This window comes from Rutidosis leptorrhynchoides, chromosome 2, assembly GCF_046630445.1.
Source record: "Rutidosis leptorrhynchoides isolate AG116_Rl617_1_P2 chromosome 2, CSIRO_AGI_Rlap_v1, whole genome shotgun sequence".
Taxonomy (NCBI): domain Eukaryota; kingdom Viridiplantae; phylum Streptophyta; class Magnoliopsida; order Asterales; family Asteraceae; genus Rutidosis; species Rutidosis leptorrhynchoides.
In genome coordinates this window covers 396,837,425-396,909,513 of record NC_092334.1, presented here as the reverse complement: position 1 = coordinate 396,909,513, position 72,089 = coordinate 396,837,425, and the positions used below count along the sequence as shown (strand labels likewise).

General features: G+C 35.3%; 3 protein-coding genes and 1 non-coding gene across 4 annotated transcripts; 2 read left to right on the top strand and 2 right to left on the bottom strand.

The window, feature by feature from the left end:
* Positions 1-23,437: 23,437 nt before the first annotated feature.
* LOC139892198 (uncharacterized) lies at positions 23,438-27,031 on the bottom strand. The gene is made up of 7 exons (XM_071875242.1): positions 26,561-27,031; positions 25,153-25,295; positions 24,726-24,997; positions 24,475-24,629; positions 24,121-24,383; positions 23,931-23,993; positions 23,438-23,840 (listed from the first exon to the last, which is right to left on the bottom strand). The coding sequence occupies exons 1-7, from the start codon at positions 26,823-26,825 to the stop codon at positions 23,589-23,591; spliced, it is 1,413 nt and encodes a 470-aa protein (XP_071731343.1). The 5' UTR covers positions 26,826-27,031; the 3' UTR covers positions 23,438-23,588.
* A 6,804-nt stretch (positions 27,032-33,835) lies between these two features.
* On the top strand, positions 33,836-45,229 carry LOC139889081 (peroxidase 72-like). Its single transcript, XM_071872052.1, has 5 exons — positions 33,836-34,063; positions 34,180-34,210; positions 43,712-43,905; positions 44,073-44,238; positions 44,829-45,229. Exons 1-5 carry the CDS (start codon positions 33,836-33,838, stop codon positions 45,227-45,229), a joined length of 1,020 nt encoding a protein of 339 aa, XP_071728153.1.
* Positions 45,230-45,498: 269 nt separating this feature from the next.
* Positions 45,499-45,570, bottom strand: TRNAH-GUG (transfer RNA histidin (anticodon GUG)). Its single transcript has one exon. It is a non-coding gene; the product is annotated as a tRNA-His (tRNA).
* Positions 45,571-47,230: 1,660 nt separating this feature from the next.
* Positions 47,231-47,917, top strand: LOC139889079 (uncharacterized). The gene has a single exon (XM_071872051.1). The coding sequence runs from the start codon at positions 47,231-47,233 to the stop codon at positions 47,915-47,917; it is 687 nt and encodes a 228-aa protein (XP_071728152.1).
* Positions 47,918-72,089: the final 24,172 nt, after the last annotated feature.

Here is a 72,089-nt window from a genome sequence, read left to right as displayed (position 1 = left end):
ACCACCGTTTTTGCTAGAACGAGATATGATCGAAATTTGTCAAAAGCAAAGACAATAGCAAGGAGTTCTTTTTCAGTAGTTGTATAGTTCGTTTGTGCTCCTTGTAACGTCTTACTAGCATAATATATAGGTTGAAATTGTTTTTCAATCCTTTGTCCTAAAACGGCTCCTATTGCAAAATCACTTGCATCGCACATTAGTTCAAATGGTAGATTCCAATTTGGTGTTATCATGATCGGCGCATTAGTGAGTTTCTCTTTAAGAATATTAAAAGATTTGATACACTCATCTGAAAAGATGAATGGAGCATCCTTTTCTAGGAGTTTATTCATAGGAGTGGCAATTTTTGAAAAATCTTTTATGAAACGTCGGTAAAAACCGGCATGCCCTAGAAAACTCCTAACTCCTCTAACATTGGTGGGATGTGGAAGTTTAGCAATTACATCTACTTTAGCTCTATCCACTTCAATTCCTTCTTTTGAAATTTTATGTCCAAGAACGATGCCTTCTTTAACCATGAAATGGCATTTCTCCCAATTAAGTACTAGATTTGATTTTTCGCATCTAATTAGCATTCGTTCCAGATTAACTAGACATGATTTAAATGTATCACCGAAGACTGAAAAGTCATCCATGAATACTTCCATGCATTCTTCTATCATGTCGTGAAAAATCGCCATCATACACCTTTGAAAGGTTGCAGGGGCGTTACAAAGTCCAAATGGCATGCGTTTGTAAGCAAAAGTACCATAAGGGCACGTGAATGTGGTTTTCTCTTGATCCTCGGGTGCTATTGGAATTTGAAAATATCCGGAAAATCCATCTAGAAAACAATAGTAACTATTTCCGGCTAATCTTTCCAACATTTGATCTATGAAAGGTAAGGGAAAGTGATCTTTTCTGGTGGCGTCATTTAATTTTCTATAATCAATACATACACGCCATCCTGTTACAGTCCTAGTAGGAATAAGCTCATTTTTCTCATTTGTAATGACAGTCATGCCACCCTTCTTAGGCACGCATTGAACTGGGCTTACCCATGGACTATCAGAAATTGGATATATCAAACCTGTATCTAGCAGTTTAATAATCTCTTTTTTAACTACATCTTGCATATTAGGATTTAGTCTTCGTTGGCGTTGCACATATGTTTTATGACCTTCTTCCATAAGGATTTTATGTGTGCAATACGAAGGACTTATTCCTTTAATATCATGAATCTTCCATGCAATGGCTGGTTTATGAGTTTTCAACACAGAAATGAGTTGTGATTTCTCATTTTCAGTAAGAGAAGACGATATTATTACAGGTAATTCAGATTCACCATGTAAATAAGCGTATTCCAAATGGTTTGGAAGTGGCTTTAACTCTAATTTCGGAGGTTCTTCTATCGATGATTTATATCGATATCTGTCTTCTTCTTTTAGCATTTGAATTTCTTCTGTTGTTGGTTCATATCCATTAGCTATAAGTGTAGCTAACATTTCAGCTTCATCAATTGGTTCATTACCTTCTCCTAAAGAACATTCTCCTGTTCCTTGTAATTCTGGAAATTCTTCTAATAATTCTGCATGTGCATCTATAGTTTGAATATAATAACATGTATCATCTGCAGATTGTGGTTGTTGCATTGCTCTATCAACTGAAAAGGTAACACTCTCATCCTCTATACTTAGGGTCAGTTTCTTACCGAACACGTCTATCATTGCTTTAGCCGTGTTTAAGAATGGTCTTCCTAATATGAGAGGAACTTGAGAATCTCCTTCCATGTCCAAAACAACAAAATCTACTGGAAATACTAAAGTACCAACTTTAACTAGCATGTTCTCCATTATCCCTCTAGGATATTTTATTGATCTATCGGCTAGTTGTATGCTTATTCTTGTTGGTTTCAATTCTCCAAGGTCTAGTTTAGCGTATAGTGAATACGGCATTAGATTTATACTAGAACCTAAGTCTGCCAATGCTTCTATTGAACTAAGACTACCCAGAAAACATGGAATTGTGAAACTTCCTGGATCAGATAGTTTTTCTGGTATCTTATTCAACAGCACTGCTGAACAATTAGCATTCATAGTAACAGTCGAGAGTTCTTCCATTTTCTTTCTATTTGAGATTAGATCTTTCAAGAATTTAGCGTATCTTGGCATTCCTGAAATCACATCAATGAAAGGAAGATTTACATTTATCTGTTTAAACATATCCAAGAATTTGGATTGCTCGGCTTCAAGTTTCTCTTTCTTCATTTTACTCGGGTAAGGAAGTGGTGGTTGGTATGATTTAACATAAGGTTTATCCTTAACTTTGTTATCTTCATTAACCTTCTCAACTACCGGTTCTTTTTCCTTATCTTGATCAGGTTGTGGTTCTTGTGGAGTAGGAATAGTTTCATCAGAAGTTACAGGTATTTCAGGTGGTTTAAGTGTTGTACCACTTCTTGTGGTAATGGCTTTAGCTGTTTCATTCCGGGGGTTAGCATTTGTATCACTAGGTAGACTTCCCGGTTTTCTTTCACCTATTAACCTTGCTAGGTTACTCACTTCTTGTTCCAGATTTTGAATAGAAGCTTGTTGATTTCTAAATGCTTGAGCATTTTGTTCATTAGTTTGTTTTTGAGATGTGAAAAACTGCGTTTGAGTTTCAACTAGCTTCGTCATCATATCTTCTAAATTCGGCTTTTTATCATCGGTTTGTTGTGGTGGTTTGTTTTGAAAATTAGGTCTTTGCTGATTATAAGTATTATTGGATACTTGTTGATTGCTAGGACCTTGTTGGTTGTTGTATGGAATATTTCGGTTATAATTCTGGTTTTGATTGTAAATCGGTCTTGGCGGTTGATAATTATTCTGATAATTATTTCCAGGCCTTTGGTTTATGTATGAAATATTCTCTCTTTGTTCCATTGTTAATTCAATACTGAGACAATTTTTTGTCAAATGTGGTCCTCCACACTGCTCACAACTAATTCGTATTGAGTGAATATCTTTAGTCATCTTTTCCATTCGTCTCTCCACAGCATCTATCTTTGCGGAAATGGAATCTAAGTCATGGCTAGAATCGGCTCTAGCTGCTTTAGATGATCTAATGATGTCTTTTTCTTGGTGCCACTCATGTGAGTGGGAAGCAGTGTTATCAATAATTTTGTAAGCATCAGTTTCGGTTTTCTTCATAATAGAACCACCAGCTGCTATATCTATGTCTTTTCTTGTAGTGATGTCGCATCCTTGGTAGAATATTTGTACTATTTGACAGGTGTCTAAACCATGTTGCGGACATCCTCTTAATAACTTTCCATATCTTGTCCATGCCTCATATAGAGTTTCATTTGGCTTCTGTGTGAACGTAACAATTTCTGCTTGAAGTCTTACGGCTTTAGATGCAGGAAAGAATTGTTTAAGAAATTTGTCAACTAAAACGTCCCATGTATCGATCGCCCCTTCCGGTAACGATTCCAACCAATCTTTGGCTTCTCCCTTTAAAGTCCAGGGAAATAACATGAGATATATCTGTTCATCCTCCACTTCTCGGATTTTAAATAGTGTGCAGATCCTATTAAAGGTACGTAGATGTTCATTTGGATCTTCCTTCGGCGCACCACTAAATTGGCATTGATTAGTCACCATGTGTAGAATTTGTCCTTTGATTTCATAATCTGGCGCATTAATGTCTGGATGAGTAATTGCGTGACCTTGGCCAGTGCGTTTAGCTCTCATTCGGTCTTCCATACTTAAAGGTTCCAGATTCTCCATAATTGAATTTGTTGAATCGGTATCACTAGATGATTCTGATTTAATGGTTCGTTCCTCAACAATCTCTGTTTGAATGATTGGTGGCTCCGGAGGAAAGTTTAGTGGTTCAGGATCTACGAACCGTTCCTGAATATTTTCCGGATTCTCAATTGTGAGGTCGGGTTCAAAAAATGGATTATCGGAAATTTGAACTGAAGTACTTGGTCGACTGGATGACGATTCTAAAGAAAAATCAACGGCGGTTATATTTGCTAAATGTCTTGATCTAGTTACAGGTGGTGAACGTACAAAAGGTGGTGAACGTCTTGCTCGGTGCATTCACTGAATATCCTATTAGTTTTTAAAAAAAAAAGAAAAATTATAATAAGTTATCCAATCAATAGAATTTTCTGATTTTGCCCACGTTTCGAATAGCCAAAAGATGCAGCAGAGGGGCAGGATTCGTTTGGTCTCAATATAATTGAGGACTGTTTGGCTCCAATAACCCGGTCCACGTACAAATCCAACTATTACTACGAACCAGAAAATTTTGATGTCTATTAATTTAACCACTTAAAATAAATTTTCGTAATTTTAAGAAATTTAGATAAGAAGTAGAATAAAAAAAATCTAAGTCCTAAAACTAGAATAGCGAGAAATAAGAAAGAAAAAGAGTTCGTCGAAAAAGGTCGAAAAAGAAAAAATGGTTGAAAAATAAAAGGTGACGGAAAAATAAAAAAAACTTATAAAACTTAAAAATACTTGACTAACCTAACCTTATTACTACAACTAACTTAAAATTATAATCGCAAATTGAGATTACTAATTGGAATGATAATTGGTACATAGTAAAAGTCGTCTAAAAATATTAAAGCTTACAGGAAAAACTAAATCCAAATGGAAATAACTTAAAAAGAAACTAAAACTTAAAAAGGCGTCGCAAAATTCTAAAGCACCTAAATCTTAGTCTAAAGAAAAAGCACTTAAGGAATTCTACTGCAAAGCCTAAAAATCTAGGAGTAAAAATAACTATAGCAAAAACTAAGTTTAAAATTAAATATGAGCTAAAAATACAAAAGTTATGCTACAACGATTAAAAAGGGACAAAATATAAAAATATATAAAAAGTTGTAAAAAGTATAATTTTTATAAAAATATTATTTTTATATTTTTTTATTTAATTAAACTATTAATTTTATAATTTAATTAAAACTAATTAATACTAAATAAAACAAATTAAATAAAAAGTAAATCTTAAAATAAAACTAATAATAATAATAATAACGATTAGGGTTAAATAATAATAATAATTAATTAATACCCGTAATTAATGCTGAATTAGGGCTTCTGTTCGTGTGTCAGGTACTCTCCGCGAGTCGCGATAATTTATAAAGAAAACCCCGCGAGTCGCGGGGTTCAGAATTTCAGATCTGGAGCAGTTTGAAATTTTACGCGTTTTTCTTTATTTAATTTTTTTATTTTATTTTCTGTTTTTAATTTTTTTTTTTTGTTTATAAAAAAAATAATATGTGTATAAATAAAACTTATATTTAAAACTTAAATAAAAATAGAATCACTTTATAATTTTATAAATAAAAATCTTAAAACTAGATTTATATATATTTTTTTATATATTTTTTTTTTATTAGCGTTGCGCTTCCGGCGTTTAAGAATTGTCCCCGGCAGCGGCGCCAAAAATACTTGATGTTATGCGAGGTGTATACGAAATAGTTTATATTTTACTAGGAAAAACTATTAAATACGATACAATTTTACACAAGATATTTATTTATTTATAGAATGGATATACTTAAACCTTGCTACAACACTTATAGGCAGTGTACCTAATCGTACAGTAGTCTAGTTTTTAGTAAGTCCGGTTCGTTCCACAGGGAAATCTTTAAACAAAGCTCAACGCTATATTAATTTACTTTTATAAAAATACAAACATATATATAAGTAATATTATTATTATAAAGGGGGGTTTTTACCGTTTAATGACCGGTTTGTCGATTTTAAAACTTTAGTCGCAGTTAAAACCTAATGTAAAATATTAAATAAATAAAAGACTTAAATTAAAGCGTAAAGTAAATAACGATAATGAAATTGCGAATAATAAAAATGCGATTAAATAACAATAAATAAAAGTGCGATAATTAAAGAGTACGATAATTAAAAGTGCGATAAAATAAATTAACAATAAAAATGCGATAATTAGAAGTGCAATTAAATATAAAATAAAGGAAATTAAATATGAAATAAAAGAATTATGCTTATTTAAACTTCCGTAATCATGATGTTCGACGTGTTGATTTTAGTTTTATGCCCATGGGTTAATTGTCCTTTGTCCTGGATTATTTAATATGTCCGTCTGGTTTTTGTCCATAACAGTCCATCAGTCATAAATATAAAGTGCGAGTGTCCTCATCAAATTATTCTTATACCCGAAGTTAAATATTCCAACTAATTGGGGATTCGAATTGTAACAAGGTTTTAATACTTTATTTAATGAATACACCAGGTTATCGACTGCATGTAAACCAAGGTTTTACTACTTTGTTAACAATTACACCAATTACCCTTGAATGTAATTTCACCCCTGTTTTAATTATTCTAGTGGCTATTAATCCATTCCCGTGTCCGGTTAAATGAACGATTATTCGTACATATAAATACCCCGCCCATCGTGTCCGATCGAGTGTATATGGTAATTTATAGGGATGCCCAATTGTAAATCTTTATATTAACATTAACAAACTATCATTTAGTTAAACAAATATAAAGCCCATTAATAGCCCATAGTCTAATTTCCACAAGTGTCGTTCTTTTGTCCAAACCCCAATTATGGTACAAAGCCCAATTACCCAATTTTAGTAATTAGCCCAACATCATGATTACTTCGTTTTAAATAAGCATAATAATAACTTAGCTACGAGACATTAATGTAAAAAGGTTGAACATAACTTACAATGATTAAAAATAGCGTAGCGTTACACGGACAGAATTTTGACTTACACCCTTACAACATTCGCTAACATACCCTTATTATTAGAATTAGAATTAAAATTAAAATTAAAATTATATATATATATATATATATATATATATATATATATATATATATATCGTTTACGTATGATAAGAAGGAAAAAAGATTATGAATTGTGATCAGAATTCGGTTGGCTTTATAGGGATTTTCGATTTTTGGGGCTCCGCGACTCGCGGTGAAATCCTCTTCAAACTCTGCGAGTCGCGGAGAATGAATTTACAGCTCACACCCTTGGAGTCTTTCTCTGCCGACGGTTTTTAATATATATATATAATATATATATAATTAATATAATTAATTATATATTATATTATATTTATATACATAGTTAACTTGTAATTTTTAGTCCGTTGCGTCGAGCGTTAAGAGTTGACTCTGGTCCCGGTTCCGAATTTTCGAACGTCCTTGCGTACAATTTTATATTTTGTACTTTGCGTTTTGAATCTTGTACTCTTGTGATTTCGAGACGTTTCTTATCAATAATTGGAACCTCTTTGATTGTCTTTTGTACTTTTGAGCTTTTTGGTCGTTTGCGTCTTCAATTCGTCGAATCTGTCTTTTGTCTTCACCTTTTATTATTTAAACGAATATCACTTGTAAATAGAACAATTGCAACTAAAAGCTTGTCTTTCTTGAGGAATAATGCTATGAAATATATGTTCGTTTTTAGCATTATCAACGAACATGTATTTAATCATTTTCACTCTTTTACGAAAGCTTCTCTCATACGCTTCGAGTAATCGAATTGTTTTATCCATATTACTCAATGGTGATAAAACTCTAAATTTCAACTTATATTCTTCATAAAAATATTCTTACAATCAACCATGATGACCTCTGTCAAAATTTCGGGACGAAATTTTCTTTAACGGGGAGGTACTGTGATGACCCGAAAAATTTCGACTTATTTAAACCAATTCTCTATATGATTTAATATTTTCATCATGATAAGTAATGTATTTTGTCAAGTTTTAAAACTTTTTTAAATGAGTTTTATATAACGGTTGACCACCTTGTTTGTCCGACGATTCACGAACGCCATAACTTGTGATAGTTATATAATTGTGTGTGTGTGTGTGTATATATATATATATATATATATATATAAGGAAAAATGCTAATAATATTTATATATGAAATGATAAAAATTTACTATTAAATGATGCAATTTTCAAATTAAAATTTTTACATATTTAATCGTTTTATTTTTATGATGTAATTTTTCTTAATTTATAAGAAAAACGCAATTAAATCAAAGATGTACAAGCTGTAAAGCACAACGTACAACAATGTAACTTAAATAGTTGAATTGAAATTAATTCATTTACTATTCATATGAATAGTAAATGAAACAAAATTAATTAATTTACTATTCACATGAAAGCGGCATGATAGAAATTATTAATTATAAGTTACATAATATACCCCTGAAGTATTTAAGAAATACGACTTTTTAAAATTTTAAAATTCATTCGATTAAATGAATCTTGTGATTTATTGTGGCATAGAATGATCAGCAGACTAGTACGTACACTCTACATCGAACGTATATAGTAATCTTATAAATAAATGGACATTTTTACAAGTAGTTTTATAAAAGCTTAAGACCAAAATAAATATATGCATTCAATTATAAAAAGTGAAATTATTTTTATTTATACTTTTATCCGTCAATTATTAGCAACAGAGTACGAAATATCGGTCCGTGAAAACTGTCGGTAGAAATGACAAAACATGGGCGGCTTTTAAATCCCACGTTTGATTCTATATTATTATTTTATTATTACTTTATTATAATTATATTATATATATATATATATATATATATATATATATATATATATATATATATATATATATATATATATATATATATATATGAATGTCGTCACATTGTGTTTGCAGAGAATTAAAAACATACACAACACACACGATCACCATTTTACTCAGTATTATTATTTATTAAATTATTATTATTATTATTATTATTATTATTATTATTATTATTATTATTATTATTATTATTATTATTATTATTATTATTATTATTAAGATTAATATTATTATTATTAATCTTATTATTATCATTAGTAGTATTATTAATATTAGTTACGTATACATAAAATACTACGACGGGGTTATGCTCGAGTGATTTTAAAACGGGTTTTCAAACGGGTTAAAGCTAAGAAAATTATGGGTTATAGCTAAGGAGGTTATGGGTATTGCTTGGGGGTTTTGATCGTGAATCAAAGGCTAACCTTTCATTTTTCATCTCTGTTGCATCTGCAAACTTTTCCTGCAATATTGAATCACAATACTGATACGTGAGTTTATAGATCCCTTTTTAATTGCTTTTGAAATCTATATTTTTGGGCTTAGAATACATGCACTTTATTTTAAACGCAATGGACGCAAGTACATACTAAATTCTACACTGAGTTTGAACCAAAAATCCCTTAGCTTTGGTAACTAGTAACTGCCAGTTATAAGAACTGGTGGGCGCGAGTAGTTATATATGGATCCATAGGGCTTGACATCCCCGTCTGTTCCAGGTATAGAAACCCTAGCCTGAACTATAAAATAGACGTATGCTATTTGAATTTAGTACACGTTGAATTGCGTGTATTGTACATGTTGGTTGCATGTATGTTAAAACAGGGGTACTTATTATAACGTTAAAGTTTAGTTACCAGGGTGCTCAATCTTGTAGAATATTTTGATAAACGTTTCTGGATGAAACAACTAAAATCTTGTGATCCACCTTTATATACAGAGTATGCGCAATATTAAAACTATGAACTCACCAACCTTTGTGTTGACACTTTTAAGCATGTTTATTCTCAGGTTCCTAGAAGTCTTCCGCTGTTTGCTTATACGTTATACAAGCTATGTGCATGGAGTCATACATGCTTTATTCGAGAAAACTTTGCATTCACAAAATCATCATCATGTATCTTATTTTAACTGCATTGTCAACGGATGTATTATTGTAAACTATTATTTACGGTGATTGTCTATATGTAGAAATCATCAGATGTCAAAAACCTTGGAATTAGATATTGATTTATGGTGTGACTTTTCAAAAGAATGCAATGTTTACAAAACGTATTATGTAGAGGTCGAAACCTCACTATGAAATCAATGAATAACGTACCGAGTCAATAGCGATTTTGACGGGTCGTTACATCCAACAAGCAACCCAACCTACTAGATATATTAGGTACCAAACAACGTATATCCAAATTCGATCGCGCGTGGAATACAACCGCAGCAACGCGCGGTCGAATTTTTTTTCTAGTGTATATATATATATATATATATATATATATATATATATATATATATATATATATATATATATATATATATATATATATATATATATATATATATATATATATATATATATATATATATATATATATATATATATATATATATATATATATATGGCTAATCTTAAAAAGAGTATAAACTGGATAAGTAAATGTGAACCACAAATGATCATTCTGTAACATCCCGCGTTTTTCCGTTAAATTATTTTAACACCGTCTTTTTTTTTTAAATAACATCCTTTGTCACCTATACTCGTGCACTTCGTTAACTAGTGTTCATGATAATCCCGTTACTCGATTATAACATCTCTCGTTAACTTGCGTTTTAAAAATATTCGTTTGGTTATTTCCCGCACCCGACAACAAACTTGAGGGACTAATCTCGCCACTCGGGTAAACTTGGCTAACTAGTGACTCCTCACCACCACACACTTCATTTCACCATCTTCTTTCTCTTTTTCTTTCTTCCTTTTCTCTCAAGAACACAAACACAAAATTCATCATCTAATTTTGATCTTGGAAGCTCACAACAAATCCGACTACATATTCTTAATCCTCTCGTCATCCTCTACGATTTGATACTAACTACACCGATTTTGGGTAACATTTCTAAAACTCTAGATTTCTCAAATTCATGTTTTTGACTTGATATGTTGTTAGTTAGTGTCTATGGCTCGTGTATAACATGAATATATGATTTGTATGCTCGATCTTGATGTTTTGGTGTAACTAGCTTGAAAATGAAAAGTGTATGCTTAATCTTTGATTTTGGATGATGAAATGTGTTTAGATGTTAATGTTTGTGTGTTCAAAGTGTTAGTTACTTCAATAGCTTCGTTTTGGTGTGTGGATTGACACGAAAACCTTACATTAACATGATTAGTGATTTTGAGGTTTTGGTTAGGGTTTGACAACTCTTAAAACGAACTTTTGATGCGTTGAATGCTTGTTAATGTTATTGATAAGTGTTTAGTTGTATTACATGTTTCATTACCTTCAAAACGGCATATCATATGTATAAATTGGATTCCCGAAACTTGAATTGCAATTGATGAACTTGAAACCTTGTTTTGGAACGTTTAACGAACTTTCGACGAGATTTTTGTTGTATAAAATGATAAATTTGATTTAGGAAATGTATCTAGTTGTGTTCCTTGACGAAAGAGCTTTCCGGTGATATAAAATACATGTCTTGATTGTTTGCGGATCATAAACTAGGATTGATTGAAGTTTGGCTCGTGCCTTGTGTTTTCTGCAAACAGGACCTGTAAGCCTTTTGGGACGCCGTCCCAACCTCCTAGACGCCGTCCCACCCTTCATATTGGGACGCCGTCCTGACAATTGGGACGCCGTCCCACTCTTCATATCAGGACACCGTCCTGATTTTTGGGACACCGTCCTGATACACTAAAATGGGCTGTTTGCTTTGATCTTTTGACGTAAAATGTTTGCTATGCTACGGACCTCCGATTAACATGAAACTTGGCCAACATGCTCATATATGATTATATAACTTAGAAAAATTTTCGGATACCCAACCCGACCCCGTTGACTTTTCCGTTGACTTTGACCCGACCAAGTTTGACTTTTTGTCAAACTTAACCAAATACTTATGCAACCTTTCTAACATGATTATTTACTTGTAACTTGCATGAAACTTGACTAGTTGATTCACATGTTAATATAATCGAGTCGTAACGAGCCATAGGACTAATTGAACATCTTTGACCGTTTGTGCTTACCGATATTGATATAACCTATATGTTTAGGTCAAGACTAGCTTTGTCTTTGCACGCGTTTACTTGTTGAAGTACTTTATTAACTCTCGCGCTCAAGGTGAGATCATAGTCCCACCTTTTCAACAACTTTTATACTTTTAAATCGTGGGCTGAGAAAACATATACTTTGTTACATCTTGTACTACTTACTTTTATGTTTTGAACACAAGTGTGAAAACAAACATTCCACGTGCGAGTTAGAACAAAAATGCCTCAATTCGATTATCATTAGTTACACTTGCAGGGTGTAAGCGAGAACTTATATTGTGTGGCCATACGGGTTTAACAAACCCTCATTCGGACGGTTCGCTACCGTTATGCGGATGAAATATATTTTTGTGTTTTAGTGTGGGTTCTAGCACTGTGTGATGGGGTAACGTTGGTTAAGTTTTGATAATTGAGTGCTCGCGTATAACAACACTTTTGGAATGCAAATGATTTGGATAATCTACGTTATGGAAATACAAAATCTTGTGGTTCAAAAACAACGTTTAATACTCACTAAACCTATGATTTCACCAACGTTTTCGTTGACAGATTCTTCTATGTTTTCTCAGGTTTTGAATGCTTAGTGATACATGCTTCCGCACTCTTTTGATACTTGCTTGGATGTCGAGTATACATGCATTTTGGAGCATCTTTTGAACTTATTTAAACTGTGTCGCATAGTTTTCATTTGTACTTATAACGTTGTAACTTAACTTGTGGTCAATTATCTTTGTAAACTTTGAAATAATCTTTACACTTGAATGGATGCGACATATTTTGGGTCAAACGTCTGTTTTAAAGACTTATGACCAGGTAATGGGACCTACGTAGTCGACGCCGTCACTTGACGATTTGTCGGGGTCGCTACAAGTGGTATCAGAGCCTTGGTTGTAGGGATTTAGAGTTCATTTGTGTCCACCCCGAGTCATAGGGTACATAGGTGAATCTAGACTACAACTGGCATATAGACTGAAGTAGGAATTACTTGACTATTTGTGCATCTATACTCGAACTCTTCTATCATATCTAACTCGTATTCGATCTTGATCTTACGTTGATAAATTTTGTTGATGCGCCACCTTGACTTTATGAGGTAATGTTAAATGCACATGAGAATCAGGGTAATATAATTTCCGGGATTATATTACGGTGATTCATATGGACATTCCGACATTATGACATAAAGAATTTAAGGCGAGTCAAGGAAAATTTTCTCTACATCATCATTCCCTATCATGATTAGTATTATTGAGAATACTAATCAACGATATTCTTGTGTCTTGAAGGAACAATGCCTCCCCGTCGCGGGCCACGTAATGAAACTTCCGAACAAGCTTTTCAACGCATGATAGCCACCGCCATAGGTGCGGCTATGGCTAGTATCTCCTCCGACATCAATAACAACCACAACCACAACAACCATGGAGTCGGTAATTCAAACGAGGGTTGCTCCTACAAAACTTTCATGGGGTGCAAACCTCACACCTTCGATGGGACCGGAGGACCGGTTGTGCTCACCCGATGGTTTGAGTAAACAGAAGCCGTTTTTAGCATAAGCGGTTGTCGGGACCAAGACAAAGTCAAATATTCCACCCACACTTTCGCCGGTATCGCCCTCACATGGTGGAATACGTATGTGCTGTCGGTGGGTATCGATGAAGCTCACACTCTCTCATGGGCCGACTTAAAGAAAAAGATGATCACCTAATACTTCCTGCGCGAAGAGACCCGTAAGCTCGAACACGAACTAAGAACTTTAAAAGCGGTCGGGAATGACCTAAAGGCATATAATCAACGATTTTCTGAGCTATCCTTGATGTGCCCAAACCTCGTGACCCCCGAACCTCTAAGGGTTGAACTTTACATGGATGGTCTTCCCAAGAGCATCAAACAAGGAGTAATGTCATCCAAACCCAGTAATCACCAAGAGGCCCTGAATATGGCCCGTCAATTGATCGAAACGGTAGATGAGATTGAAGTGCCGGCACCTAAAGCCGAGGATGAGTCGGGTGACAACAAAAGAAAATGGGAAGCCCCCCAATCGAGCAACTACAACAACAACTTTGCCAAGGAACCTCTCACCCCCGTCGGCAAGAAAAGTTATGCCGGGACACGACCTTTTTGCAACAAATGCCACAAGCATCATTTTGGTGAATGTGGCAAGCTAATTTGCCATCGGTGCCAAGGTAGTGGTCATATTGCCAAGTATTGTGGAAGTACCGCCCCCGTCACTCAAAAGGGGCCCGACGCACCAAAGCCGAGTATTTGCTACAAATGTGGCCAATCGGGTCATTTTAGGAATGAATGCCCAAAGAATAAAGCAAAAACCAACGCGCGCCATTGAACTTACAACATCGACACCTAGGATGCCCGAGACGATGATGGACTAGTCACGGGTACGTTTCTTCACAACAAACCGTATATTTCATACTTATTCGATTCGAGTACCGTTAGACGTTTTATAACCAAGGATTTGACTCGTGCTCTTTATATTCCACCTCTTTCCCCCAGATACTACTTAGACGATTTAAGTGACCGACGGAAAATATTGTGTGCCTATAAATTTTATCGGAGGATATGCGTTAAGAAATTGGACTCGACACCTATAGAACTAAGGAACTCAAAACCTATTCATTAAGGAGAAATTGTTGCCCTACATTTATGTATAGATTATTGTGAACTAAGTAACTTTCGGTTGGAAACCAATACTCTCTTCCTCGTATCCATTACCTCATGATTATTTGCGTGGATCCCGTGTATTCCAAATCGACCTCCGTTCTGGTTATCATCAATTGGGGGTTAAGGGAGACGATGTCTCCTAAGCCATTTGCCGAGCTCGCAACGTTAGTTGTAAATCCCTCTTAGTACCGTTTGATTTATTTAGGACTCCGTCCGTATTCATGAACCTCCTAAACCACGTATGCAACTTATCTAGACAAATCTGTTATCATATTTATAGATGACATCTTAACTTATTCAAGTAAAGAAGGCAAACGAACAACATCATTATCTTACGCTCGAACTTTGAGAAAAGAGCAACTCTATACCAAATTCTCCGAGTGAGAATTTCTGTTAAACGAAGTCAAATTTTCTAGACCATGATGTTAATGGTCAAGGCATTACAATCAATCTCGAAATCAAGCCACACGTAATCATGAAACTCTCTCAACTCAGACTTGTATTCGTAAAATCTTAGATCTCGCCTGTTATCACCGAAGATTCATTTCTGACTTTTCTCGTGTTACCCGACTTTTAAACTCGTTAACTCACTAAGGGAAAACTTTAAACCTCTCCGTGTTCGAACCTTGAGCGTGATTCTTCACACCAACATTTCTAGTTAAAATCGTATAGCAACAGATGGAACTCAAACATGGAAATATTTCTACATGAACGCCGAAAGGCATACTCTCTCGACTCAAAATTAACGTAACTAAAATTCGTTATTTTGCACGAAGAATTCGAATACTAAACTGTAGATCCGATCAATCTTCTCGTCATCGCGTACCACGATACATAGCTATGCTATTTCACTATTACCGTCTGATATTACTGGGACCAAAGATAACACACAATCCAAGGATACCCCTTTCTTCTTTGACTTAACGTCCTTGTGCTTCTGTTATATGGCCAACTACTACTCAACCCCGAGCTATACAACTACGTGTACTATCTCGTTTCCCACCAAGTCTCAACATTTGGCCACTAGATGCGCGATATGGCTACCTCAAAATGTGAACTCATCCTATTCTAAGTTCTCATTTCACTCCTATCTTTTCGCTCGTACTTCTGTATACGGAAACCTTTTTATATAATTTCTCAATGGAGAGAGAGACCCTTCACGTGTTACTAGTATTCTCCACGAGGGTGACTAGCCCTTACGAACATTTTTCAGTAGCCGACAAGAAACCTGTTCCAACAAACGCTTTCGAACCCTAACTAACTTGTCCAAGCATATCTTAAGAAATTATATTCCAACACGGTGTATCATTGTCAATTATCCCGGATCGAAAATACTCGTTACACATCTTGTTTACAAGAAGCCTTCGGAACACGTTTAGATGTGAGTACTGCGTATCTTCCACAAACAGACGAGCTAAGCAAATGAACAATTTACATCTTGGAAAGACATGTTACAAACTTGTGTTGTCGCCTTTAGTTGATCCCTCTTACAACAGTAGTTACCACTCGCGTGTTAACGCGCACTTTTCGAAACTTTATATAACCACAAATGTTGTTCTCCTATTCGTTGGACCGAAGTAGGTGACAAGCAAATCATCAGATCCGAAATCATTCAAGAAATAACCTTTGAGATAGTTCAAGTCCGAGAAGGGCTCAAGACGGCCCGTGGTCGCCAAAGGAGTTATACCAATGTTAGATGAAAATCTCTCAAATTTAAAGTCAGTAACCGTGTAATATTGAAAACCACACCTTGGAAAGGTGTAATCCGTTTCGGGAAATCGAGGAAATTTATATCCGCAATATTGATCCTTTTGAAATCTTGGGGCGTATTGGAACCGCTTCCTACCGTTTAGAACCTCCGACTCAATTAAGTTTCCGTTTACCTTACGTTCCATGTAACAAACTTAGATACGTGTCCTGCGGAACAGGAACGTGCTATCCTTCTAGATAAACTTACTATTGATAACAACTCCTCTTCGTAGAAAGACCGGTTGAAACTGTGGATCGTAAAACCAAGCCTTAATACAACATAAAACCCCGACTGTCCAAATTCGTGGGAATGCCCAAGGACGTATCTTCGCTTATTCATAGCATTGACAATGCAAGGTCTCAAGGAAGAGACATCGACTATTACTTCCAACTAAATTTCGGGACGAAATTTCTTTTAAGGTGTGGATAATGTAACATCCCGCGTTTTTCCGTTAAATTATTTTAACACCGTCTTTTTTTTTTAAATAACATCCTTTGTCACCTATACTCGTGCACTTCGTTAACTAGTGTTCATGATAATCCCGTTACTCGATTATAACATCTCTCGTTAACTTGCGTTTTAAAAATATTCGTTTGGTTATTTCCCGCACCCGACAACAAACTTGAGGGACTAATCTCGCCACTCGGGTAAACTTGGCTAACTAGTGACTCCTCACCACCACACACTTCATTTCACCATCTTCTTTCTCTTTTTCTTTCTTCCTTTTCTCTCAAGAACACAAACACAAAATTCATCATCTAATTTTGATCTTGGAAGCTCACAACAAATCCGACTACATATTCTTAATCCTCTCGTCATCCTCTACGATTTGATACTAACTACACCGATTTTGGGTAACATTTCTAAAACTCTAGATTTCTCAAATTCATGTTTTTGACTTGATATGTTGTTAGTTAGTGTCTATGGCTCGTGTATAACATGAATATATGATTTGTATGCTCGATCTTGATGTTTTGGTGTAACTAGCTTGAAAATGAAAAGTGTATGCTTAATCTTTGATTTTGGATGATGAAATGTGTTTAGATGTTAATGTTTGTGTGTTCAAAGTGTTAGTTACTTCAATAGCTTCGTTTTGGTGTGTGGATTGACACGAAAACCTTACATTAACATGATTAGTGATTTTGAGGTTTTGGTTAGGGTTTGACAACTCTTAAAACGAACTTTTGATGCGTTGAATGCTTGTTAATGTTATTGATAAGTGTTTAGTTGTATTACATGTTTCATTACCTTCAAAACGGCATATCATATGTATAAATTGGATTCCCGAAACTTGAATTGCAATTGATGAACTTGAAACCTTGTTTTGGAACGTTTAACGAACTTTCGACGAGATTTTTGTTGTCTAAAATGATAAATTTGATTTAGGAAATGTATCTAGTTGTGTTCCTTGTCGAAAGAGCTTTCCAGTGATATAAAATACATGTCTTGATTGTTTGCAGATCATAAACTAGGATTGATTGAAGTTTGGCTCGTGCCTTGTGTTTTCTGCAAACAGGACCTGTAAGCCTTTTGGGACGCCGTCCCAACCTCCTAGACGCCGTCCCACCCTTCATATTGGGACGCCGTCCTGACAATTGGGACGCCGTCCCACTCTTCATATCAGGACACCGTCCTGATTTTTGGGACACCGTCCTGATACACTAAAATGGGCTGTTTGCTTTGATCTTTTGACGTAAAATGTTTGCTATGCTACGGACCTCCGATTAACATGAAACTTGGCCAACATGCTCATATATGATTATATAACTTAGAAAAATTGTCGGATACCCAACCCGACCCCGTTGACTTTTCCGTTGACTTTGACCCGACCAAGTTTGACTTTTTGTCAAACTTAACCAAATACTTATGCAACCTTTCTAACATGATTATTTACTTGTAACTTGCATGAAACTTGACTAGTTGATTCACATGTTAATATAATCGAGTCGTAACGAGCCATAGGACTAATTGAACATCTTTGACCGTTTGTGCTTACCGATATTGATATAACCTATATGTTTAGGTCAAGACTAGCTTTGTCTTTGCACGCGTTTACTTGTTGAAGTACTTTATTAACTCTCGCGCTCAAGGTGAGATCATAGTCCCACCTTTTCAACAACTTTTATACTTTTAAATCGTGGGCTGAGAAAACATATACTTTGTTACATCTTGTACTACTTACTTTTATGTTTTGAACACAAGTGTGAAAACAAACATTCCACGTGCGAGTTAGAACAAAAATGCCTCAATTCGATTATCATTAGTTACACTTGCAGGGTGTAAGCGAGAACTTATATTGTGTGGCCATACGGGTTTAACAAACCCTCATTCGGACGGTTCGCTACCGTTATGCGGATGAAATATATTTTTGTGTTTTAGTGTGGGTTCTAGCACTGTGTGATGGGGTAACGTTGGTTAAGTTTTGATAATTGAGTGCTCGCGTATAACAACACTTTTGGAATGCAAATGATTTGGATAATCTACGTTATGGAAATACAAAATCTTGTGGTTCAAAAACAACGTTTAATACTCACTAAACCTATGATTTCACCAACGTTTTCGTTGACAGATTCTTCTATGTTTTCTCAGGTTTTGAATGCTTAGTGATACATGCTTCCGCACTCTTTTGATACTTGCTTGGATGTCGAGTATACATGCATTTTGGAGCATCTTTTGAACTTATTTAAACTGTGTCGCATAGTTTTCATTTGTACTTATAATGTTGTAACTTAACTTGTGGTCAATTATCTTTGTAAACTTTGAAATAATCTTTACACTTGAATGGATGCGACATATTTTGGGTCAAACGTCTGTTTTAAAGACTTATGACCAGGTAATGGGACCTACGTAGTCGACGCCGTCACTTGACGATTTGTCGGGGTCGCTACACATTCATCATCCAGTGATGAATGATAATTTATCATTCATCAGACGACGATGAATGATTAAATCATCACTGATGAATGATCATTTATGGTCCACATTTCCTTATCCAGTTTATACCCCAAAATTTGCTTAGCCATGGATCAGTCCAATATATATATATATATATATATATATATATATATATATATATATATATATATATATATATATATATATATATATATATATATATATATATATATATATATATATATATAGTAGAGGGATCAAATTAGAACTTTTTTGTGTGAGAACCCTGAGAACTCAAAAATACACTGAAATTCGAGCAAAAAAGGGAAATTCGAGCAAAAAAAAGGGAAATTCGAGCAAAAATGGGACACGGGCGAACAAAAAAAAGCAATTCGAGCAAAAAATGGGACAAGGGCGAACAAAAAAAGTGATATTCGAACAAAAAAAGGCGGGCGAACAATTTTGTGTTCTACATTTTTGATAGTCGAACAAACAAATGTAGAACACACGGGTAGTCGAACAAAAAATGCTGATATTCGAACAAAAATGTGTTCTACATTTTGAAATTCGAATAAAAAAAGCATAAAATTTGCTCGACTATGAAATTTTTTGTTCGTCCGTGTTTTTGATTTTTCCTCGAATTTCTTTTTTTTGCTCGCCCGTGCACCTTTTTTGCTCGAATTTCAGTGTATTTGGAGTGTTTTTGAAGTTCCTAGAGTTCTCACACTAAAAAAATTCTCACTGGATCCCCTCCCCCCCTCTCTCTCTCTCTCTCTCTCTCTCTCTATATATATATATATATATATATATATATATATATATATATATATATATATATATATATATATATATTTGCCTTGTTGGCTATAAATATATGCTTAAACCATTAGATATTGCCATTCTAACATTTCTCAACTAGAAATTGAGTGCTTGAATATATATATATGGTAAGAGAACAATAAAGAGGTTTGTTTGGTAGCCAAGGATGACTTGCCTGTTTCTTCTTTTCAAAGGGTCCGGACTTCATAGATGAAGATTTGAGACCCTTGTTTAGTCGGTTATCAGGCAGTCTCCTTGACTAACCTAACAATCTCTTCTTTCATGTCAATATCTCGTTTCAACCACTTTTCGTGCATTGATAATATTATATTTTTATTTTTATACATTTATATATTGGTAAAATTTGAATCATTCGAGTAATGACAGACTTCTCCCCTCCTACATGCATAGATGGTTAGAATTCTGGAGTTATTTGCAGTTAAACTAAAAGTGATTTTATGTATAATGTAAGTATTATAACTGCATTATATAGTATGTGTGGTTATACATGATAGGTGAGATAGTTTATAGGTTTTGATTTTAAAAAAGAGTATCGGAGAACAAAAATTGGTTGGTTTGCATAATATACAATAAAATATTTGCTTGCTTTTCAAAAAAAAAAAAAAAAAAAAAAACAATAAGATATCTTGTTTCATACAAATCATGTGATGAAGATGTTCAGTTAAAGATAACAGAAATAAGTACATAAAGTTGTTTGTGTCTAGATCAAAGATATCATGTATAGCATATAGTTGAGACTTGCATTAAAAGCATGTCTTTAGGTCCTCAAAAACAAAACAAAATGAATAAGTTAAAGCAATAATCCCACCTCATGTTTCTCATGTTTATATGTATGCGGCTTAACTAGATTTTATCTAGGGTTGTTTTCTACATTTTTCTTAGCCACTCCAGGATAAGGTATGAATGTGAGACCTCTTATAATTCTAATGCTATTCATTAATTTTTTCAAAAAAGAAAACTTCTAAACAACAGAGCTTTCAATCAAATTTAGTCCCTTGAGTTGTTTAATAGTGTATTGTGAATTTGATCAATATTTGCCTTGGCAGGCAACAAGAAAGTATTATCCGCTTCGGATTTTGATCATTTTTCTAGTTTTAAAGTTGAGATAAAATTCCTTTAAATCTCCACTGACTAGAATTCGATATTCTCGGGTTCTCATCAGACGCTTGCCGTTGAGACATGACGCTTCGAAAATGCCCCTTGAATAATAAAGTGGTTGGTAGTTTGTAGCAGTGATAAAAAATGTAATGAAAAGTTAAGGTGACGCACTTATTTCAAACTTGTATTAGCTTAATTTTATTTGCCGCTAAAAAAAAAAAAAAAAAAAAAAAAAAAAAAAAAAAAGCTTATTTATTCAACAAGAAATAGGTCAATCACAAGTTTGAAGCTTAATTTCATTAATTTAATAAGGCATACATATGCAAATCACAAGTTTGACTTTGACAAATTTTGAGTGAGTTTTGGTCGACTATTCTCCATTGACAGAGGTTCCTCGTTGACAGAGGGTTCCTCGTTGACCGAGTTTTAACCGAGTACTCGGCCCGAACTTTTAACCAAGTACTCGGTGAGTTTTTTCGAGTTCTGCAACCCTGGTCAATCCGGAAAACCAAGGTAGAATCTTTTCTTTCCTTTTTAGAACGTCAAACTCACGTGCCTTATATAATTTTACACGAATAATGTTCTAAATAGGACTCGAACCTATGACCTCGTGATCAAAGGGGCTCCTCGATACTGTTAGGCCCGTGTTATCATCCTACTAATCCTTTTTGTATTTGTGAGTGTATTGGTTTTATGCAACTGCTAGAGATGATCGGGTCGGTGGCTAGTCCTCTGAGTAATCCCAAACGGCTGTTCGAATAAAAATGTGTTGGTCCATGAATACTTGACTAAATGGAATCAAAAATCGATAAAGGTGTTTAATATTCATTTAAACATACCCAATTTTGAACTGATATTGAAAGCACATTTTAACTGGATTATTTGTGTGATTAAGTGAAAAGGCTATTGTGTTTTTTTAGATCTATTGAATCTTTAGAATTGTGTTTTGCTTTTCATTTGATGATTTTGGTTTGCTGATGATTTTGGAAAAGTAGATAAAAAAGCATGGCAAACGCGAACCGAATACGAGAATAGGACACCAAACAAAAACGCACTGCAAAAGCGTACATCGAAAACACGTTGCGAAAACGCGCTGCGAATACGCACAAAGAAAACACGAACCGAAAACCGAATGAAGCGCTACAAAACGCGAATCGATAACGCGCTGCGAAAACGTGTTGCGAAAACGAGTGGCGAAAGTGAGCGCCGTAAACGCGAGTCGAAATGCGCGTTGAAAACGTGAGTCGAAATGTATGTAAATCATAAACGTAAATATTTGAGAATGTTTGATCTTCCATCAACATCTTGAATATAATCCATAGATGAAGAATCTTAAGATTCCAAGGAATTTAATTCTTTTCGAAATATGTCAATCAAACGGAGTGGTCTAAGAAATTCAATACCAATTATCAAATTCCTTTGAAATTCCGTGAACCAAACGGGTCTAAGATTTTGATGAAGAACAAGAATCGTACATTGTAGGCTGCATCTAGTTGATGCTTGACCGTCATTACATAGATGCCAAATTAAAAAGTTCGCATCTTTCCTGTAATTCGTGGCTGAATATTTAATTATCAAATCATTTATTGCAGATTAAATCCTAGAAAAATAAATCATGTTTACCACCAGTAAAGTACGTTGGTACAAAACCGAAACCAGCAATTAAGGCATCAGAGCCCTAGGTTTTGGCCCAAGCAAAATCAAACCATCACAAGAGCCGTTTTTTTGAAGTCCTAAAGGAACATGGCCATCTCAGTGTTGCTCAGACATGGGAACGTGTTCTGGTAAACTTCACTATTGTCTGTTTATCATGAACATATGTGTTGCTATTATGGATAGTTAGTTTGAAAAGCTTCCCATGTATACAAACATTTGGCAGCAAGCTGCAAGCTGGTGTGCAAGATTTGACTAGCAAAACACAGATGAATACTGTATTGAAATGGATGAAGGAGAGACAGAAACTTAAGCAAATATGCAACCATGTGGGTCCCAACAAGCAGTTCCTGTACACCACCTGGTTCACCAAACCACCTACCATCGATCCGGCTAGATACACTTGGTACAAATCGTCCCAACGCAATGCATCTTGAATTAAATATGCCGCAATACTTATGCATTTAGAGCAGCACATTGTTATGCTTTTGTGCCCAAGTATGACCTGCATTAGGCTTCTTTGATATAATTAGCATGTAGTGTTTTTCATATAGTTAATCTGTTATATGATGCTTGATTTTCTGATTCATAATATTTTATATTAAAAAAGAAAACTAGTTACAGATTTAAACAAATGTCAACTCGAAAATAATACAGTTTAATAAACATGAATCAACTATAAATTGTTGTCCTTTCGAGTTATCATTACAGACTAACAAACATAAAACTCATTAAACAGACATGTTAACTATACTAATGTCCAATATACAAACTACCTTTCAGGAGAAATCGAAATCAATGATGGCCCTTTGCCTTTCGTAATACGTCCTTTAAAACAGCAGCTATTCGATCTGCCATATGCCGTTCTAAAAACATTTGTTTCACCCTCTCGTACCCTCTTTTTCCCATTGTTAGCCTCTTTTCGACATGCGTAGCAAGCTTCACGATGTTCCTAGCAAGTGGGCTAACCCCTTCTTTCCCTGCAGGATGCAAAAAACCCGTTGACCCATTGACCACAATCTCGGCAGTGCCTCCTGCTGATGTTCCCTGTCAATTTAAAAATGTTAACGTAAAATTAATATTCTAAAAAGCTTTACGTTCATTATGAACACATAATTAAAAATTAAATATGTTTACCAATACAGGAAGCTGAAACGCCATAGCTTCGATTGTTATCCTACCAAAACATTCTCCTCGTCCCTACAAAAAGAGTCATACGCTTACATATTTGTAGCAATACTTGTAATCAATTTATATATACAAGTCAGAATTTTATGTTAATATATAGAAAATTAACGTAGAGTCTACATGACACACATCTATGTACCTGAGAATTCTGGACTAGAACATCGATTGCTGCTAGATATGGGGCTACAGTAAGAGTTTTATTCACAAAGTGAACACGATGTTGAATTTTCTTTTGTGCAACAAAATCCCTAAGTTCGGTTTCAAATTTTGTCTGGACACTCATATCACTTCCTACAATCACTGCATGTATTGACGGCACTTGTAGCTTCTTCTCTTGAATCAATTGTAAGCTTTCATAAAATGAACGTAGAAATAAGTCTTGACCTTTTCCCCTTGAAACACCTGCACATCATTATAATTCATCCCAACAACTTATACATTATCTTAAACGACCCTATAATTTTACTTTTATCAGATATTTTGAAAGTCTTACTGTTTATAGCAGCAAATAGTATGTCATCATTTCTTACTCCAAGGGACTCCCTAACGTGCTCTCTCAGAACCCGTTTGGCTACATTATCTTCAGCAACATCCATAAGTTCCTTGCTGTTACCCAGGTGAACCACGTAGGTCTTTGGCATCTTAATTCTACAAATTAAAAAAAAAAATTACTTTTTATGATGAGTGATCAAACTACTACTAATAGACAGTTTTTTATTGTGTAAGAGGGAAAAAGATTCGTACTTTAAGCGTTCTTGAGTCCTGTTCTCCCAATATTCAGCAGTTACATGAGAATCAATCATAGAGCCAGCAACAAACGGAAGGTGTTTCACATAATCCAACTTGAAATAATGGCCTCGCATTTCATGAATCCACCATAGTATTTTTGGCAGTACACGAGGAACGTCTTTGTTGAGAACAGCATCAAGCCATTTTCCAGCAACAGCGGTGTTTAAAACTACTAAATCGGCTTTTAGGGCTGTATTAATAGCTTCTTGTCCCTTAGCTGAAAAGACCTAAAATATACTTGATAACATTAGGAGACAAGCGAGTACAGCATAATGAGAAACAGAATTGCAAATTTATAAACATGTAAAATGTTAGTTTTTTATTTATATAAATTTGATATTTTGATATTAATATTTATAAGACTTAGGAATGGAGCATGTACCTGCACTCCACGGTCTAACATCTTGTTTTCCAGATTATATATCACCTCATCTGTTCCGGAAGGTTTTTGGTTTGTTATCCAACAAACTTCAGCACCGACACCACGCAATAAGAATGCTAGTTCCATCAAAAGCAATGGACCACCTGAACATACAAAATAAAGTGAGGACAACACAAATATGTCTCAACAGGAGTTACAGAGAACCAAATGGCGTGTTTAGTTACAGACGCGAGATACATAGAAGCCAATGGCACGTTCAATTACAGTAAATTATCTATTTTCTAAAGTATAGGAAATGTTGTCTCTCTCAAGGAGGAAAGTGATGAACAATTAAAATAAGTGCTTAAATATTTGATAGTTATAGAAGGCACAACAACGATTTTTGTTTTCTTTGAAACTTTTCCAATATACAAAATCCAAGAAGTTTTCTAATTTTCAGTTTTATATGAAACTTTTAAGGAGCACTTCTCGGGAAAACAAAAGTTGTTTCCTCAACTAAACGCGGCCAAACGATTTCACTATATATTGTCAATTACTAATAGCAAACTTCGAAGACAGTGGCCTGTTTCCTCTCAATAACATCCCTGAAGAGGTTTGTCTATAATAGTTACTATACTTTCATAACCAATATGTATCATGCAAAATACTTCTCCTTATATTGTCATATGATACAACAGCATTACACATGTTTCCAAAAAACATTGATAACAGGAAAAACTACCCGAAGATCAATAAGTGGAAGACATTGTCAGTACTAACTCAACGACCCGGTAAGGGGAGTTTCAGTCCATACCAGTAAATGTGACAGTTTTTGTGCAGTCTCTACTTCCAAAAACTAACTGAGTTATGTGCTTGAGGTCTGGCCCCCAAAGTTGCAAAGGAACAAATTGCTAGCAACTTAAACAGATCTAAACATTCCAAATCAAACTATTGGACAATGTGGAACATACTATATACACAAAAACCAGTCAGAACAATCAGTAACTTTATTAGCAAATGTATCTATCTATTATCTATTAATTAATTATTAATTATACTGTATATATCAAAAATCATGTAAATTTACAATCCACATTATTCGCAAAAGTCCTTCCCAACGAAATCAATCGAGTTATGCGCCTGAGTGCTTACTCTCAGATTTACATGGAACCAATAACTAGCAACTTAAGCAGCTCCAAATGTATCTATTATTATGCTGTATATAGTATATACATCGTATCTATTCTAATTATACTGTATATGATACTTCTATACATTATATTGTATACATACAATGTATGTATCTATCCATTCATTGTATCATGTTCACATCACTAGTTATTATTTATAATTTATAATAATTAATAATAATATTAGAATAATATTATATATAAACTCTGCACTGATTGACCGGAAAAATTGAAATTACCAGAAAGAGACAATTCATGTGAAACAAGAAGCACAAGTTTCGATTTCATGAAACTGAGTGGACTCGTTACTCCGATCTGAACCGGTGTTGTTTTCTCCGTCGATTGAATTTGATTATTGCCGACATCGAAATGTTGACGATCACATGAAGAATCATATGCTGCCCGAATTATAAACGCAATGGCAGTTGAGATTGATAACAGAGCTAACAGTAGTAACAGCCATCGTTTCTTTTGGAAGTAAAGTGTCGTTGATTGTTTCGCCATAAAGCTAGGGTTTAAGAATTGTTGATTTAGGTTTCTGATGCATTGATCTATGTTTCTAGGGTTTGTTAATCATGGACTGGTGGCTGATTTGAATCTGAACTTGCAAGTTTAATGAAATTGAAACTGAAATTTCATCTGATCTGATCTGATCTGATCTGCACATCAGTATTTGAGGTTTGAATTAGTAGAGCAGTAGAAAAGAGAGAGTAGGTGTTTTTGGGTCTCGAGATGTTTACGTGTCCTGTCCGGTTATATACTCGTATATAAATATAAATTTTAAAGACAAAATCACACATATAGTCCCTTAATTTATATTTTATTTTTAAATTTTTAATTTTTATGAATCCGTGCGTTCCACGTCATTTGTATAAATTAGTTAACGATAATGGTAATCGATAAAACATCAAATTTGAGCCTTAAAACGTTGTTTTAAAACAGATCGTTAAAAATAATATTTTATGTACATCTCTAATTGTATATGTTTTTAGTAAAGATTAATCTCATTATGTCATTTCAAACGAAAACATTATCAAATAACCATTTTAACTTCAATTGACAACATGAGCCCGTGTGTTTATATAATATTTTACAAATATTATATTAACGTAGTTTTTAAAATTTATACGCAAATTGTAAATTAATTTTATATTATTTAAAATATCATTCATAAATAATATAATAATATTAATAAAGAAATATCTATTTTAATTTTTATTACAATAAAAAACACTATAAATGATTTTCAATATATGACCATTTATATATATAAACAATATCAATATTTATATTAAATCAATGTATTCTTTAAAACAATATTATTTATGACAATTTAAAACAATTTTATTAATAATAATATAATATATAATATTAATATGCTATAATATAATATTTTAAGTAATGAGATATGTATCTGTATATTAAATTAAATTAGGAAATTTAATAATTCGGTTAGTAGATGGAAATAACTGATAGACTGTCACGTGACAGGAATAAAGGAGGAGTTGACATGTGACAAGAATTAATAAGAAGTTGACACGTAAGATTATTGACACGCGCTTTATATAATGTATATATATTTCACGCATAGTCAAAATATCATTTTTATCTAGATAGTCAATGTTGTTTGCACACATATCACCGAAAAATCCAAATCACTGACACCGTTAATTTTTTTATTAATTTAGTCATGTGCCATGCATGTGAGAGTATTTTTGTCATCTAAACTTTCTCTTTCCTTTTTTATATTCTTCATCTTCATCTCTTTCTTCTTAATCTACCAAAACAATAGACCATAATTTCTAATACACTAAAATCTTAAAATTAGTTCAATTCAAATTGTAAGTAACTAGAGGGGGTGAATAGTTACTTAATGGTTTCTTAAAAATTTTTCAAAATCTTTAGCTATTAAAAGATAAGTTTTAAGTGCGGAAGTGTTAATGTTTGTTAATGCAAGTATGTAAAGAATGTAAGTGGACAAACATGAGGATTTATAGTGGTTCGGGAGGATGTTTACTAATCCTCTTTAATCCACTCCCCAATTCTAAGAATTGAGACTTTTCTTCACTATGATACCCCAAACCCGGTGGAGTATCCGGATACAACACTAGCTCCTCGATAAGCCACTACTTATGAACCCTTACGTCCCTTTGAAGAATTCACAAACACCAAATGCTCTTACCACAAGATCCTAATGCTCTAGCCTAGTAAAATCACAACTACCTTCTAGATCCTTTTAAGAAGATAGCTCACAAGTAAACTTATAGCTAAGCTTACAATCACTCATAGTTCTTCAATAGGTCACACCAACTTAATTTCCAATGGAATTGATCAACTTCCTAGATCCTTTAAGGAAGTTGAATCATTAAGCAAAATGGTGTTTCCTATCATAAGAACTATCTAACTTTCTTGACCCCCCCTAAGGAAGTGTCTTACAAAGTAAACTTAAATATATAAATGATAAGTACAAAGTTTACATTTCAATTCTACTTAGTGTAAGTAGAATCTCTCTTTCTCTATTATAATCTCTCCATAGATATGTGCTTAAGGCTTGGGAGATTAGTAGATATGACTTTGAAAGAATGTTGAAAAGAGGTAGTCTTCTAGTTTGGCAAAGAGGTGTATTTATATTCCAAGAAAAACTTGACAGACAAAACAGCGGTCTAAGCACGGTCGACCGTGCGCGTGACCGTACAACTTCTGTCAGCATTTCAACATATCCGTTGGAGCCCCTTTTTCTTTGAATTTTTGGCTTCTTTACCCAATATTGAGCCTTCAAAATATGCTTAATACACCTAGAAGTTAACTCCATTACCCCTTTGATCTTGGACATATGCATGGAGATTGACATGTGCTAGCTAAAGGGGAAAGTCTAATGTCCTTGATCATTGTCATTGATTTCCTAAAAAGGTAAATGCATATTTTTTGTCTCTTGACAAACCACTAGCATCCAAACTTCATTACCCAAATCTTTAAACTCTTGTCTTCATCTTTGATGGAAGTATCTTGCTTAATTGGTGCTTGTTAGAAGTCAATTGGATTTGTTTGTATCAAGTTGGGAAAGCTTTGACTAGTTGCACTAATCATAAAGAGATAAATCACTACATTCTAAACCTCATACCCATGTCTTCACCAACTTGTATTTTTTTTATGGAAGTATCTAGCTCTTTATAACCTTGTTACATCTTAACTGAACTAGTTTGAATCTAGTTAGAATTTAATGATCCTTGTTACAACCTTGACTAGTTTGAACTAATTACATTTACATACATACAATGGTACATAAAACTAATGGGAGAGCACCTCTTTAATTGGGACTTTAATGACCATTATTAGTTTGTTTAAATGACATTATGTAATGGGATAAAAAGATATCACACTTGTGTGTTTAATCTTATTTCAAGTTAAATTATCATTAAGGTGTCATTAGGTGTAATTAATCAAGATTAACATCTTTTGGTTCAAAATTATTTTGAAAACAAAGAAAGCAACTATTCTAAGTATATTTAGAAAGGTTTTGTAAATTATAGATGCCTCAAAGTGGTCTAACACAAAGTGAAGGGATTTTGTAACAGGAAGAACTGCGGTCGATCCACGGTCAGCCGTGAGGTCGACCGTGGATCATATTTTCAAAAATCTTTTGAAAATGTTTGTACTGGGCATCCACGGTCAGGCCTACGGTCGACCGTGGATCAGCCGTGTTTTATTTTTGTCAATTTTATTATTGTGAATTGGTCTTTTGCTAGAGATAGTGTAGGCTTGTGAACTTGTGTTGTTTCTATACGTTGTTTAAGCACACAAGGCTTGGTGTCATCATCAAAACAAATTGGTTAACATTTGAATATTAATATTGAATCACTAACCAACACAAATGTATACACCATTTCAATATTACAAGCATAACCACCACCACAGGACGAAATCAGATCTATACACAATATCTTAAAATTACTTAAAATTAGTTACATAATTACATCTTCTTCCAATATGGATTACTTTACTAGAGTAACCACCACCGAAGTAAATCCACCTACCAAACTCCGGTTCATCAATACATGCTTCAAATCAATTGGTAAAGTCACAAAAATTAGTTGTCTTCATACTCTAGCCAAGTCTTTATAAAACTCGAGTCGGAACTACCTTGCTCTGTTGTTTTGGCTGCAATTGAAATTATAGCCACTACAACAACAATACCTTACTCCACCGCACCTTGATTCATCGCCCCCTAATATGTCGCACCTTGCTCCGCCGTACCTTGCACCAGATCTGAAACTTAATATGGAGATTTGTTACTTTACTAGTATGTTTGTTACTTAATCGTTTGATTTAGTTTGTAATTTATGGAGTTGTGTTGATTTTGCTCAGATCTGTTTAATTTTGTTTGAAATTTATGGAGATGTGTTGATTATGAGAAGAAGATGTGTTGAAGATGGAGATGTGTTGAAGTTGAAGATCATTCAATGGCTCTATTGACAGAAATCATAAATCATGTGAAGTTTTTGTAATTAACACGGAGATTATGAATAAATCATATACAAATTCTCACAAAGGATCAAATAACTAAAAGTAATTAAACTCCTAAATAAACACCACTCTCAGACAGCGGCGTCAAAAAGTGGATGTGTTAAATTTAACCTATAAATTAAACTAGAAATACTATTAACAATTAACACACTAGTAGAGTAACTCCCACTAGTCGATTGACTTCCACTAGCCCGATAACAATCGTTGGTTACCAAACCCATACCGAGTTCCTGACACCCTCAACAATCATAGAAAGCTCAAGTTCCGGGACTCACAAGATTATCCACCCCTTCCATCACCTAATATTTCTTAATTGATCACCCTTGAAGAAAAACCGCTCAACTTGTTGAACCCTCAACCAAACCCTGAGCGACCGTCGAATGTGTTCTATCTAACACCTTTCGACAACTAATTATCCTAGTGACAATGAGCTCAAATCAACCCGTATACTCCATAAACCCTGGAATAACCGATCATACACTTGGTCCTCCCGTTTTACAACCCGTAAGCATTAAACTTCCCCTATAACTCCCACTATCAATTTTCAACTCAATGTATCTCGTTCATTACTCAAAGCTCTAACCCGAGAGAAAACCATCATCCTGAGTTCCTATAACAAACCAACATCCCCGAAAAAACCCATCTCATATCGCTCGAAGTTTCACAAGACAAAACCATTTTTCACTTGCGTCGTCAAACCTGAAAAGTTCATCATAAAACTGTACAAATTCGAAAATTCGTATCATAAAATCCAACAGTCTTCTTAGCCTCAAATTTTTACCACATGTTGACCCTTGTGTCTATAACCTACATCCCAAAAGTCAAATCGATCCAACGGTTAACGAACCCGCTATGAATATGCTCCTACAACTACGCATGAACATCCAAATTTTTGCTTTATCGTTCCTTCGCACTGGATAGCGAGAAACAAGAACCCAGATCCAGATATCCCGAAAATCTCTTTGTAACGAACCCATCGACCCGACCCCAGACTTCGTAACCTTTCACGAAAAAAATTATAAATCAAACCACCATCATAATACAACTATTATGCATAACTAATTACATCATAAATCGCCAGAAGACCAATCCTGGTGCGATCAACTCTCTCGGATACATCGATATACCCCATGAGTTCTCCGCGAACAACTAAGTTACATGGTCTCGATATATGTTGCAAGACAAATCCATAAGCTCGTCATTTAATAACATGATGATAACCCTAATCATCAACATAACGAAAACCATGCTTTAAATTCGCCATTGTGCCTGATCTTCAAGCCTATAGCTCTAATACCACTGATTAGGAATTCATGAGGACCCAACCAAGAACCGTGATCTACCACGATCACAAACCCACAACGATAAACTAATAATTAAAACATAACGATAAAATAAAGATAAACGACTCAGGGATTTAACGTAGTTATATTCCAACTTTAAAACACGGATAATGGTTTACTTCACGGGCGCAAATCGGAGATTATTCACTTTTTTCGTGCACACAAATTAAAGGTACATAGGGATGTATTTATAGCGCTAAACTACAACAAATTAGACACAAAAGAGGACTCCTAATCGTGTTCCAACTTTTGCTTGTCTAACGCATTTCCGTGGTTGCGAGTCCCACTGATCAGGAAATGCAAATCAAACTCGAAATTCAGTTCCCTGTTTAAATCGACTTCCCCCAACAAAAAATGTTGTAACAAATAATGCTCTCAGGTTAGTTTTAGTTTGGCCGGACGGTGTGCTTTGTGTTTGTTTCTATTGGATGTGCTTTACGCTTCATAATTGTTCTCTGGATTGTTTCATGTATATATATATATATATATATATATATATATATATATATATATATATATATATATATATATATATATATATGTGTGTGTGTGTGTGTGTGTGTGTTTTTTTTTAATTTTTTCTGAAAGATGTACCAATTCATATAGCGGCAAATAGAAAATGCCATGAATCACATAGTGGCATGCAATACAAAAAGATAGTGTCAAATGCAAACATCCGATCTGTCTTTCCTCTTTTCAACCAAAAGGTAGAGATGGGTCTATTGCCCTGACTTTCATTGAAGGAACATTTGAGTAATAGTTGACCTAATTCCATAACAAGACAAGCATTGCTATAATCATTGGTATATCATAAACCAAACATACGGAATATTTAATACTACGTAGGGTACAATTAAAAATCGTAATGTACGAATCATCGCTCTATTTTATTTATTACAATATTACTCTGTATTATTATATTTTTAAAAAAGTTATTTTGGACTAAAAAGGGTATAATTCTTGTAAAAAGTAGTTAAAGTTTGTGCTTACACTAATTTAATTCAGATGCTATCATTAAGTTTAGCTCATAGCATATTACCTCCACACCTAATATTATTATGTTATTATTTTAAATTTATTATTATTAATTACTATGCTACTCCTGCTACTACTGCTACTACCAGGGGCGAATTTAGAGGGGGGGCAGGGGGCGCCCGCCCCCAGTCGATTTCGAAATTTTAGTGTAAAAATTTGGATTTTTTTCATTTTGTCCCAAACCCAAAAGCCATTTGCCCCAAACCCAAAAGCCATTTGCCCCAAAACCTACATATTTTGCCTCAAAACCTTCAAATTTTGCCCACAATTCTCTAAATTTTGCCCCAAAACCTTCAAATTTTGCCCACAAACCTGCAAATTTTATCCAAAAACCTCAAAATTTTGCCTAAAAACCTCCAATTTTTGTCCCAAAAACTCCGTATTTTGCCCAAAAAAGTTGCTACGGTTTTAAAAAAAAATTTCGCCCCCGGTGAAGAGAAATCCTGCTTCCGCCACCGGCTACTACTGCTAATTACCAAGTACCAACTCTCTCCTGAACAACCAAACCCAACCCCACTATTATGCCTATAAGTATATATCACCCATGATTCTACTTCATTCACAAGGCAAAATACAATTGATACAAGTCAAGATTTGACCCATATCACACAAATGGCTAGATCAGCAACATTGACCATATTGTTTATAGCTCTCATGACTCCAACACTTATTTGTTTCTCTAAAATCACCAATGGAGGTTACCTCTACCCTCAGTTCTACTATCAATCTTGCCCACAAGCCACCTCCATTATTCGTTCTATCGTTGCACAAGCCATTGCAAAAGACTCACGTATGGCTGCTTCGTTGCTCAGACTCCATTTCCACGATTGCTTCGTCAAGGTTTGTGATATACAAGCTCAGCTCTTTTATTCAAATATGTCCACTTTTATAATTCTACAACTTTGAGATTATTGATTTATTGGAATTTGGATATGATCATATACATACATTTACAGGGATGTGATGCATCGATCTTATTAGACAATGGTGACAGCCGTAACATGTAACATCCCGCCTTTTTCCATTTACTTTTCCGTTATACTAATATAAAGTCCGTTATATGTTTATAACATCTCCCGTTGATACGCGTTTTAAATTATCTCGTTTAGGTAATTCCCGCACCCGAACGAAAGTTGAGGGACTAAACTTGACAAGGGATCAAACCCTTGACTAGGTCAAAGGGTCAACCCCTTTCACCCATTCATTTCCACCTCCATCTCTCTCTCTTTCTCTCTAGCAAGAACACACACTCAAAACCAAATTCATTCAATCATCATCTAAATCCGATCTAGGAGGCTTACAACAAAATAAATTACATATTCGTGATCCTCTCTTCATCCTCTTCATTTTGGTACCAACTTCATCTCGTTTGGGTAACATTTCTAAAACTCTAGATTTCTCTAAATTCGTGTTTTTGACTTGAAATGGTGTTAGTTAGTGTCTATGGCTCATTGTGATGTCGTGTATGTAATTTGTATGCTCGATCTCGTTGTTTTAGTGTAACTAGCATGAACTTGAATTTTGGTGTGTTGTTCTTGAATTTTGGATGATCATATGTTGTTAGATGTTAAAAGTTGATGTTTTAATTGTGTTCCTAACATCACTAGCTTCAAATTGGTATGTAGGTTGACATGGATTAGTTTCATATGCAAGATTGTTGAATTTGTGATTTTGGATTAGGGTTTGATGAGCTTTACATGAACTTTTGATGCGTCAAATGCTATGAGTTATTGTTGTTAAGTGTTTTGTTGCAATGTGTGTTTGATTACCTTCGAAACGGCATAACGTACACGTAAATTGGTTGCCCGAATCATAAAATGCGTTTTTGGAACTTAAACTTTGATTATGAATGTTTAATTACAGTTTTTGGTTATTGTAAGTGGAAGTTTGATTGATGAAATGTACTTAGTTGTATTCCTCGTCAAAATACCCTTCCAACGATATATAATAGGCATTATAAGTGTTTGCGGGTCAAGAGTTGGGTTGGAAAAGGTTTTGGCTCGTGCATACTTTGGAAAAACAGAATCAGACCTGCACAGAGGGTGGCGCGGCGCGCCCCTACCCCGCGCGGCGCGCCGAATGGCCTGGACAGATTCTGTCCAATTTGGTCAATTTTCGAATAATGTTTGGCATGCTACGCACCTCCGATTAACATGTAACTTGGCCAACATGCTCATATATGATTTCTAAGATTAGAAAAATAGTTCGGAACCCGACCCGAACGTGTTGACTTTCGTTGACTTTGACCGACCAAAGTTTGACTTTTTGTCAAACTTAACCAAATGATTATGCAACCTTCCTAACTTATTTATATACTTGTATCTTGCATGAAACTTGGCAATTTGATTTCACATGCTAAATAATCGAGTCGTAACGAGCCATAGGACTAATTGAACATCTTTGACCTATCGTGTTTACCGTTATTGATACAACCTATTGTTTAGGTCAAGACTAGCATTGTTCTTTGCACACGTTTACTTGTTGAAGTACTTTACTACTCGTGCACTCAAGGTGAGATCATAGTCCCACTTTTACTCTTTTTGAACTTATATTTGGGATGAGAAAACATAAACGATTCTTTTGAACTAAGTGAACACAAGTACAGGAAAACAAACATTCTACATACGAGTTTAGAACAAAATCCTCAATTCGATTATCATTAGTTACACTTGCCGGGTGTAAGCGAGAACTTATGTTGTATGGATCCATATGGGTTTGACAAACCCTCATTCAAACGGTTCGCTACCGTTTACGAATGAAATATATTTTCGAGAAACAGTGTATGTTCTAGCACTAAGTGATGGGGTTCAATGGAAGGAAACGTTAAGCATTGATAATTGGGTGCTCGTGAAACAAACTTTTGGAATGTATTACTATTATTTCATTGATGCAAATCTTGTGGTTCACTTGTACTTACTTACTTAAACCTATGATTTCACCAACGTTTTCGTTGACAGATTTCTATGTTTTTCTCAGGTCCTTGAACGATACATGATACATGCTTCCGCTCATTATTTTGATACTTGCATTGGATGTCGAGTATACATGCATACATGGAGCGTCTTTTGGATACTTTTAAATTGTGTCGCATAAGTTTCAATTGTACTTAAACTTGGTATCGTAACTTGTGGTGGAACTATTCTTGTAAAACTTGAACAACCTTTACATTTGAAATGAATGCGACATATCTTTTGGTCAACGTTGTTTTAAAGACTTATGACCACGTTGTCGGGACCTAAGTAGACGGCGCCGTCAATGACGATTTGGTCGGGTCGCTACAGATGGTATCAGAGCGTTGGTTGTAGGGATTTAGAGTTCATTAGTGTCAACCCCGAGTCATAGGGTACATTGGTGAGTCTAGACTACAACCGGCATATAGACTTGAAGTAGGAATTACTTGACTACTTGTGCATTTATACTCGAACGTTTCTACTCATATCTACTCTTAGTTCATCTTAATCTCACGTTGTTTAATTTGATTGACACGCCACCTTGACTATATGAAATGATGTCGAATGCACATATGAATTAGGGTAATATAATTTCCGGGATTATATTACGGTGACTCGTATGAACGTTCCGACATTATGACATAAAGAATTTAAGGCGAGTCAAAAAAAAAAAAAAAAAAAAAAAAAAAAAAAAAAAAAAAAAACTTCTCTTTATCCTTATTCTATATCACGGTTAGTATTATTGAGAATACTAATCAATGATATTCTTGTGTCTTGAAGGAACAATGGCTCCTCGTCGTGTACGCCGCAATGAAACTCCCGAACAAGCTCTCGAACGGATGATAGCTACCGCCGTAGATGCGGCCATGGCCGGTCACTCATCCAACAACAATAATAATAACAACCACAACAACAACAACAACAACAACAACAACAATGGAGCCGGAAACTCAAACGAGGGATGCTCCTATAAAGCTTTCATGGGGTGCAAACCTCACACTTTTGATGGAACCGGGGGACCGGTCGTGCTCACCCGATGGTTTGAGCAAACGGAAGCCGTCTTTAGCATAAGCGGTTGTCGGGACCAAGACAAGGTCAAATACTCCACTCACACTTTCTCCGGAATTGCTCTAACATGGTGGAACACCTATGTTCAATCGGTGGGTACCGATGAAGCTCATGCCCTCTCTTGGGCCGATCTAAAGGAAAAGATGATTGTTGAATATTTTCCGCGCGAATAAACCCGAAAGCTTGAGGAAGAACTAAGAGCTTTGAAAGCGGTCGGAAACGACCTTAAAGCTTATAATCAACGCTTCGCCGAACTATCCTTGATGTGTCCTAATCTTGTTAATCCCGAATCTCAAAGGATTGAGCTCTACATGCTCGGTCTTCCAAAAAGCATCAAACAAGGGGTGATGTCATCCAAACCCACTACTCATCAAGCCGCTATGAACATGGCTCGCCAACTAATCGAAACGGTTGACGAAATCGTAGTTCTGGCACCTAAAGCCGAGGATAAATCGAGCGGCAACAAAAGAAAGTGGGAACCCTCCCAATCAAGCAACAACAATTTTGCTAAGAAGCCTTACACCTCCGACGGCAAGAAAGGTTATGCCGGGAACCTACCTCTTTGCAACAAATGCAACAAACATCACTTTGGCGAATGTAGTAAGATAATTTGCCACCGGTGCCAAGGAGTTGGTCATAAGGCCAACGATTGTAAAAGTGCCACTCCCGTCGCTCGAAAGTGGCCCAATGCACCAAAGACGGGCACTTGTTACGAATGTGGCCAAACGGGTCATTATAGAAATGCATGCCCGAAAAGGAAAGATAACACCAATACGCGCGGCCGAGCTTTCAACATCAACACCGAGGAAGCCCGGGATGACACTGAACTAGTCACGGGTACGTTTCTTCTCAACAATTCTTATGTCTCTTGCTTATTCGATTCGGGTGCCGATAAATGCTTTGTATCCAAGACTTTGACTCATTCTTTTAGCACTCCACCTCTTCCATTAGATACCACTTATACCATTGAAGTAGCTAACGGAAAACTATTAAGTGCCGACACATATTACCGGGGGTGTACGTTAAACATTTTGGGTAAGGAATTTGAAATTGACTTGATACCCATGGAACTAGGAAGCTTTGATGTAATAATCGGTATGAATTGGTTAGTCAAAACGAAATCTCACATTCTTTGTGATCTTAACGCAATCCGAATTCCTATCGAGAATGGTGAACCTTTGATTGTTTATGGCGATAAGAGTTGCACCAGACTCAACCTCGTTTCGTGCCTTAAAGTTAGAAAACTACTCCGTAAGGGTTGTTTTGCGATCCTTGCCCACGTTAAGAAAGTCGAGTCCGATGAGAAGCACATCGATGATGTGCCAATTGTTAGTGACTATTCTGATGTATTTCCCGATGAATTGCCGGGTCTTCCGCCTCATCGACCGGTTGAATTCCAAATCGATCTTATTCCGGGAGCCGCACCCGTAGCGCGTGCACCATATAGACTCGCTCCATCTGAAATGCAAGAATTGCAAAGTCAAATCCAAGAACTACTTGATCGTGGTTTTATCCAACCTAGCCATTCACCTTGGGGCGCTCCGATTTTGTTTGTTAAAAAGAAAGACGGATCCCTACGAATGTGCATTGATTATCGCGAACTAAATAAATTGACGGTTAAGAACCGATATCCTCTTCCTCGCATCGATGACCTCTTTGATCAACTACAAGGGTCTTGTGTATATTCGAAAATCGATCTCCGCTCGGGTTATCATCAATTGAGGGTTAAGGGGGAAGATGTCTCCAAAACCGCTTTCCGAACTCGTTATGGTAGTTATGAATTCCTTGTCATGCCATTTGGTCTCACTAACGCACCGGCGGTGTTCATGGATCTTATGAACCGCGTGTGCAAACCGTATCTCGATAAATTCGTTATTGTGTTCATCGATGACATATTGATCTATTCTAAAAATGAAGAAGAGCACGAACAACATCTCCGACTTGTGCTTGAACTTTTAAGACAAGAACAACTCTATGCCAAATTCTCCAAGTGTGAATTTTGGTTAAAGGAAGTTCAATTTCTTGGTCATGTTGTAAGTGACCAAGGTATTAAAGTCGATCCATCGAAAATCGAAGCCATTAGCAAATGGGAGACTCCTACTACTCCTACTCACATTCGTCAATTTTTGGGTCTCGCCGGGTACTATCGTAGATTCATCGAAAATTTCTCTTTGGTTGCACGTCCTCTAACCGCCTTGACTCACAAGGGAAAGAAATTCATTTGGGCGACCGAACATGAATCCGCATTCCAAATCTTGAAAACGAAGCTAACCACCGCTCCTATCTTGTCACTTCCCGAAGGCAATGATGACTTTGTTGTATATTGCGATGCCTCAAAACATGGTTTTGGGTGTGTATTGATGCAACGAACGAAAGTCATTGCTTATGCTTCTCGACAACTTAAAATTCATGAACGAAACTATACGACACATGATCTCGAACTCGGAGCCGTTGTCTTTGCACTTAAAATGTGGAGACACTATCTTTATGGAACCAAGAGTACTATCTTTACCGACCACAAAAGTCTCCAACACATTTTCGATCAAAAGCAACTAAACATGAGACAACGACGGTGGATTGAAACTTTGAACGATTACGACTGCGAGCTTCGTTACCATCCCGGGAAGGCAAATGTAGTAGCCGATGCCTTAAGTCGAAAAGAAAGAGTGGTGCCTCTCCGTGTCCGAGCTTTAAACATCACCATTCACACCAACCTTAATAGCCAAATTCGGGTAGCCCAGGATGAGGCTCTTAAGGATGAAAACATCTCTCTCGAACACTTGAACGTCCTCACCTCTCGATTCGAAGTTAAAGAAACCGGACTCCGATATTTCGCCGGAAGAATTTGGGTGCCTAGTTATGGGGACCTACGAAGCCTTATTTTAGATGAAGCCCATAAGTCACGATACTCGATTCACCCCGGTGCCAATAAGATGTACCACGACCTTAAACAACTATATTGGTGGCCGAACATCAAAAGGGACGTAGCTACTTATGTTTCCAAGTGTTTGACATGTTCCAAGGTCAAAGCCGAACACCAAAGACCGTCCGGACTACTTCAACAACCCGAGATCCCGCAATGGAAGTGGGAAAGGATAACGATGGATTTTATCACAAAACTACCAAAAACGACGGGCGGTTATGATACCATTTGGGTTATTGTTGACCGTCTCACCAAATCCGCACACTTCCTTGCCATGAAAGAAACGGACAAAATGGAGAAACTTGCACAACTTTACATTAAGGAGATCGTAGCCCGACACGGTGTACCTTTATCGATTATCTCCGACCGAGATGGCCGTTTCGTTTCTAGATTTTGGCGTACATTGCAAGAAGCGTTGGGAACGCGTTTAGACATGAGCACCGCATATCATCCTCAAACCGATGGACAAAGCGAACGTACAATTCAAACCTTAGAGGACATGTTACGAGCTTGCGTGGTTGACTTCGGAAAAGCTTGGGACAAGCACTTACCTCTCGCCGAGTTCTCTTACAACAATAGTTATCACGCGAGTATTAAAGCCGCACCTTTTGAAGCGCTATATGGCCGCAAATGTCGTTCACCTCTTTGTTGGGCCGAGGTAGGCGACGTGCAAATCACCGGACCCGAACTCATTCACGAAACCACCGAGAAAATCGTTCAAATCCGAGATAGGCTTAGGACGGCCCGAAGTCGTCAAAAGAGCTATACCGATAAACGACGCAACGATCTTGAATTTCAAGTCGGTGACCGAGTAATGTTAAAAGTCGCACCTTGGAAGGGTGTAATCCGTTTTGGGAAACGCGGGAAGCTAAATCCGCGGTATATTGGTCCTTTCGAAATCTTGGAGCGTATTGGAACCGTTGCTTATCGTTTGGATCTTCCGCCTCAATTGAGCTCCGTTCATCCTACTTTCCATGTATCTAACTTGAAAAAGTGTCTTGCCGAACCCGATATCGTCATTCCTCTCGAGGAGCTTACCATTGATGACAAACTTCATTTTGTGGAGGAACCGGTTGAAATTGTGGACAACTCCGTCAAGACATTGAAACAAAGCCGAATCCCGATTGTTAAAGTCCGTTGGAACGCCAAAAGAGGACCCGAGTTTACTTGGGAAAGACAAGATCAAATGCAAAGGAAGTATCCTCATCTATTCGTGAATTCGGAAACGCAAGATCTCGAGGAAGAAACAACGACTACTACGCCTACTTAAATTTCGGGACGAAATTTCTTTTAAGGAGTAGGTAATGTAACATCCCGCCTTTTTCCATTTACTTTTCCGTTATACTAATATAAAGTCCGTTATATGTTTATAACATCTCCCGTTGATACGCGTTTTAAATTATCTCGTTTAGGTAATTCCCGCACCCGAACGAAAGTTGAGGGACTAAACTTGACAAGGGATCAAACCCTTGACTAGGTCAAAGGGTCAACCCCTTTCACCCATTCATTTCCACCTCCATCTCTCTCTCTTTCTCTCTAGCAAGAACACACACTCAAAACCAAATTCATTCAATCATCATCTAAATCCGATCTAGGAGGCTTACAACAAAATAAATTACATATTCGTGATCCTCTCTTCATCCTCTTCATTTTGGTACCAACTTCATCTCGTTTGGGTAACATTTCTAAAACTCTAGATTTCTCTAAATTCGTGTTTTTGACTTGAAATGGTGTTAGTTAGTGTCTATGGCTCATTGTGATGTCGTGTATGTAATTTGTATGCTCGATCTCGTTGTTTTAGTGTAACTAGCATGAACTTGAATTTTGGTGTGTTGTTCTTGAATTTTGGATGATCATATGTTGTTAGATGTTAAAAGTTGATGTTTTAATTGTGTTCCTAACATCACTAGCTTCAAATTGGTATGTAGGTTGACATGGATTAGTTTCATATGCAAGATTGTTGAATTTGTGATTTTGGATTAGGGTTTGATGAGCTTTACATGAACTTTTGATGCGTCAAATGCTATGAGTTATTGTTGTTAAGTGTTTTGTTGCAATGTGTGTTTGATTACCTTCGAAACGGCATAACGTACACGTAAATTGGTTGCCCGAATCATAAAATGCGTTTTTGGAACTTAAACTTTGATTATGAATGTTTAATTACAGTTTTTGGTTATTGTAAGTGGAAGTTTGATTGATGAAATGTACTTAGTTGTATTCCTCGTCAAAATACCCTTCCAACGATATATAATAGGCATTATAAGTGTTTGCGGGTCAAGAGTTGGGTTGGAAAAGGTTTTGGCTCGTGCATACTTTGGAAAAACAGAATCAGACCTGCACAGAGGGTGGCGCGGCGCGCCCCTACCCCGCGCGGCGCGCCGAATGGCCTGGACAGATTCTGTCCAATTTGGTCAATTTTCGAATAATGTTTGGCATGCTACGCACCTCCGATTAACATGTAACTTGGCCAACATGCTCATATATGATTTCTAAGATTAGAAAAATAGTTCGGAACCCGACCCGAACGTGTTGACTTTCGTTGACTTTGACCGACCAAAGTTTGACTTTTTGTCAAACTTAACCAAATGATTATGCAACCTTCCTAACTTATTTATATACTTGTATCTTGCATGAAACTTGGCAATTTGATTTCACATGCTAAATAATCGAGTCGTAACGAGCCATAGGACTAATTGAACATCTTTGACCTATCGTGTTTACCGTTATTGATACAACCTATTGTTTAGGTCAAGACTAGCATTGTTCTTTGCACACGTTTACTTGTTGAAGTACTTTACTACTCGTGCACTCAAGGTGAGATCATAGTCCCACTTTTACTCTTTTTGAACTTATATTTGGGATGAGAAAACATAAACGATTCTTTTGAACTAAGTGAACACAAGTACAGGAAAACAAACATTCTACATACGAGTTTAGAACAAAATCCTCAATTCGATTATCATTAGTTACACTTGCCGGGTGTAAGCGAGAACTTATGTTGTATGGATCCATATGGGTTTGACAAACCCTCATTCAAACGGTTCGCTACCGTTTACGAATGAAATATATTTTCGAGAAACAGTGTATGTTCTAGCACTAAGTGATGGGGTTCAATGGAAGGAAACGTTAAGCATTGATAATTGGGTGCTCGTGAAACAAACTTTTGGAATGTATTACTATTATTTCATTGATGCAAATCTTGTGGTTCACTTGTACTTACTTACTTAAACCTATGATTTCACCAACGTTTTCGTTGACAGATTTCTATGTTTTTCTCAGGTCCTTGAACGATACATGATACATGCTTCCGCTCATTATTTTGATACTTGCATTGGATGTCGAGTATACATGCATACATGGAGCGTCTTTTGGATACTTTTAAATTGTGTCGCATAAGTTTCAATTGTACTTAAACTTGGTATCGTAACTTGTGGTGGAACTATTCTTGTAAAACTTGAACAACCTTTACATTTGAAATGAATGCGACATATCTTTTGGTCAACGTTGTTTTAAAGACTTATGACCACGTTGTCGGGACCTAAGTAGACGGCGCCGTCAATGACGATTTGGTCGGGTCGCTACATAACATAGTTAGTGAAAAGGGGTCCGTCCCTAATACAAATTCGGTTCGAGGGTTTGAAGTCATTGATGATATCAAAGCTGCACTGGAAACTGCTTGTCCACAAATCGTCTCATGCGCAGATATTTTGGCTCTAGCAGCCAGAGACTCCATAGTTCTGGTATAAACAACCTTAAAAAACAATTTTACAAATTAGCAAACATAGATTAGCTTATGTTTACATAATACTTAGCTAGGGAGTGTACATTCTTTTGCAATAGCAATTAAGATGTATAAAGAATTTATCAATCGATAAAATTTGGTTAAGCGTTTATCATATATATACAGGCTGGTGGACCGAGTTGGGAAGTACCTGTCGGAAGAAGAGACTCACTTGGTGCAAGTTTGCACGGATCAAATCGCAATATTCCAGCCCCAAACAACACTCTCCAAACCATTATCACCAAATTTAAGCTCAACGGTCTTGACATTACCGACCTTGTAGCACTTTCAGGTGACCCTCAAAGCTAATTAACATATATAATCAGCCATAATCAAGAAACATCTCAATTCTTGATTAATAAACAAATAGAGCATTTAGTTACTTTTTTTTCATTTCCCTAATTCTATGTTTCTAGAGAATGTGATGTGCTTTATGTCTCTAGCAACTAATGAAATCGAACAAGACATGCTCACATGTAAAACATAGTGTTTTCTTTCTTCTGAATACAATGTGTAGAAATTATTAGATAAATTATAGCTTCTCGATCATTGTTAGTCATTGCAACATAGCCTGGTTGTTGGGTACTGATATCCTCACAAGAGGTCTCATGTCCAGTTAAAATGTCGGAACCAGTCACAGAATAACTTGGTTTGGCCTCACTACCCTTTCCGAGTAGCTTGAACAGGAATACCTTAACCATTTTACCCGTTTTTTAGCTTTCCTACTGTGTAGTTATAAAAAGCAAAACACGGTTTTTTGGTTACTTACAAAACTGTTTCGGAAAACACAAACTTGAACATGTTTTCTAGTTTTCATGGTAACATTTTCCCAAAAGCAGAGGAATTTACTAAGATAAATGCGACTCAAATCTTGTGATGTAGGAGCTCACACCATTGGAAATGCTAGATGCACCAGCTTCAAGCAAAGGCTATACGGCAACAAACACAACGATCAAACTGACAAATTATTTGCTGCCCAACTACAAACAAACTGCCCACGGTCAGGTGGTGACGAAAACTTGTTTTTCTTGGATTATGTGACACCAATGAAGTTTGATAATAGTTACTACAGAAACTTAATGGATTCAAAGGGGCTTTTAACTTCTGATCAAATTTTATTCAAAGAAAACCAAGAAACAATGAGGATTGTGAAGGAATATGCTGACAATCAAGACATATTTTTTGAACAATTTTCTAAGTCCATGATTAAAATGGGAAATATTAGTCCATTAACAGGATTCAGAGGACAAATCAGAAAGAGTTGTAGGATGATCGAGGTTTAATTAAGGTCGTTTTTATGACTATAGTTCAAGTGCATTGAACTTTATATATAGGTGTATATCGATCGTGAGTTTATATATATTTCTCTATTTCATATTGTCAATAACTTATTAAAGGTACATTTTACCTTAAAGATACATTTTTTCAGTAACAAAATAATGTGGACTATTATTATTGTTGCTATAAGGTAGGAGGAGTAGAAAAACATGATAAATTATCTTGCTAAGAGTGTCCATGTTTAAAAATACTTCGTAAATAACTAAAAAGGAAATGTGGCTGCTGGGATTCGAGCCCAGGTCTCCACGGCCACAACGTGGAATTCTTACCACTAAACTACAGCCACATAGATGACCTATTTAACTTTTAATATACATAAAATCTTGAAGTAAGATATCACGAGAATGTAGTTCTGCGATTTTCTAAGATAAAGTGAAACAATGTTGGTTCAAAACTAAACAAATAATTCTCTACAGTCTTAAAAAGAGAGTTCACGTTACTGTTACTGTTACTATTTCTATTTCTATCTCTATTTCTTTCTATATGTTCTAAATTTGATGTCTGCTTACTAAATTAATTTTTCGATACTCAAAATAATAGTAAGATTTAACTTATCAATTACGATTAATTATTAATGAATACGGAAATTGTTAGTTAGCAACGTATTTACTCAAATCTATTGAGGAAAATTTAGATAATTTATTAATCATCACAAAATGAGAAAATTTGTTTTGGGACGTTTGTTATTTATTATTAGAAAAATTTTTATGGTTGGTCCCCAAACTTTATACAAAAAATCAGGATGGGATCTTAAGTTTAAATCAATCATGGTTGGTCCCAAGTTTTAAAAAAGGAACACGAATGGTCCCACACTTAACGCCTCGTTAATCCACACCAGTTAAGTTAATCACGTGAAAATTACTAGATGGGTAGTTTTTGTCTTTTTACACTATGACTGTTCAAACGCTAGAATAATTCGCTAGTGTGTAAGCGACCATTTAAATCCTAACCCACCTATTAATTCCAAGTGGGTTCATATCATCAGTCTTATTGCACAACCATACGTGTGGAAATTGTCTGGTATCGACTATAATTTCTCAAACAGTAAGACCAGTGCTAACCAGGCGTCAGATTGCAAGGTCAGTCCTTGCTGGCATTTTTTGACGAAAACTCACGGCCGTTAACGCGGCGTCAGTTTTCGTCAAATAGGGGCGTTAGTCGGGACTGAAACGAAAAAAAACGTCAGTGCTAGGTGTCGCGGTTTGATTCGGACGTGTCCTAGCCGTTGGGCAACGGCTTTATAGTCGTTTTTCCTTTTTTTTTTTCTTTCTTTTCCATTATAAATATTAACCATTCATTTCATTTTTACACAAAAAAAAAAAATAAAAAATAACAAATACTCTCAATAATTATACATTTTACTCAAAAAAAATTATGGCGTCATATTTACTAGCTTCCGATTCCGATTCGGAGGATGTTCGTATTATCCAACTTATTCAAGAATTGAACGAAGAGTCCGAAGTAGAGTCCGTTCCTCGTATTCCTAGAGTTTGTGGATACATTTCGAGAAATCGGGAGTCAGCAGCGCAACGTCTTTGGAACGATTACTTCGCCGACGCACCAGTTTATCCGGCTAAGAAATTTAAAGGCGGTTTCGAATGCGCATAAACTTATTTCCGCGTATAGCTCGAGGTATAACTACATTTAATGGTACTTATATTCCTGAACATTTTGATTTTTTTAGAGAAAGAAATGATGCACTTGGTAGGCAGTCGTTTACTACTTTACAAAAGTGTACTTCGGCTATACGTCAATTGGCTTATGGATTAAGCCCCGATGCTCTCGATGAATATTTACATATGAGTGAGCAAACATCACTATTATGTTTAGACAACTTTTGTAAATGTATTATTTATTTATATAAAAGTCGATACATGAGATCTCCCACAGCAACCGATGTTGCATGATTATATAGTGCACACGACGAGAAGCATGGATTCAAGGGTATGCTCGGTAATATCGATTGTATGCATTGGGAATGGAAGAATTATCCGGTCGCTTATAAAGGACAATACACTAGGGGTGATCACAAGAAACCGACGATTATGCTTGAAGCAGTGGCTTCATATGCCTTGTGGATTTGGCATGCCTTTTTCGGGATGGCAGGTTCCAACAATGATATCAATGTTTTGAATCACTCACCGGTTTTTGATGCACTAAAGAAGGTAACAACTCCATCTGCACCATTTGAGGTTAATGGTCATCAATACACCAAAGGTTATTACCTTGCCGATGGTATGTATCCTTATTGGGCGACACTGATCAAAGGAATGTTGTGCCCCACAGATGAACCAAGGATTAAGTTCACGAGATTTCAAGCAAGTGCACGAAAGGACATAGAGAGGGATTTTGGTGTTCTTCAAGGGCGATTTCATATTTTAAGTCAACCTTCACGGACTTTGAAAGCAAACAAGATGCGAAGAGTAATGGAATGTTGTCTTATTTTATATAATATGATTTTAGAAGACAATGATTTTGCGCTATGTAAATGGAAAGAAAGGTTTATAACCGAGGAAAGAGCAAATCGTGCCTATCGAGTTAGGAATAGAGGACGTGATCAAGACGTTGTCACAAGAGAAATAAGGGATAGGGCGGACGACCAACTGACTGAAGATTTAATCGAGCATATTTGAAATCTTCCAACGTCATTTCGACCAACGAATTAATATTTATTTATGTAATCTTTAAGTTTATTATTATTTTATATTGTATGTTTTTTTATTAATTATTTTATTTATTTATTTGTATTTTGTTTTTATTATTAATGAATATCTTATTTTTAAATATTAAATAATATATTAAATTATATAAAAAACGAAAAAATAAAAAATTGGTGGAGCCTACTGAAATTGACACTGAAAACTGACATTTTGAGTTAAAAAAATGTCAGAAACTGACACTACCCAGTCAGAATCAGATTGCACTTTTTGAAAAAAAAAAAAAAAAAAAAAACCGTATGTGACAATGGTCTAATATGATGACACCTTGAATTATACTAAAGAAAATCACATACTATTTTCAGACCCCCTCCAAACCCTTAATTGTTACTCACATCTCCCAAAAATTCTATCTTCTTGCTAAGAAATATAATCAAGATTTGTTTTCCTGAAAAAACCACATATTTTTAAGATTAAGTTGCAAGGTCACAATATCTGATTGCTTTCCAGGTGGGTGATTTCATTATTTTTCAATTTAATTGTTTAGATTAGGTTTTGGTTGCTTTCCAAAAAGCTAAAAGTTCTAAGTTTTTTTTTGAAAAAACAGAAATTATTGTACGGGGGAGATGGCAGTACCACCGCCATGGCTCAGATCTGTTTACGAGCACCGGTTTACGAACTCTGACCACCGTAGAACTAAGGTTTACGAACCCAAATTTTTTTTCCCTCTGTTAGTTCCATCCGATTTGGGAGAGCTAACGGTTTGATTTATATTTATTGATGCAAGTAATGATAGCAGGTTGTTGAATTTGTTGGTTTCATAAAAGTCAATTGTACAATTTTTGTTCAGTGTGTTAATAATGGTTTCTTCTTGTGATTGTATAAAATTTGATTGCAAAGAATGCTTGTCAAATGTATCTCTAATTTTCCAGAGCTTAAATTTACCTAATACCCAAATGAAATTTAAATTGGCTCACGATAGGAAATTTAATATGTTTGGTTTCAAGCTTCTGCTGATGCAAGCCTTTATTTGATGAACATGAATGAAGGGAAATGATGAGTCAAATGAGAATGGAATACGTGAATTGATGAGAATGCCTCATATGCTTTGCACATGACTATGTTTTAACGGAAAAAAATTAATGACGTTAGTCTCTATCCTGATATCTGTTAAAGGCTGGGATCATCCGTGTACTATGTATAAAAGTTGGGACAAAACGTGATCCTTTTAAACTTTAGGCCCTATTCTGATTTCTAGTACAAAGTTTGAGGATCAATGATGAAATTTTTTCTTTTTTTTTATTTTTTTTAAAAGGCAAGTTGTCGGCATCACTCGGGAGGGAATTAACCACTTTCGCGATCATATGCCACGCACGCACGAGCTTTCGGGAGAAAGCCCGAATTGCATTCCAGGAACCCAATCCATAAGACATACTGAGGGGCATATTTCAGGCCGTTTGATTCATAAGATGGTTTTTCACAAGTATATTGAATTTTTATTCATGTAATGCGTTAATAAGGTGGACCATCATTCCTGATATAAGGGTTTCCATTCAAATTCACCTTGACCGTCCTTTTAAATTCCAGAACTTTTTCGTACGGACGGTTGTTTGACACATCATTTTCTATCAACTCCAGTAATTTTACTAACACGACAGGTATCGTTCCGGTAAGATTGTTATTCGCAAGAATTATCTTTGCAGCGATTTCATACTCGCAAAGGCGGGGGAGATACTACCAGAAAGACTTCCGCTACGAAAATTTATTTCTATTATCTTCCCACCATCGTCACAACTAATCCATACCCAAAACCTTCTACGGAGATCATTGTGCTTCCAATTGTCAGCGAATCTTTTCAGATAACCGACTGACTTCATAACTTCAAGCAGTGTATTTACCCTACTGTACAATACACACCTGGGTCCGATAAACAAAACCGATTGGTTCCACCTAAGTCAACGGCTATAGATTTATGAAACCTAGGTGTTAGACCTTGTAACAAATTATTAGTTATGTTCACAACTATCAAAGATTTTAAGACTAACAAGGAAAGTGGAATCGGAACGGTTAACTCGTCTCTAAAACATAAGTTCTCCAATTCATTTATACCAGAAAAGTAGGAAGCCCACCCTAAAAAGAATTCCAGTATCCAATTCATTTATACCAGAAAAGTAGGAAGCCCACCCTAAAAAGAATTCCAGTGATGCCATACATCGGTCAATTTGGTCATATTTTCTAACACACTAAGGCTTCCGTTTAATATATAAAAACTATTTTGCCCATTTAAAAGAAGAAAATCTATCACATACCTCTGCAAGCCTATCGGGTAATTCCTTATTGTTTTTCTTTCCTTTTCCTTACATTTCCTTATTTATTTCCTTTTAGTTATTGATAGTTCTTGCGAATATCAATCTTACCGGAACGATACTTGATGTGTTAGTAAAATTACCGAAGTTGATAGAGATTGATGTGTCAAACAATCGTCCGTATGGAAAAATTTCAGAATCGAAAGGGACAGTCAGGGTAAACCGATATAAACCCTTATATCGGGAAAATGTCCACCTTATTAACGTATTACATGAATAAAAAAATTCAATATTGTTTGTTAAGTAATTTAGATATGATTTAATGATAATATAAAACATATGAAATACCAACACCGTCCAACATATTTAACATTGTAGGCTAATTACAAGCAACACTGACATCCGCAACACCAATACCAGCAACACCAAGCAAGGATGAAGCACAAACAAGCAACACATGCACAAAACGAGTACTATTTCCCAAAAACGAAGACAATGAAATGAAGAAGAAAAGGAATAGAAAATACTCGTAAAAAACAATATCTATTTTGCCTATGTACGTAGCCACTACTTAATCTATGTATCTAAATAAACAACATAACCATCGTAGCTATTTTGTTATGTAAATACCTAACGCTACGTTAAATATCAAACCTGCTGCCAACTAAAATGAGCTTAATAAAAAAACCCGCCGCAACGCGCGGGCCGAATTGAACCTTGTTCTATACCGTTTGTTTTCAAATATGGAATAATATTATACAAAATTCTCTTGCCACATTTAGTAATACGATAATTACTTATCACCAGCTTTCCCTATTTCTTCTCTATGATTACCATTCTGACTTAAACACTATGTTCTAAATACTACCGTTCCAGTTTGAAAATAAACCTCTTTCTCCTCTCTGGTTTCCATTCCTACGTAAACACTTTGTTCTAAATACTACTTAACCTGGATAACACTACCACAACTGTTAATCAAAATAGAGACCAGTAAAACTCTAATCACGTTCTTACTTCTATCATTAATCCATGTTCACTCTCAATAAACTTCTAGTCAGCTTCTGCAAATGATGTTGCAACGATGCTGACTTTGAGAAACAATATTTCACCACCAACAACACGAGACGAACCAAAGATGTTGGATCGCACGAAACGGACCAAATGATGTTGGATCACATTCGAGACAGCTGACAAGAAGTTATGCTTGATCGATACATAGATATTAATGCGATTATTGATTGTGAGCTTGTGTTGTCATCACCAGAAGCGGAGTTAGAATTTTTAGTTAGGGTACTTGACTTATAATAATATTCAAATATTATAGTAATTTTTGAATGGATGATGCACACAAGCTTAAGTATGTATATGAATACGCAAAACCTACATTTCTCTACAATCGTGTATTTACGTATTCACATACATACTTAAGTTTGTGTGCATCATCAAAAAAAAGATTACAATAATGTTTGTATATTAACTTTGGTCTGATACCAACAATTTTAGATATAATTTAACTATGTAATACATACACTATAACTATGAACATATATTCTTTCCGGAGTTTTTTTAAATACATAAAGGAATTAAAGGCAATAAATGTATATAACGTTTGTGATTCCTCTTTAAGAAGAAAATGAATGGAAACAAAAAAATAAAGTGAAAAAGGGAAATAAAAGGAAAACAATAAGGAAATGAAAAGAAAATAAAAGAAAAACAATAAGAAAACAAATAGAAAAAACCAGTAAGGAATTACCCGGTAGATTTACAGGGGCTTGCGATAGATTTTCTTCATTATGTGCATAATAGTTTTTATAAATTAAAGGGAAGCCTTAGCGTGTTTAAAAAATATGACCAAATTGACCGATGGATGGCTTCGCGAGGATTCTTTTTCGAGTGGGCTTCCTGATATCTCTGGTCTAAATGAATTGGAGGACTTAAGGTGTCAGAGACCAGTTAATCGGTCCAGTTCCACATTCCTTGTTAGTCTTAAAATCTTTGAGAGTTGTGTACCTAACTAATAATTTGTTACAAGGACTAACACCTAGGTTTCATATGTAGTGACCCGAACTTTTCCATGTTTATATATATTAATTGAGATTGATATTTACATGATTAAATGTTTCCAACATGTTAAGCAATCAAACTTGTTAAGACTTGATTAATTGAAATATGTTTCATATAGACAATTGACCACCCAAGTTGACCGCTGATTCACGAACGTTAAAACTTGTAAAAACTATATGATGACATATATATGGATATATATATAGTTAACATGATACTATGATAAGTAAATATATCATTAAGTATATTAACAATGAACTACATATGTAAAAACAAGACTACTAACTTAATGATTTTTAAACGAGACATATATGTAACGATTATCGTTGTAAAGACATTTAATGTATATATATCATATTAAGAGATATTCATACATGATAATATCATGATAATATAATAATTTAAAATCTCATTTGATATTATAAACATTGGGTTAACAACATTTAACAAGATCGTTAACCTAAAGGTTTCAAAACAACACTTACATGTAACGACTAACGATGACTTAACGACTCAGTTAAAATGTATATACATGTAGTGTTTTAATATGTATTTATACACTTTTGAAAGACTTCAATACACTTATCAAAATACTTCTACTTAACAAAAATGCTTACAATTACATCCTCGTTCAGTTTCATCAACAATTCTACTCGTACGCACCCGTATTCGTACTCGTACAATACACAGCTTTTAGATGTATGTACTATTGGTATATACACTCCAATGATCAGCTCTTAGCAGCCCATGTGAGTCACCTAACACATGTGGGAACCATCATTTGGCAACTAGCATGAAATATCTCATAAAATTACAAAAATATGAGTAATCATTCATGACTTATTTACATGAAAACAAAATTACATATCCTTTATATCTAATCCATACACCAACGACCAAAAATACCTACAAACACTTTCATTCTTCAATTTTCTTCATCTAATTGATCTCTCTCAAGTTCTATCTTCAAGTTCTAAGTGTTCTTCATAAATTCCAAAAGTTCTAGTTTCATAAAATCAAGAATACTTTCAAGTTTGCTAGCTCACTTCCAATCTTGTAAGGTGATCATCCAACCTCAAGAAATCTTTGTTTCTTACAGTAGGTTATCATTCTAATACAAGGTAATAATCATATTCAAACTTTGGTTCAATTTCTATAACTATAACAATCTTATTTCAAGTGATGATCTTACTTGAACTTGTTTTCGTGTAATGATTCTGCTTCAAGAACTTCGAGCCATCCAAGGATCCATTGAAGCTAGATCCATTTTTCTCTTTTCCAGTAGGTTTATCCAAGGAACTTAAGGTAGTAATGATGTTCATAACATCATTCGATTCATACATATAAAGCTATCTTATTCGAAGGTTTAAACTTGTAATCACTAGAACATAGTTTAGTTAATTCTAAACTTGTTCGCAAACAAAAGTTAATCCTTCTAAATTGACTTTTAAAATCAACTAAACACATGTTCTATATCTATATGATATGCTAACTTAATGATTTAAAACCTGGAAACACGAAAAACACCGTAAAACCGGATTTACGCCGTCGTAGTAACACCGCGGGCTGTTTTGGGTTAGTTAATTAAAAACTATGATAAAATTTGATTTAAAAGTTGTTATTCTGAGAAAATGATTTTTATTATGAACATGAAACTATATCCAAAAATTATGGTTAAACTCAAAGTGGAAGTATGTTTTCTAAAATGGTCATCTAGACGTCGTTCTTTCGACTGAAATGACTACCTTTACAAAAATGACTTGTAACTTATTTTTCTGACTATAAACCTATACTTTTTCTGTTTAGATTCATAAAATAGAGTTCAATATGAAACCATAGCAATTTGATTCACTCAAAACGGATTTAAAATGAAGAAGTTATGGGTAAAACAAGATTGAATAATTTTTCTCATTTTAGCTACGTGAAAATTGGTAACAAATCTATTCCAACCATAACTTAATCAACTTGTATTGTATATTATGTAATCTTGATATACCATAGACACGTATACAATGTTTCGACCTATCATGTCGACACATCTATATATATTTCGGAACAACCATAGACACTCTATATGTGAATGTTGGAGTTAGCTATACAGGGTTGAGGTTGATTCCAAAATATATATAGTTTGAGTTGTGATCAATACTGAGATACGTATACACTGGGTCGTGGATTGATTCAAGATAATATTTATCGATTTATTTCTGTACATCTAACTGTGGACAACTAGTTGTAGGTTACTAACGAGGACAGCTGACTTAATAAACTTAAAACATCAAAATATATTAAAAGTGTTGTAAATATATTTTGAACATACTTTGATATATATGTATATATTGTTATAGGTTCGTGAATCAACCAGTGGCCAAGTCTTACTTCCAGACGAAGTAAAAATCTGTGAAGGTGAGTTATAGTCCCACTTTTAAAATCTAATATTTTTGGGATGAGAATACATGCAGGTTTTATAAATGATTTACAAAATAGACACAAGTACGTGAAACTACATTCTATGGTTGAATTATCGAAATCGAATATGCCCCTTTTTATTAAGTCTGGTAATCTAAGAATTAGGGAACAGACACCCTAATTGACGCGAATCCTAAAGATAGATCTATTGGGCCTAACAAACCCCATCCAAAGTACCGGATGCTTTAGTACTTCGAAATTTATATCATATCCGAAGGGTGTCCCGGAATGATGGGGATATTCTTATATATGCATCTTGTTAATGTCGGTTACCAGGTGTTCACCATATGAATGATTTTTATCTCTATGTATGGGATGTGTATTGAAATATGAAATCTTGTGGTCTATTATTATGATTTGATATATATATATAGGTTAAACCTATAATTCACCAATATTTTTGTTGACCTTTTAAGCATGTTTATTCTCAGGTGATTATTAAGAGCTTCCGCTATCGCATACTTAAATAAGGACGAGATTTGGAGTCCATGCTTGTATGATATTGTGTAAAAACTGCATTCAAGAAACTTATTTTGTTGTAACATATTTGTATTGTAAACCATTATGTAATGGTCGTGTGTAAACAGGATATTTTAGATTATCATTATTTGATAATCTACGTAAAGCTTTTTAAAACCTTTATCTATGAAATAAAGGTTATGGTTTGTTTTAAAAATGAATGCAGTCTTTGAAAAATGTCTCATATAGAGGTCAAAACCTCGCAACGAAATCAATTAATATGGAACGTTTTTAATCAATAAGAACGGGACATTTCAGTTGGTATCCGAGCGTTGGTCTTAGAGAACCAGAATTTTTCATTAGTGTGTCTTATCGAGTTTGTTAGGATGCATTAGTGAGTCTGGACTTCGACCGTGTTTACTTGAAAAATGATTGCTTAACAAATTTTGTTGGAAACTATATATTTTTAACATGTGAATATTATGTGATATATTAATCTCTTAACGCGTTTGATATTATGTGATAGATGTCTACCTCTAGAACAAGTCCCATTGACTCACCTAATAATAATGAAGAGTCAAATGTAAATTGGAATGATTCGTGGACTGATTCACAAGTTCCCGAAGAGGAACCGGAAGAAGAGTCGGAACCGGAAGAAGAATCAGAACCGGAAGAAGAATCGGAACCGGATGAAGAAATAGAACCGGTGGGGGAAATAATAAAACGGTTAAGTAAAAGAAAATCCTCAACCAACCGACCAAGGTTAATTATGGTCAATGGTGTTTCCGCCAAGGAAGCAAAATATTGGGAGGATTACCAATTCTCCGATGAATCGGATTCCGACGAGAATTCCGATGATGTTATAGAAATTACCCCAACTGAATTTAAAAAGGCAAAAGAAAATAATAAGGGAAAGGGCATAAAAATAGAGAAATCTAATTCCAACCCCGATGAACTTTATATGTATCGTCAACCCCCGAAGTCCTTAAGTTGTAACAATGACCCGGGAACCTCTAAACCACCAGGTTTTTCTAAACCAATGTGGATCACGATGGCTCGTATTAGGGGAACATCATATATCCCTAGAAACTTGGCAAAACGAACCAAAACCGAAGAAGAAGAAACAATCGAGTCGGAATAAGATAGTTGTATTCGTGTGGTGTAATATATGTAATATAGTGTGCTTATGCTTTATGATATATGTAAAAATTGCTTGTATTAATAAGTATTTTTTTTTTATGAATCTAACTCTTGTCTATTTTACAGTATAAAAACACAAAATGGATAGACAACCCAATATTTTAAGAGACCTACCCGGAGACATGATTGATGAAATCTTGTCTAGAGTCGGTCAGAATTCTTCGGCACAACTATTTAAGGCGAGATCAGTTTGTAAGACATTCGAAGAACGTTCCAAGAATGCCTTGGTTTATAAAAGGCTTTCGTTCGAAAGATGGGGGATATCACATTGGGAAATCCAAAAGTTACGATGTGTTTACTTTGACGCATATATTGCGGGGAACCCAAATGCTATTTTACGCAATGGGTTAAGAAATTATTTTGACTCAATATATCCGAATATTGGACTTCGTGATTTAGAAAAAGCGGCTAACATGCAACATAAAGAAGCATGTTATGCTTACGGATTAGTAATGTTCGCTTCTCACCAAAGTGAGAACAAGAACATCGGGCTACAACTATTAAACAAAACGTTCCCACAAGTGACGGAGTCGGTAATTGGGGTAAGAAATGAGGTGTTTAGGTTATTACGAGACTGTTGGTCATTATGTAACCCTCGTCCCTTTGACGACGTTACAATACGCTGTCTTATCAACGGCCATAACGGTTATGTTCCACAAGACCAAGGATGGGAAGTAGTCCTAGTAAAACCAGAATGCATGACTTGTTTCTGGACGTATGAATTACATGTCTTTATTGCCTTTGCTGAACGACTTGTGTACTAGCTAGAATTATCTTCACAACTATCTTGTATCAAAGTTATTGTGTGCTATATTTCATGCTTTATGTAAAATAAGCGGTATTGTAAGTTTGTAAAATATTGTATAAAAGTTTGAACGCGAAATATTATTATAATCAGTTTTTCATATAGAATTGTAGTAGTTGAATTGTATATTAGCTACTAAGTATGAACTTAACGGGTAGGTACTACCCGAATTTAAACTTATAAAACGCTAATATGAAGAAAAAGCTTTTATAAATGAGTTCATATTATGCTACGAAATACTATTAACTACTCTTAATATTCTGTATGATTAACTTGTTCCATTTAACTATTTTGAAGGAAATGGCACCGACTACTCGACACACCGTGAATATGAATGAAGAGGAATTCCGTACTTTTCTAGCTTCAAACATAGCCGCAGTACAGGCTGCGCTACATACCAACAATAACCTTGGATCTAGCAGTACAGGAAATTGTGTAGGATGCACCTACAAAGAATTCACTGCCTGCAAACCTTTGGAATTTGATGGAACCGAAGGACCGATCGGATTGAAACGGTGGACCGAGAAGGTTGAATCGGTGTTTGCCATAAGTAAGTGTACTGAAGAGGACAAAGTGAAGTACGCTACGCATACCTTCACAGGTTCTGCGTTAACATGGTGGAATACCTATCTAGAGCAAGTGGGACAAGACGATGCGTACGCACTACCGTGGTCAGCATTCAAGCACTTGATGAACGAGAAGTACCGTCCCAGAACCGAGGTCAATAAGCTCAAGACAGAACTTAGAGGGTTACGAACCCAAGGATTTGATATTACCACGTACGAAAGACGATTCACAGAATTGTGCCTATTGTGTTCGGGAGCATTCGAAGATGAGGAAGAGAAGATCGACGCGTTTGTGAAAGGATTACCGGAAAGAATCCAAGAAGATATAAGTTCACACGAGCCCGCCTCCATATAACAGGCATGTAGAATGGCTCACAAACTAGTGAACCAGATTGAAGAAAGAATTAAAGAACAGACTGCTGAAGAGGCCAATGTGAAGCAAGTCAAAAGAAAGTGGGAGGAAAACGGTGATAAGAATCACCAATACAACAACAGCAACAGCAATTACAACAATAATCGCAACAATTATCCCAACAATCGCAACATCAATCGCAACTACAACAAACGGCCCAACAACAACAACAACAACAACAACAACAACAACAACAACAGCAACTACAACAATCATCCCAACAACAATAATAACCGCAACAACAACAATAATCAGAAGCAGCTATGCCAAAGGTGTGAAAAGTATCACTCGGGGTTCTGCACCAAATTTTGCAACAAGTGTAAAAGAAATGGTCATAGCGCGACGAAGTGTGAGGTTTACGGACCAGGGGTTAATAGAACGAAAGGAACAAATGGTGTCGGAACGAGTAATGGCGGAGCAAGTAGTGTCGGAGCAAGTTATGCCAATGTAGTTTGTTATAAATGTGGAAAACCGGGCCACATTATTAGAAATTGCCCGAACCAGGAGAACACGAATGGACAAGGCCGCGGAAGAGTTTTCAATATTAATGCGGCAGAGGCACAGGAAGACCCGGAGCTTGTTACGGGTACGTTTCTTATTGACAATAAATCTGCTTACGTTTTATTTGATTCGGGTGCGGATAGAAGCTATATGAGTAGAGATTTTTGTGCTAAATTAAGTTGTCCATTGACGCCTTTGGATAGTAAATTTTTACTCGAATTAGCAAATGGTAAATTAATTTCAGCAGATAATATATGTCGGAATCGAGAAATTAAACTGGTTAGCGAAATATTTAAGATTGATTTGATACCAGTAGAGTTAGGGAGTTTTGATGTGATAATCGGTATGGACTGGTTGAAAGAAGTGAAAGCAGAGATCGTTTGTTACAAAAATGCAATTCGCATTATACGAGAAAAAGGAAAACCCTTAATGGTGTACGGAGAAAAGGGCAACACGAAGCTACATCTTATTAGTAATTTGAAGGCACAAAAACTAATAAGAAAAGGTTGCTATACTGTTCTAGCACATGTCAAGAAAGTACAAACTAAGGAAAAGAGCATCAATGATGTTCCCATTGCAAAAGAATTTCCCGATGTATTTCCGAAAGAATTACCGGGATTACCCCCACATCGATCCGTTGAATTTCAAATAGATCTTGTACCAGGAGCTGCACCAATAGCTCGTGCTCCTTACAGACTCGCACCCAGCGAGATGAAAGAACTACAAAGCCAATTACATGAACTTTTAGAGCGTGGTTTCATTCGACCAAGCACATCACCGTGGGGAGCTCCTGTTTTGTTTGTCAAGAAGAAAGATGGTACATTCAGGTTGTGTATCGACTACCGAGAGTTGAACAAACTTACCATCAAGAACCGCTACCCACTACCGAGAATCGACGACTTATTTGATCAACTACAAGGCTCGTCTGTTTATTCAAAGATTGACTTACGTTCCGGGTATCATCAAATGCGGGTGAAAAAAGATGATATTCCAAAGACTGCTTTCAGAACACGTTACGGTCATTACGAGTTTATGGTCATGCCGTTTGGTTTAACTAATGCACCAGCTGTGTTCATGGACCTTATGAACCGAGTGTGTGGACCATACCTTGACAAGTTTGTCATTGTTTTCATTGATGACATACTTATTTACTCAAAGAATGACCAAGAACACGGTGAACATTTGAGAAAGGTGTTAGAAGTATTGAGGAAGGAAGAATTGTACGCTAAGTTTTCAAAGTGTGCATTTTGGTTGGAAGAAGTTCAATTCCTCGGTCACATAGTGAACAAAGAAGGTATTAAGGTGGATCCGGCAAAGATAGAAACTGTTGAAAAGTGGGAAACCCCGAAAAATCCGAAACACATACGCCAGTTTTTAGGACTAGCTGGTTACTACAGAAGGTTCATCCAAGACTTTTCCAGAATAGCAAAACCCTTGACTGCATTAACGCATAAAGGGAAGAAATTTGAATGGAATGATGAACAAGAGAAAGCGTTTCAGTTATTGAAGAAAAAGCTAACTACGGCACCTATATTGTCATTGCCTGAAGGGAATGATGATTTTGTGATTTATTGTGATGCATCAAAGCAAGGTCTCGGTTGTGTATTAATGCAACGAACGAAGGTGATTGCTTATGCGTCTAGACAATTGAAGATTCACGAACAAAATTATACGACGCATGATTTGGAATTAGGCGCGGTTGTTTTTGCATTAAAGACTTGGAGGCACTACTTATATGGGGTCAAAAGTATTATATATACCGACCACAAAAGTCTTCAACACATATTTAATCAGAAACAACTGAATATGAGGCAGCGTAGGTGGATTGAATTATTGAATGATTACGACTTTGAGATTCGTTACCACCCGGGGAAGGCAAATGTGGTAGCCGATGCCTTGAGCAGGAAGGACAGAGAACCCATTCGAGTAAAATCTATGAATATAATGATTCATAATAACATTACTACTCAAATAAAGGAGGCGCAACAAGGAGTTTTAAAAGAGGGAAATTTAAAGGATGAAATACCCAAAGGATCGGAGAAGCATCTTAATATTCGGGAAGACGGAACCCGGTATAGGGCTGAAAGGATTTGGGTACCAAAATTTGGAGATATAAGAGAAATGGTACTTAGAGAAGCTCATAAAACCAGATACTCAATACATCCTGGAACGGGGAAGATGTACAAGGATCTCAAGAAACATTTTTGGTGGCCGGGTATGAAAGCCGATGTTGCTAAATACGTAGGAGAATGTTTGACGTGTTCTAAGGTCAAAGCTGAGCATCAGAAACCATCAGGTCTACTTCAACAACCCGAAATCCCGGAATGGAAATGGGAAAACATTACCATGGATTTTATCACTAAATTGCCAAGGACTGCAAGTGGTTTTGATACTATTTGGGTAATAGTTGATCGTCTCACCAAATCAGCACACTTCCTGCCAATAAGAGAAGATGACAAGATGGAGAAGTTAGCATGACTGTATTTGAAGGAAGTCATCTCCAGACATGGAATACCAATCTCTATTATCTCTGATAGGGATGGCAGATTTATTTCAAGATTCTGGCAGACATTACAGCAAGCATTAGGAACTCGTCTAGACATGAGTACTGCCTATCATCCACAAACTGATGGGCAGAGCGAAAGGAGGATACAAACGCTTGAAGACATGCTACGAGCATGTGTTATTGATTTCGGAAACAGTTGGGATCGACATCTACCGTTAGCAGAATTTTCCTACAACAACAGCTACCATTCAAGCATTGAGATGGCGTCGTTTGAAGCACTTTATGGTAGAAAGTGCAGGTCTTCGATTTGTTGGAGTGAAGTGGGGGATAGACAGATTACGGGTCCGGAGATTATACAAGAAACTACCGAGAAGATCATCCAAATTCAACAACGGTTGAAAACCGCCCAAAGTCGACAAAAGAGCTACACTGACATTAAAAGAAAAGATATAGAATTTGAAATTGGAGAGATGGTCATGCTTAAAGTTGCACCTTGGAAAGGCGTTGTTCAATTTGGTAAACGAGGGAAATTAAATCCAAGGTATATTGGACCATTCAAGATTATTGATCGTGTCGGACCAGTAGCTTACCGACTAGAGTTACCTCAACAACTCGCGGCTGTACATAACACTTTCCACGTCTCGAATTTGAAGAAATGTTTTGCTAAAGAAGATCTCACTATTCCGTTAGATGAAATCCAAATCAACGAAAAACTTCAATTCATCGAAGAACCCGTCGAAATAATGGATCGTGAGGTTAAAAGACTTAAGCAAAACAAGATACCAATTGTTAAGGTTCGATGGAATGCTCGTAGAGGACCCGAGTTCACCTGGGAGCGTGAAGATCAGATGAAGAAGAAATACCCGCATCTATTTCCAGAAGATTCGTCAACACCTTCAACAGCTTAAAATTTCGGGACGAAATTTATTTAACGGGTAGGTACTGTAGTGACCCGAACTTTTCCATGTTTATATATATTAATTGAGATTGATATTTACATGATTAAATGTTTCCAACATGTTAAGCAATCAAACTTGTTAAGACTTGATTAATTGAAATATGTTTCATATAGACAATTGACCACCCAAGTTGACCGGTGATTCACGAACGTTAAAACTTGTAAAAACTATATGATGACATATATATGGATATATATATAGTTAACATGATACTATGATAAGTAAATATATCATTAAGTATATTAACAATGAACTACATATGTAAAAACAAGACTACTAACTTAATGATTTTTAAACGAGACATATATGTAACGATTATCGTTGTAAAGACATTTAATGTATATATATCATATTAAGAGATATTCATACATGATAATATCATGATAATATAATAATTTAAAATCTCATTTGATATTTTAAACATTGGGTTAACAACATTTAACAAGATCGTTAACCTAAAGGTTTCAAAACAACACTTACATGTAACGACTAACGATGACTTAACGACTCAGTTAAAATGTATATACATGTAGTGTTTTAATATGTATTTATACACTTTTTAAAGACTTCAATACACTTATCAAAATACTTCTACTTAACAAAAATGCTTACAATTACATCCTCGTTCAGTTTCATCAACAATTCTACTCGTATGCACCCGTATTCGTACTCGTACAATACACAGCTTTTAGATGTATGTACTATTGGTATATACACTCCAATGATCAGCTCTTAGTAGCCCATGTGAGTCACCTAACACATGTGGGAACCATCATTTGGCAACTAGCATGAAATATCTCATAAAATTACAAAAATATGAGTAATCATTCATGACTTATTTACATGAAAACAAAATTACATATCCTTTATATCTAATCCATACACCAACGACCAAAAACACCTACAAACACTTTCATTCTTCAATTTTCTTCATCTAATTGAACTCTCTCAAGTTCTATCTTCAAGTTCTAAGTGTTCTTCATAAATTCCAAAAGTTCTAGTTTCATAAAATCAAGAATACTTTCAAGTTTGCTAGCTCACTTCCAATCTTGTAAGGTGATCATCCAACCTCAAGAAATCTTTGTTTCTTACAGTAGGTTATCATTCTAATACAAGGTAATAATCATATTCAAACTTTGGTTCAATTTCTATAACTATAACAATCTTATTTCAAGTGATGATCTTACTTGAACTTGTTTTCGTGTCATGATTCTGCTTCAAGAACTTCGAGCCATCCAAGGATCCATTGAAGCTAGATCCATTTTTCTCTTTTCCAGTAGGTTTATCCAAGGAACTTAAGGTAGTAATTATGTTCATAACATAATTCGATTCATACATATAAAGCTATCTTATTCGAAGGTTTAAACTTGTAATCACTAGAACATAGTTTAGTTAATTCTAAACTTGTTCGCAAACAAAAGTTAATCCTTCTAACTTGACTTTTAAAATCAACTAAACACATTTTCTATATCTATATGATATGCTAACTTAATGATTTAAAACCTGGAAACACGAAAAACACCGTAAAACCGGATTTACGCCGTCGTAGTAACACCGCGGGCTGTTTTGGGTTAGTTAATTAAAAACTATGATAAACTTTGATTTAAAAGTTTTTATTCTGAGAAAATGATTTTTATTATGAACATGAAACTATATCCAAAAATTATGGTTAAACTCAAAGTGGAAGTATGTTTTCTAAAATGGTCATCTAGACGTCGTTCTTTCGACTGAAATGACTACCTTTACAAAAATGACTTGTAACTTATTTTTCCGACTATAAACCTATACTTTTTCTGTTTAGATTCATAAAATAGAGTTCAATATGAAACCATAGCAATTTGATTCACTCAAAACGGATTTAAAATGAAGAAGTTATGGGTAAAACAAGATTGAATAATTTTTCTCATTTTAGCTATGTGAAAATTGGTAACAAATCTATTCCAACCATAACTTAATCAACTTGTATTGTATATTATGTAATCTTGATATACCATAGACACGTATACAATGTTTCGACCTATCATGTCGACACATCTATATATATTTCGGAACAACCATAGACACTCTATATGTGAATGTTGGAGTTAGCTATACAGGGTTGAGGTTGATTCCAAAATATATATAGTTTGAGTTGTGATCAATACTGAGATACGTATACACTGGGTCGTGGATTGATTCAAGATAATATTTATCGATTTCTTTCTGTACATCTAACTGTGGACAACTAGTTGTAGGTTACTAACGAGGACAGCTGACTTAATAAACTTAAAACATCAAAATATATTAAAAGTGTTGTAAATATATTTTGAACATACTTTGATATATATGTATATATTGTTATAGGTTCGTGAATCAACCAGTGGCCAAGTCTTACTTCCCGACGAAGTAAAAATCTGTGAAGGTGAGTTATAGTCCCACTTTTAAAATCTAATATTTTTGGGATGAGAATACATGCAGGTTTTATAAATGATTTACAAAATAGACACAAGTACGTGAAACTACATTCTATGGTTGAATTATCGAAATCGAATATGCCCCTTTTTATTAAGTCCGGTAATCTAAGAATTAGGGAACAGACACCCTAATTGACGCGAATCCTAAAGATAGATCTATTGGGCCTAACAAACCCCATCCAAAGTACTGGATGCTTTAGTACTTCGAAATTTATATCATATCCGAAGGGTGTCCCGGAATGATGGGGATATTCTTATATATGCATCTTGTTAATGTCGGTTACCAGGTGTTCACCATATGAATGATTTTTATCTCTATGTATGGGATGTGTATTGAAATATGAAATCTTGTGGTCTATTATTATGATTTGATATATATATAGGTTAAACCTATAACTCACCAACATTTTTGTTGACGTTTTTAGCATGTTTATTCTCAGGTGATTATTAAGAGCTTCCGCTGTCGCATACTTAAATAAGGACGAGATTTGGAGTCCATGCTTATATGATATTGTGTAAAAACTGCATTCAAGAAACTTATTTTGTTGTAACATATTTGTATTGTAAACCATTATGTAATGGTCGTGTGTAAACAGGATATTTTAGATTATCATTATTTGATAATCTACGTAAAGCTTTTTAAAACCTTTATCTATGAAATAAAGGTTATGGTTTGTTTTAAAAATGAATGCAGTCTTTGAAAAATGTCTCATATAGAGGTCAAAACCTCGCAACGAAATCAATTAATATGGAACGTTTTTAATCAATAAGAACGGGACATTTCAGTTGGTATCCGAGCGTTGGTCTTAGAGAACCAGAATTTTGCATTAGTGTGTCTTATCGAGTTTGTTAGGATGCATTAGTGAGTCTGGACTTCGACCGTGTTTACTTGAAAAATGATTGCTTAACAAATTTTGTTGGAAACTATATATTTTTAACATGTGAATATTATGTGATATATTAATCTCTTAACGCGTTTGATATTATGTGATAGATGTCTACCTCTAGAATAAGTCCCATTGACTCACCTAATAATAATGAAGAGTCAAATGTAAATTGGAATGATTCATGGACTGATTCACAAGTTCCCGAAGAGGAACCGGAAGAAGAGTCAGAACCGGAAGAAGAATCGGAACCGGAAGAAGAATCGGAACCGGATGAAGAAATAGAACCGGTGGGGGAAATAATAAAACGGTTAAGTAAAAGAAAATCCTCAACCAACCGACCAAGGTTAATTATGGTCAATGGTGTTTCCGCCAAGGAAGCAAAATATTGGGAGGATTACCAATTCTCCGATGAATCGGATTCCGACAAGAATTCTGATGATGTTATAGAAATTACCCCAACTGAATTTAAAAAGGCAAAAGAAAATAATAAGGGAAAGGGCATAAAAATAGAGAAATCTAATTCCAACCCCGATGAACTTTATATGTATCGTCAACCCCCGAAGTCCTTAAGTTGTAACAATGACCCGGGAACCTCTAAACCACCAGGTTTTTCTAAACCAATGTGGATCACGATGGCTCGTATTAGGGGAACATCATATATCCCTAGAAACTTGGCAAAACGAACCAAAACCGAAGAAGAAGAAACAAGTGAGTCAGAATAAGATAGTTGTATTCGTGTGGTGTAATATATGTAATATAGTGTGCTTATGCTTTATGATATATGTAAAAATTGCTTGTATTAATAAGTATTTTTTTTATGAATCTAACTCTTGTCTATTTTACAGTATAAAAACACAAAATGGATAGACAACCCAATATTTTAAGAGACCTACCCGGAGACATGATTGATGAAATCATGTCTAGAGTCGGTCAGAATTCTTCGGCACAACTATTTAAGGCGAGATCAGTTTGTAAGACATTCGAAGAACGTTCCAAGAATGCCTTGGTTTATAAAAGGCTTTCGTTCGAAAGATGGGGGATATCACATTGGGAAATCCAAAAGTTACGATGTGTTTACTTTGACGCATATATTGCGGGGAACCCAAATGCTATTTTACGCAATGGGTTAAGAAATTATTTTGACTCAATATATCCGAATATTAGACTTCGTGATTTAGGAAAAGCGGCTAACATGCAACATAAAGAAGCATGTTATGCTTACGGATTAGTAATGTTCGCTTCTCACCAAAGTGAGAACAAGAACATCGGGCTACAACTATTAAACAAAACGTTCCCACAAGTGACGGAGTCGGTAATTGGGGTAAGAAATGAGGTGTTTAGGTTATTACGAGACTGTTGGTCATTACGTAACCCTCGTCCCTTTGACGACGTTACAATACGCTGTCTTATCAACGGCCATAACGGTTATGTTCCACAAGACCAAGGATGGGAAGTAGTCCTAGTAAAATCAGAATGCATGACTTGTTTCTGGACGTATGAATTACATGTCTTTATTGCCTTTGCTGAATGACTTGTGTACTAGCTAGAATTATCTTCACAACTATCTTGTATCAAAGTTATTGTGTGCTATATTTCATGCTTTATGTAAAATAAGCGGTATTGTAAGTTTGTAAAATATTGTATAAAAGTTTGAACGCGAAATATTATTATAATCAGTTTTTCATATAGAATTGTAGTAGTTGAATTGTATATTAGCTACTAAGTATGAACTTAACGGGTAGGTACTACCCGAATTTAAACTTATAAAACGCTAATATGAAGAAAAAGCTTTTATAAATGAGTTCATATTATACTACGAAATACTATTAACTACTCTTAATATTCTGTATGATTAACTTGTTCCATTTAACTATTTTGAAGGAAATGGCACCGACTACTCGACACACCGTGAATATGAATGAAGAGGAATTCCGTACTTTTCTAGCTTCAAACATAGCCGCAGTACAGGCTGCGCTACATACCAACAACAACAACAACAACAGCAACTACAACAATCATCCCAACAACAATAATAACCGTAACAACAACAACAATCAGAAGCAGCTATGCCAAAGGTGTGAAAAGTATCACTCGAGGTTCTGCACCAAATTTTGCAACAAGTGTAAAAGAAATGGTCATAGCGCGGTATGTAATACATACACTAGGCTTGTGTGTTGGTTTTGCCACATACTTAAGCTTGTGTGCATCATACTTAAGCTTGTGTGCATCATCATAACAAAGATAACAATAATGTTTGAATATTAACGTAGGTCTGCCACCAATAATTTTAGATATAATTTAGCTATGTAATACATACACTATAACTATGAACATATATCTCATTTTCCTGTATAATTCATTCCGGATTTTTTTAAATACATAAAGGAATTAAAGGTAATAAATGTGTATAACGTTTGTGATTCTTTTTAAGAAGAAAACGGATGGAAACAAAAAGATAAAGTGAAAAAAGGAAATAAAAGGAAAACAATAAGGAAATGAAAAGAAAATAAAAGAAAAACAATAAGAAAACAAATAGAAAAAATAAAAAGGAATTACTCAGTAGATTTTCAGGATCTTGCGACCTTTTTTCAGGTTTTGCATAGCTTCCCAAGCGCCCGTATAGATTTTCTTCATTTAAATGTTCATAATAGTTTTTATAAATTGAAGGCAAACCTTAGCGTGTTTAGAAAATATGACCAAATTGACCGATGGATGGCTTCACGGGAATTCTTTTTCGGGTAGGCTTCCTGATTTCTCTGGTCTAAATGAATTACAGGGCTTAAGTGTCAGAGACCAGTTAACCGGTCCCGTTCCACATTCATTGTTAGTCTTAAAATCTTCGAGAGTTGTGAACCTAACTAATAATTTGTTACAAGGACCAACACCTCGGTTTCATAAATATGTAGTCGTTGACTTTAGTGGGACCAACCAGTTTTGTTTACCGGACCCAGGTTTGTCTTGTGACAGTAGGGTAAATACCATGATTGAAGTTGCGAAGTCAGTCGGTTATTCAAAAAGATTTGTTGACAATTGCAATGGCAATGATCCATGTAGAATGTTTTGGTTAGGGATTAGTTGCGACGATGGTGGTGGGGAGATTATAGAAATAATTTTTTATAGCGGAAGTCTTTCTGGTAGTATCTCCCTCGCATTCGCGAGTATGAAATTGCAGCAACGGATAATTCTCGCAAATAACAATTTTACCGGAACAATACCTAACGTGTTAGTATAATTACCAGAGTTGATAGAGATTGATGTGTCAAACAAACGTCTGTACGAAAATGTTTCAGAAATTAAAAGGACGCCCAGGGTGAAAACGGATGTAAACCCTTATAACAGGATACAAGGTCCATCTTACTAACGTATTACATGAATAAAAAGTGCTATATACTTGTTTGTTACATTTTCTAGATATGATTTGATGAGAATATAACAAAACATTTAGGTGCTTAATGGTTAAGAGAGTATTCAACTCAGAATGGTTCAACACTGCATGTGGAATCATTTAGCATCATATGTGAAACGACCTGTCCAAATACACCTGGATGAATACAATAACATCTAGTCCTATTGCGAGGTACTGACCTCTATATGATATGTTTTATAAACATTGCATTCGTTTTTAAAAGACAACTTTCATTACATCGAAAATTGACAAATATGCATACCATTTCATAATATCCAAACTATAAATGACTTAATCTGTCATTTACTTAATAATAATCTTTTTAAACTCAACGACTCGAATGCAACGTCTTTTGAAATATGCTATGAATGACTCCAAGTATATCTTCAAAATGAGCAAATGCACAGCGGAAGATTTCTTTAATACCTGAGAATAAACATGCTTAAAAGTGTCAACAAAAAGGTTGGTGAGTTCATAGGTTTATCATAAACAATGATTTCAATAATTTTTAATAGACCACAAGATTTCAAATATTTAACCGCACACATATCTCGTGTACAAAAACCATACACATAACCTGTGTATAAAATCATTCATACGAAATATAAACACCTGGTAACCGACCTTAACAAAGATGCATATAGAATATCCCCCAGCATATAAACAGGCCATCCCTTTTAAAAATGACGGTTGTACACACCTTACAAGCAGGTCATTCCTTTTAAAGATGACGGTTGTATACTAAATACCTCGAAGTACTAAAGCAGTTCAAATTCTCTGACTGGGGCGTGTCAATGCCCATAGATCTATCTTTAGGATTCATGTTAATTAGTGGCGTTCACTAATTCTTAAGTTACCAGACTAAAGGGGTGATATACGGTGTAATCATAACTCAGTCGTAGAATGTTTTTAAGTACTTGTGTCTATTTCGTCAAACATTTATAAAAGCGCATGTATTCTCAGCCCAAAAATATATATTGCAAAAGCATTTAAAAAGGGAGCAAATGAAACTCACGATAAGATATTTGTAGTAAAATATGCATACGACGGAACTAAACAAGTGCAGGGTTGGCCTCAGATTCACGAACCTATATCATTTATATATATTAACACAGAGGCGAAGCCAGGATTTGAAGATGAGGGTGACTTACTCGATAAACAGATATTATATTTATAATTTTTAATTAATAATATGTAAAACAAGCGATAATGGGTTACTTGTATATTATATGAGTTTTGGACAATTACGCAAATTAATTTACAATTATTTTGACATAATAATACATTTGAGACTTGCTCATTGAAGGAGGGTTATAATTATTTGGATATAAAATACAATTGAGATTTGAGCTTTATTAAGACATTGGGGGAGGCCGAGCACCACTCAGTCCCCCCTTGTCTTTGCCTTTGCATTAACACATATAATCGTAATCGAACAAATTTATATATTATAAATGTTATCTTAATAAATTATGTGTTTCATTAATAACTTAATTAAATGTATTTTTTTTATATACTTTAAATAAATAAAAATATTAATATAGTTTTGTTAAGTATATTTTTATATGGCTAATTTTTATTGTAATAATGATAATAATATTAGTAGTAATTGTTGATGCATTTTCTGTAAGTCCCTAGACATCTAGCTTACGTTTGTGAACAGTACTTCAGTTTATGAGCTACCATGATCGCTCGTTATTATCCTATATATGTTTATATGTGGTTACAGGTACTGCAGGAACGCGATAAGGATGTCTAACATAATTAGACTCTGTCAGATGTACGAGTGAAGTCTCACTCGTACGGCTGATAAGCTCATATGCAAGGTTGAGCTGAGCTGAGTCACAAATCTAATCTGAGTATACATACACGAGTGAGTGATCACCAGTATGGCTGAGGCAGCCCACTCGTATGAGTGACGGCTGACTCGCACGGTTGACTCAACAGCAGGGGTATATAAGTGTTATGTTCTTCATTTTAGGTTAAGCCTCTCATTTACACACACATCACTCAGATCTGGTAGCCTTATCCGATTCTCTCTCAACTCAAATCACTCAAGAGGTGAATAATAGCTCTAGGTGTTAATCTAATCACACAATCCATTGTTGTGGTTTGACTAAATTAATCCCAAAAAGCACAATATTCACTAGAATGGTTTGATTCACTAATTCCGCCTTTGTGTGAATTAAACCTGTTGATTTCGAAGTTCCTAGTCATGTTTCATCATTGGTATCAGAGCGTTGGTTGTGATTTCAACATCATCTAGTGATTTTTGGTGATTAAAGAGTTTGTTATTTTGGGTTTTTGAGTTTTAGAGTGATTTTGATCAAAAAGGAATCATTTTTACGTATGTAATTGTGATTAGAGAGTGTGTTTATATTAGTTTAGTGCTAATTCAGCTTGTGGACAAAGAAATTGAGGTTTAACATCAATTTCTAGGGTTTTTGAGTGAATTAGGGTGAACAGCAGCTCACACGAGTGGGGCAAAAAATTTGCTCACTTGCGCGGTTGACCAGACGGTTGACATCACTCGTGAACTCACACGCACGGTTTAGCATAACCTTGTTAGGTTAAGTGACTACGATCACACGAGTGAGCAAGCGGTTGACAGTGACACGTACGAGTAATCACACGGGTGATCCTTACTCGCACGTCTGAGACTTAGTAATTGGTTCTTTGTTTGAGTTTTGACACGTACGATTAAGTAGTGACACGTACGCTTGATTTGTGACACGTACGGTTGAGATTGTCACGCGTACGGTTGATATCCTGAACCGCACGGTTTACCTTTGGTAAAATTTTTCAAGATGTTTAATTCAAACGATTATACGTTAGCTGCACCGTTAGTTCAGAGTATTACGAATATGACTTAACGATTACTCCTTGCTGAGAGTGAATCCGGAAGTGGTACGAAATGTCCGAGGTTAATGAATATGGATAACTATTCCACTTGGAAGTCGAGATTTAAAATTTGGTCTGATGGTCAGGACACGAAGCTTTGGAAGTACATTGAAACCAAATTTCAATGGCCACGATCACCTGTTACAAATGAATTGTTTATGTTGAATAATATGCCTTCCGAAGAACGTGAAGAGTATAACTTGGAAAAAAAGATGTACTGTAACTTGACAAGTGCTCTTGATGGTCCGATTTTC

Bases quoted from the DNA above. Each gene is read 5' to 3' on its own strand.
- LOC139892198 (XM_071875242.1), bottom strand. From the start codon at position 26,825: ATGGCGAAACAATCAACGACACTTTACTTCCAAAAGAAACGATGGCTG. The intron at 24,998-25,152 runs GTACATGCTCCA...AGTATATTTTAG, and splicing joins TGTTAGACCGTGGAGTGCAG to GTCTTTTCAGCTAAGGGACA. The intron at 24,384-24,474 runs GTAAGACTTTCA...AATGATGTGCAG, and splicing joins ACTATTTGCTGCTATAAACA to GTGTTTCAAGGGGAAAAGGT.
- LOC139889081 (XM_071872052.1), top strand. From the start codon at position 33,836: ATGGCTAGATCAGCAACATTGACCATATTGTTTATAGCTCTCATGACT. The intron at 34,211-43,711 runs GTGACAGCCGTA...GGACCTAAGTAG, and splicing joins ATCGATCTTATTAGACAATG to ACGGCGCCGTCAATGACGAT. The intron at 43,906-44,072 runs GTATAAACAACC...ATATATATACAG, and splicing joins CCAGAGACTCCATAGTTCTG to GCTGGTGGACCGAGTTGGGA.
- LOC139889079 (XM_071872051.1), top strand. From the start codon at position 47,231: ATGCTCGGTAATATCGATTGTATGCATTGGGAATGGAAGAATTATCCG.